Source organism: Copadichromis virginalis, linkage group LG14, assembly GCF_057382275.1.
Source record: "Copadichromis virginalis isolate Kocher_CV1m ecotype Utaka linkage group LG14, C_Virginalis_male_GT1.1, whole genome shotgun sequence".
NCBI classification, from domain to species: Eukaryota; Metazoa; Chordata; class Actinopteri; order Cichliformes; family Cichlidae; genus Copadichromis; species Copadichromis virginalis.
In genome coordinates, this window is record NC_140631.1 from 30795868 (window position 1) to 30865857 (window position 69990).

The 69990-nt window shown below is 39.7% G+C and overlaps 6 protein-coding genes and 1 long non-coding RNA gene across 10 annotated transcripts in view; 2 read left to right on the forward strand and 5 right to left on the reverse strand.

Moving 5' to 3' along the window:
- Positions 1-765: 765 nt before the first annotated feature.
- socs9 (suppressor of cytokine signaling 9) lies at positions 766-5273 on the reverse strand. The gene is made up of 2 exons (XM_085430403.1): positions 5133-5273; positions 766-3196 (listed from the first exon to the last, which is right to left on the reverse strand). The coding sequence occupies exon 2, from the start codon at positions 3046-3048 to the stop codon at positions 1417-1419; it is 1632 nt and encodes a 543-aa protein (XP_085286529.1). The 5' UTR covers positions 3049-3196; positions 5133-5273; the 3' UTR covers positions 766-1416.
- Positions 5274-5401: 128 nt separating this feature from the next.
- On the reverse strand, positions 5402-17881 carry samd4b (sterile alpha motif domain containing 4B). 3 transcript variants are annotated; one of them, XM_085430407.1, is made up of 13 exons: positions 17850-17881; positions 15880-16392; positions 15273-15743; positions 14875-15117; positions 14627-14736; positions 14219-14305; positions 13594-13867; positions 13264-13349; positions 12910-13025; positions 12473-12665; positions 11840-11966; positions 9705-9788; positions 5402-8392 (listed from the first exon to the last, which is right to left on the reverse strand). In XM_085430407.1, the coding sequence occupies exons 2-13, from the start codon at positions 16073-16075 to the stop codon at positions 8364-8366; spliced, it is 2016 nt and encodes a 671-aa protein (XP_085286533.1). In that variant the 5' UTR covers positions 16076-16392; positions 17850-17881; the 3' UTR covers positions 5402-8363. The 3 variants fall into 3 exon arrangements, with proteins under 3 accessions (XP_085286533.1, XP_085286530.1, XP_085286532.1); XM_085430404.1 differs by lacking the exon at positions 17850-17881 and adding an exon at positions 17414-17734; XM_085430406.1 differs by lacking the exon at positions 17850-17881 and adding an exon at positions 17115-17406.
- Positions 17882-22067: 4186 nt separating this feature from the next.
- gmfg (glia maturation factor, gamma) lies at positions 22068-24610 on the forward strand. Its single transcript, XM_085430410.1, has 7 exons — positions 22068-22190; positions 22604-22700; positions 22846-22895; positions 22979-23028; positions 23756-23838; positions 24017-24090; positions 24441-24610. The coding sequence occupies exons 1-7, from the start codon at positions 22188-22190 to the stop codon at positions 24510-24512; spliced, it is 429 nt and encodes a 142-aa protein (XP_085286536.1). The 5' UTR covers positions 22068-22187; the 3' UTR covers positions 24513-24610.
- Positions 24611-24897: 287 nt separating this feature from the next.
- On the reverse strand, positions 24898-30947 carry paf1 (PAF1 homolog, Paf1/RNA polymerase II complex component). Of its 2 annotated transcripts, none has more exons than XM_085430409.1 (14): positions 30719-30947; positions 29894-29923; positions 29681-29773; positions 29448-29569; positions 29289-29355; positions 29105-29206; positions 28809-28914; positions 27722-27790; positions 27475-27578; positions 27243-27359; positions 26951-27079; positions 26658-26763; positions 26076-26154; positions 24898-25603 (listed from the first exon to the last, which is right to left on the reverse strand). In XM_085430409.1, the coding sequence occupies exons 1-14, from the start codon at positions 30763-30765 to the stop codon at positions 25176-25178; spliced, it is 1599 nt and encodes a 532-aa protein (XP_085286535.1). In that variant the 5' UTR covers positions 30766-30947; the 3' UTR covers positions 24898-25175. The 2 variants fall into 2 exon arrangements, with proteins under 2 accessions (XP_085286535.1, XP_085286534.1); XM_085430408.1 differs by having other exon boundaries at positions 29894-29926.
- A 2078-nt stretch (positions 30948-33025) lies between these two features.
- LOC146694290 (uncharacterized) lies at positions 33026-36442 on the reverse strand. The gene is made up of 4 exons (XR_014923878.1): positions 36307-36442; positions 34544-34680; positions 33270-33314; positions 33026-33148 (listed from the first exon to the last, which is right to left on the reverse strand). It is a non-coding gene; the product is annotated as an uncharacterized LOC146694290 (long non-coding RNA).
- Positions 36443-37636: 1194 nt separating this feature from the next.
- Positions 37637-51655, reverse strand: taok1a (TAO kinase 1a). The gene is made up of 20 exons (XM_085430411.1): positions 51167-51655; positions 47496-47744; positions 47018-47089; positions 46812-46913; positions 46652-46697; positions 46453-46549; positions 46228-46341; positions 45680-45771; positions 45392-45485; positions 45196-45277; positions 44932-45093; positions 44614-44814; positions 44365-44493; positions 43840-44076; positions 43606-43734; positions 43272-43475; positions 42894-43133; positions 42304-42516; positions 41998-42180; positions 37637-41546 (listed from the first exon to the last, which is right to left on the reverse strand). The coding sequence occupies exons 2-20, from the start codon at positions 47625-47627 to the stop codon at positions 41010-41012; spliced, it is 3066 nt and encodes a 1021-aa protein (XP_085286537.1). The 5' UTR covers positions 47628-47744; positions 51167-51655; the 3' UTR covers positions 37637-41009.
- A 7823-nt stretch (positions 51656-59478) lies between these two features.
- The window catches only part of tsr1 (TSR1 ribosome maturation factor), an 11792-nt gene continuing 1280 nt past the window's right edge, over positions 59479-69990 (forward strand). Inside the window, exons 1-11 of the mRNA XM_085430412.1 lie at positions 59479-59647; positions 61749-61848; positions 61939-62167; positions 62556-62690; positions 62796-63247; positions 63781-63916; positions 64309-64493; positions 68001-68203; positions 68307-68466; positions 68563-68673; positions 68772-68904. Of these exons, the coding sequence (XP_085286538.1) occupies positions 59517-59647; positions 61749-61848; positions 61939-62167; positions 62556-62690; positions 62796-63247; positions 63781-63916; positions 64309-64493; positions 68001-68203; positions 68307-68466; positions 68563-68673; positions 68772-68904 (1975 nt within the window). The 5' untranslated portion in view covers positions 59479-59516. The remainder of the gene's footprint in view (positions 59648-61748; positions 61849-61938; positions 62168-62555; positions 62691-62795; positions 63248-63780; positions 63917-64308; positions 64494-68000; positions 68204-68306; positions 68467-68562; positions 68674-68771; positions 68905-69990) is intronic.

Sequence of the window (69990 nt, forward strand, 5' to 3'; positions counted from 1 at the left end):
TGTCTTGGTAACTGACTTCACGTCAGCCCAGAAAAAAGCTCAAATTCATTCCATCTCCCATCATTCTCCCTGTTAATTAAGATTCACCAGTGCTACTTCATTATGGTAATTTTGTCATTGAACTGCTGGAATGGAAGATTAGTGTGGAGACACCCTACCTCTTTCAAATACACCCAGCAGGAAGTATAGCAACAAGATCAATTTTCTCCCTTCACATCACAATTAGATGCATAGGGAAAAAATGTATAAAACAGATTCAACTTCCAGACTTATGGAAATGCACAAAAGTCAGAGTTTGGGCAAAATAAGGTACATAAACCGCAGGGCTTTATAATTACATTCTGATCACAATGCGGCTGACAGGTTCATGCGAGCCACATGTAATCCTGACTAAACTAATGAAGACTGCCAGCACTGACTGCAGCAATTTAACTGTACGGGAAACCAACAGCTTAGGATTGAAGCTGAAAGGTTTAGAATCTGAGTATAAGACTTGCACACTTAAAATAAACTTGGGGAAAAAAAAATATATATATACATATATATATATATATATATATATATATATATATATATATATATCGCACTGTGCTAAAGAAAGGTATAAAAGAAAATGGAGTGTTTTACTTCACTCCCTGGAAGAAGGACATTTTCAAATTAGTTTCACCGCGTCCAGTGTCTCCACTAGAAGCACCGGGAGTTACACCCACCAGCGAAAGCATACTTGTACATAACTGCAGCAAAGACAGGACTGATACCACAGGATGTTAGTTAGTCTTTAATTGCAGTTAAAAGTAAAAATTAAACTCAAAACTAATGTGAGCACATTATCAAATCCAGTGAGTGACAAGCCTTTGCATCTTTAATAGGACCACGTAGCATATGCACCTAACTGTCATCCCTTATGATCAGCCCTGGGCTATGTAGGCAATTATGATTAATACCACAGACGTGCTGTACTTCAGCACCTCACTTACAAGAAAGAAACCTTGTCAGTGCGTGTTTCACCTTCTCAGCACGTGACTGATGAACAACTTGATTATAATCATCTCCTTTCACTCTAGGACTCTTCCCCCCCCCCCCATCGTTAGATAATTAAGCTGATTTAGTCACACTTGAAAACACAGATGATATGTGAGGATAGCCGTGAACAACACACATCTAAATAAGTCTGTTTAATTTGAGGATAAAGAACTGAATGTGCAAGAACAGTGAGATTACATATTGCCTCATCAGTGTTGTTTAGTACAATTTGTTAAGACCTGTACAGCAGGAATATAATAAATAAGTACAGTGTGGTGTAGGTTAATACAGCCAAACGGGGTGAAGAATAAGACTCACTTCTCAGTTCAGTTTAGTGAGACTTGCATTAAAAATGTATTTGGAAGTTTCTCTAAGTCAGTGTTTTGTTGTTTTTCATTCCCACCAGGTATCCATTCGCCGTACACGTACTCTTTGTTTATAGTGGTATTCTTTCAGGTGCTTTTTTAAAGCATTTGGAATGGGAAGCATATTAATGCCATCATAGGTGGTGCAGCTGCTAATGACCGCTCGACAGATGTGCTGCAAGCTGAAGGGCTGTGTGCGGTGGATGGGGTTGGACAGGAGGGGCTCGAAGAACATGCAGGAGTTGGGATCCTTGTAGTGCTCTAGCAGTCCTGTAACTGTGGGCGCGTGGAAGACACTGGGGTCATGAACATCGAAGCTAAAGTTGTGATTCCACTGTTCAATACGTGCATGTAGTGAGCGGCCATAGCGGCGGAAGCTAACTGAAAAGAGGTAGTCTTCCTGGGCAGAGTCCCGCAGTAGAAAGGTGCCTTCAGGCTTTCCCTCCAGCAATGTCTCTGCCTCGTAGCGGTCCATGACTCCCCAGTAACATGGGAGGTTTGTGATCTGCAGCAGGTCTGGAACTAAACAGTGAATGTAATCAATCTGAGTGTGAATGCGATAGCTATCGTGAGATTTGTGATGCTCAGTCTGAGGAAGAATTTCTCCAGAGGTCATGCTGGTCGCAGTTATGTCTGGGTCAACCAAAGCGTCGGAGACAGCGTCGCAGGTGTGGACGGAGGCTGATGCAGAGGCTGCAACTTCATCCAGAGTGTCCAAACAGCTCTGTAAGAGGAGTTGGTGTTGCTGCTGTCTTTGGAGAAGAAGCTGCTGTTGCTGATGGACGGAGGTTCTGTCAGTCTCAGCTAAGTCATTCATACCATGAGCCAGCTTTGGGCCGTGCTTGTAGAGAGGGTTAATTTGGGCTGTAACCTCAAATGTGTGGATCTCTGCATTGGGAGGTGGCTCAACCCCTTGTTCAATGCTGATGCGCCTGCGCTCTCGTAATCGGTCATCCACATCCTCCACTGCAACTGCCATGGTTGAAGTTGGGGCAGTGCACACTACTGTAGAATCTAGCAGGGGAGGCTGGGTAATGGGGGCCGTGTGTTGTTTAATGAGATACCATTTCTGAGCCAGCTCTGATCCTACAGGGAAAGGGCAGTCATCCAACATCAACTCACTGAGATGGATCTTGCGCCTCGAGGAGCCACAGGCACTTGATGATGAAAGAGCCTGCGGCAATGGAGCTGGTGCCGCTGCAGTGTGTGTCTTTATTGGGAAACACTGCCCCATTGCATCTTGGATTTTTTGCCTGAGAGTGCGACTGCTGCTTGACCCTCTCCCCTCACCTTCACTAGATGTGGGTAACTCTGCAGCAGAGCCAGTCGCTCCCAGAGTTGGTCTTGCTGTTACTCGTTCCTGTCCTAGTAATGAGGCAGCTACTTCAAAGCCCTGCCATCTCCAACTATCCCTCAGAGGGGAAGGGGAAGATTGGTCTCTGGTCTCCAGTTCACTCAACAGCTCACCATACTCAAAGCCATCACTGACAGGTCGCTCAGCCGCAGCGTCGTGGGAGGAAAGGCCTTTTTTCTTCCCCTTTCCACCTTTCCTTCCACCGCCTGCATCTCGTCTCTCCTCTGACCGGCTCTGTCTCACCTTGGGACGAGCCCCCCTCTCTCGATCTTTTCCTCGGTTCCCTGACTCCTTTGGTAATGACATGACGGAATATGTGGAGACAGTTTCACCAATCCAGGAAATTTCCAAGGAACAGCTAATTACAGTTATCTTTCAGCAAATGATTTCCATCCACATCCTGACATGTCACTCTCACCATCCATGTATAGTGGCCATACAGACTTTACAATGCCTGAAAAACAAAAAAGAAAACTCTGTTCAAAGCTCAGCTTCAACCTTATGGAATATTTATAGATAACATAATGTCAAAATTCTGGTGGCGCACACTTTGTTGCCAGTTTATTTCAAATGCGCATATAAAACTGATGCAATCCAACACAATAGCACTTCTCAGAATTTCACTGTGTTGAAATCTAAGGTTTATTTTTGTTTAAATTGTTTTAGAAAGGTGTTGACCCTAGAGCCGAGACTGACATTTTCATTATTGATTAATCTACAGTTCTTTTTTTTTCCTTTTCTTTTTTTTTTTTAACTCAGACTTGAATCTTAGGTAGAGAAAAGAGGAGGAAAAAAACTATACAGGCCAAATGTTGGTTTATGGTATTGTTAGACTGCACAAGAGAGTCTTTTTAACATTAAGAAATCTTGAGTTTCTATGACATCAGATGAGTACACAGAGTTGTCCGTACTGGGAGTAGAATACATATTACAAAACTTTATTACAAAAGAATATACAAATAACACATAACAACACATGATTTAGGAACTAAAGGAGAAGTACTAACAACAAATTTTGAAGAGCTAAACTGCTTTCTAAGTTTTGTGACCTCTGATTTTTCTGTAAAAATGTTATGTCCAGAGTGAATTTTAGCATATCACAGCTTTCAGCAGAACTGATATCAGAGATCATCTAAATAGAGCCAATGAATCGGTTGGCTGATAATGGACTGTTGTCGAACAAGTGCAGTCCCTTTGCAGAACATAGTGGAGAAAGAGATGCCTGAAGGTAAACTAGAAATTATGTTGTTATGCAGTTTGTACAGCAACACAAGGCAAAATCCATTGCATTGTTTCCAATAACAGAGTTGCGGCAATTCTTAAGACTTTGAGTGGTCAACAAGGTGAAAAATATCACACAAACCTAAAGTTATTTAATTATTTATTTGTTGCTCACAGCTTCGAGCAAAATTCAAAGTGGCTCCCTTTTTTGCTAGAAATCCAAAAGGTAATAATAATATACTTCTTTTTTTTTTTTTTTTTTTTAATTACAGGGCTTGCGATATTAAGATTGTTTTGACATCTGAAGTGGTGCAGAAAAAGTTCGTTTGTTGGCCACGGTTAGCAATGCTTTCCAGGGGCTTTGTGAATGTACTTCTGTGGCTGTCCCGCTATGTACAGCATAGACAAGATAAATTAAACAAAGAATGACAGATAAATCATTTTAATAATATTAGTGATTATTTCGGATTGTAATTCATGCTTTCATTTTTACACCCATGTTTAGATTTTCTTATGTCCTGTCTTGTTAGAGGAGCTGGCTTTTAGAAACATTTAGATATTAAACTTCACATGAAGGTTGACAAATGGTAAAAACACCCACTTTTTCTTCCCTGCGTTAGGCTTCCTTTTATTTGATTAGGTGTCTTGAAAAGCACTCTGTGACACAACTTCTGAAAATGTTTTATGAACAAAGCTTTATACCATTCTTAAACAGCAATAAACTTTTTTTTTAACGTTAGTGTCTCGGCAACTTATAGAAATGTTAAAACTGTTTCAGTTTTAACAAACCGACCAGGGGCAGCAGTATTATCTGGGATCGAGCTCTGTCCTCACAAATCACACCACCCGCTATTATCGAGACACCGGGGATGATCGACTTAAAAGTAAAGATTTACGAACTTGTAACTCTACAACTGAGCCGACCTCAATCGTCGTTAAATATGTAAATTTACCAGCCAAATTAAGTACTTAATCATTTATGCAGCGTGAAATACACTAAGCAAGAACTAACAAGCTAACATTGTTAGCCGACAGCTGTTCAGTGTTGATACATGCTAAGCACAGCTAGCCATCCGCTAACTCTACTTTTCTGCGGTAGGAAGGTCTTTGCCTTGCCTACAGACATTTACATCGGGCTTATACGGCCACAACACACATGTTGAACATACCTAAGAAGTTGTAATCAAGTTCCCAGACCAAACAGACGTTGTTTCTTCTTATTTAAACTAAAGCCGTTATTAACAGCGAGATGACTAGCTCGCATTAGCTTGATGAACTGCGAGAACCGCGCAACCCGGAAGTAAAAACGTACTCTGCGGTATCAATGCGGCGACTCTTTCAACACAAGAGCATCTTAAAAGCGACTCACGAGTTTCCCGAAGCCTCATATAAAAATAAATAAATAAAAAAAAAAACAGACACAAACACAGACCACAAGTTAATTTGCAAAAGAACTGAACCTCTTTATTTGGACTGTCAATGATCCGACGGATGTTGCATTTCAGACCATTCACATATGAGTGACAGTAAAAAAGTAGAGTGTAAGCATGTGATGCAAAAAGGTTCATAAAACATTAGAAAAAGTTGGGGGAGAGTTTTAGAATTAAATATAACTGGTACAAGATAGATATATGCAGCTGGTGGGCTACATTAATTCAATAATAAAGCCATGCTGGGACATGAACATGGTCTCAGGACCACTTGGTAGACGTCTCCATGCGACACAGGCTCTGTACCTCCGTAGTGGGTGCGTGGCATGTTAAAATACACCAGCCTGAAACTAATACATGCACTTCTCAACTAATATCACGCATCTTGGAATGTAAACATGGAGTAAACATATTCCTTGGCCAGTTATTAGTGTTCAGTTTACTCATAATCACATCATGATTATGTGGCTCAGAAAAGCATTGTCACCCCCCTGCTGCATCATCTTTATAAACACACACGCACACACACTCTTGTAGAAATCTGCCGCACTGTACCTCTGTGTCTATTTGAAGTAACAAGTAGGCTGTCCAAAGCAACAGAGGCCATGAGAAGGATAATCTGAGCCATCTGCAACAACATAGTTGGTATACAGGATAGTGAAGAGTTAAAAATAAAAGAAAGAAGTCTTAAAGCCACCATTGCTAACTCACTAAAGTCCTTTGCGGGCATGAGTGTGATGCTTTTAACAAGTCAGATAATCCCAAGAGCCTGCTCTGAAGAAATCTATGACTAGAATGCTTCTCATGACCATTATTAAAACAAAAGCTGAGGATGCTGGAGCGAGAATTTCAGGCACCACATAAACAGTTTATGAGAACATGACAGCTAAACAGTTTAATCACAAGGTTTGAGAAACAATTCTTTCTCACCACCACATGACCAAAAAACAAAAAAACAAACAAAAACAAAAAAAGAGCCGTTAAGTGCCTCATATAGTTATACCTTTGAAAACAAACAAACAAACAAACAAACAAAAAACCCACTACTGCAACTCATATGGAGTCCATGGATTGGGGGGTAGAAGACTTGCTTTTGGGATCTACCCAGCCTGCTCAGGTGTGAGAAGGCTTCAGTTCTTTAATGTGTTAGATTGTGAGACAATGGATTATGCATGACATCACAGAACATGAATCTGGCATCATCCCAGAGAGATGTAAACAGTGACATTTAGGCGATATAAACATACAACATTAGTTGCAAGATTTCTGTTCTCCGGTGACACTGGGCACCATCAACCACCATGCCCTCTATCTACAACAGTGCGGTATTAGTGTGGCAAAACATGCGATTATAGAAAATAAGCATAAGTTATCAATATCAAGGGAGAGTAAAAAATACAATTGAAAAAAAGATATCTGTAAATAACCATCTTTACTAGACAGACCTCCTATTTTTGATGAAATAATAATTTGAATGGTTATCCCTGTCTTATGTTGCAACCAAAAGTGATCCAAAAGTTAAGACCATATTACACATACATGCACCTCCGGCTCTGCCACATTCACAGACAGAGGCTGTATAAGACAGTTTTTGATTCAACACTGATACCACATGATAATGTTAGGGTTCTGAGACTGAAACACATTGAGACACAAACAGAAAAAAGATGGACATCGTCAAGCACCTTGAAAAGTATGATTCATCAAATCATCACATTGGCCATTTGAGGAAGAGGGCACTGCGAGGGTGAGGCGCTGTGCTCCATAGCATTTATTATGAGATCAAGCTTCATTTTCCAAAGCCAATTATAAGGGGGCCAGAGGGTTGAGATGGGTTTCATTTAGTTTTCTCGCCTGGCATTAGACTGTAAATTGAAAACACTCTGCGCTCCTTGCTTTTATCAATTCAATATCAAATCAGCTCTCACACAGTACAAACCTCACAGCCCTTACTCACCCCTCTGGGGATTCCTCGGCACAAAATGAGATTCATCATCATTTATGTAGTAGGGCATAAAATAACAGAGACAAATTGCAGCTGGTATAAATTCTTTAAACCGCTGTTCTTTTTTAAAAAATAGTATACCATTTCACTATAAATGTCTTTCTCAAATTGACAGTCACACAACCCTTCTCTTTGGCTTGGTAGAAGTTTAGAGGAGGAGAGTCACTTCTATTTTGACTACATGTTCAGGGGAAAAACAACCAAGAGAAAGGATAAACCTGTGGTTGAATTACAAGCTGTTCTTCAAGCCTTTTGGTCATCTCTCTCCTTCCTTTGACACAAAAACATGCTCGTTAGAGACGACAAAAAGAACCAAGGAAAGCTGACCAAGTTTCAACCAACAAAAGCCCCAGCTATCACAGGTTAAAGAATGATTACGGTGGCTAGAAAGCATACTGGTGTCTGTATATCAGCACCTGACTACAAGGGGAACCTCAGTAAGTGTGTAATTGAGCCAAATACCATTTAGTGCCTAATATCAAAGTTCATTTATTAAAAGTGCCTTAACTCTGGCTGGAAATCTTCAGAATCTACACATTATATGGTGCAGAGGCTGTTGCTGTCAGTGTGTTTTGGATAGAAAGCCTTATTCCAAGGCAGAAGGAAAAGAAGAGTAACTCATAGGGCGGAACCCCTTTATGAAAGCACCAATCTACTGTTTTTCTCTCACAACGGCAAACTGAGCCTCTGCAGATCATGCCACAGTCCTGCAGGTGACACGGAGCAGTTTGCACAGTTAACCTTTTTTTTCTCTGTCCTGCAATATAATAATCATCTGTATTCCATTTTTAATAAACTTAGTTGTATATAATAACGTACAAAAATATTAGAGAACATATACACAGTTTTTTTGTCATTTTGTAGTGACTGCTTTGCCTGGGTTTCTGAAGCATACGTTTATCTTTGTGCTGGGTGATGAGGAACTGAATAGGCCTCAAATGAAGTGTATTTTTCCTTTCTTCTTTTCATATTGTTGAAGTCCGGTCTGTTCCATCTGGGGGGTAGAACAGAGACACGTTAAGGTACATTACATTTATAATCACAATGTGATAAGCATGGCATCGCTGAAGGGGCATGTCACTGTCCTGCTGCTAAACTTACTGTTAGATACATATATTAGTAACATTAAGAAAATTAAAAACACTAAATCCTATGAAATTTAAATTGGCTTCTGTCTTGCAGTATCACTGATTTAACACATACTATCCAGTATACAGACAATCTGCAGATTTCTATTAAGATTTATGCTGCTTCTGGCCCTCAGGCCCTTTATGCATCCTTGTTTTAAGATATACAAAGCCAAAACAGAACATAACTTTAGCCGCATCAGTTAAAGGAATGAAAATATAAAATTTTCCAAAAGTCATGCATCTCATAAATTATTTACAACCACAATACTGGACAATTATACAGAGCTACTGATGTTGAAACACAGGTGCAACCTCCAGAGCTTAAAAATTAAGCCAACATAGAAGTGGCAGTGCAGTTCCTCTAATTGCTACTCGAGTTTCTCTTCCAAATAGAGCACTGCACAGACCCCCCCGTGTTAAAATGTCAAACAGAATTAATAACCATAAAACAATCTGGCTTTGATCCCACTCTAAATGGGGTGAATTCTTTTGTAACTCATCCACTTGAATAACTGAGTCAGGGGTGTGGCCACTCTGACAGACAGGTGTCCTGCCACAGGCAGCTGGAGCTGATCAAGTCTGCTAGGCCTCATCCACTACTGTTCATTGTGTCTATGCTGTTGGAGCCTTTTCAGTGGATTATCTGACTAATGTTATGGCTTCTTTTATTTCAGTTTTGGTGAGTGAAATTCTAGTTTTTATTAGTCTTACTTGGCACTAATTACCTCAAATGAGATGCACCCATACAGTTTATAGATGCAACATTCTAATCAAGCCTGCTAGCATTAGCGGATAAAGTAAAATTTGACCCTGTGAAGCATGTAAGGTAGCTTGTGGCTGAAAAAACAATAGTAAAAACTTCTCTGGGTATATCCATTTTTTACACTGTCTTTTGTTTAAAGGGCTCTTTTTCTCCCATTTGACTAGTTCTTGGGTCAGCAACCTTCAATATCAAAAGATCTATTTAAGCTCTTCCTACCAAACAATAAAAGAAAAAAAGCTGCAGATTAAGAAGGATTACAGGATTACATCTTTTTTGTTTTATTTTGTTTTTTAAAGCTTGCAGGAGTGACAGTTAAGGGGATCGTGGGCTGTCCACCCCTGCTCTTCTGCTCTAACTGAAAGCTGTGTACACGTTTGCCAACCAGTGTCCCATTTAAAGTTGCTGACACTTACCCCCTAAGGCATGCTCTGTCATACTGAGGCACAGTGATTCCAGCGTAGGGTTGATCTCCAGGTCAGCACCTGGAACTTGGCATTCTGAGGAAATGAATAAAACTATTAGTCCACAGGAATGTTAGGAAATGACATACTGTCACTACACTAAATTTAGAAAACAAACAAACAAAAAAAACATTTATATATAAAATCTGCATTAACGCAGATTAATCTGCCTGACTCACATTTAGATTACATTATTGAAACACAATGTGCAAAAACACAGTGTGCAAAAGAATCATCATCACAAGGTTGCTTATGCTCAGCTCACCTTGGTGCTGTAATCTAAAATTGAAGTGAGTAACACTAATAAAGGGAGTAGTTCTGTTTTCTAAACAAACAACATAAGGCATATCTACAGATAGTGTTTAATTCGGTTGAAACGACTATGAACATTACGAAAAATGGAGGTAACTGGCACAAGAATTTGTATAAATGGTGTAAAAGTCTAAGGTTTAACATCATTTTACTGTATTTTTAAAAGTGTTTAATGAAATGTAATTTATACTTACAAACAGTTGGGGGGGGGGGTTTAACTCAAGAGTGAGATATAGGTCTGCCTTTGCAATCCTCTTTTCTTTCTTACATCAGTTAGCATTTCACTTACTTAAAAAAGCAGACTGTGACTGCAAAGCTTTAGATGTATTCTGATGTAAGTTCTGATGTAAATTTCAATCGGTTTCAAGAGAATAAAGACATGATCGATAGTACAACACTGGTCTGAGAAGCAGAAGTAAAACGGAGCTTGAAAGTTGAACTTCCACAAAGGCATTTAGGTGTTTGGCTGACAGTGATGTCTAGACAGCTTTATAAGGAATCCTCTGGGATACTCAAAGAACATATTATGCTACAATAGTTTTGTTTTGTCTCTGTACTGAGGAACAAAACTTCCAAAATAATAAAAAGGTTTATATCTGAGAGTCCTACATCATGCTGTATAATTCTGGCTGCTGTCACACACCCTTTTTACTTGCATATATGTTTTAACACCTTATTTTGCTTTGACTGGTTATAAGATAAGATAAGATAACCTTTATTAGTCCCACACGTGGGAAATTTGTTAGGGAAATTTGTTGTTGAAATTTCTATGCTAAAGCTAGAAATGAAAAATATATGTATGATGTATGGATGCAGGCATGTTGTTACACTAAATGAAGTGTAGGAAGAGCGTGCAACAAAAACAACATGCTATAAGAGGAAAGTCAGAGGCAGATCACTGTAGATGCCACTATATTGAAAATACAGATTTAAGCATTGAATCACAAACATAACAAGGTCAGCAGTTCAGGAACGCTTCTGTTCATAAGCAGTAAGCTGCCTGAAGTGCAGTAAATTAGGAAACATGGTCTGTTGTGCAGGACCAAGCTTTAGTTTGCAATTAAATATTTCCAACATTTATTCAATCGATCGTTTAAAAAATGCAACACAATCTTAAAGCAGATTCAGATTTGGACTCAGTCAATTAGAAATGCTGTATTTTTCAGGTTTTTGTTTCTTGTGTAGTGTAGACACTGAAACTATAACCATACTGAGTTCATGTCTGTGGAACTATACATTTCTGGCTTTCACACACTCCTTTATGGAAATATCCGAAGCTGACTCTGCTAAAACACGACAGATCCATTACAGGTAAATTTGCAATGCTCACGTCTGGCATCTGGCACACAAAACAAGGCAACCAAAGGTTATGTATACTATACAAGGCGACAGATTGTTTTCTGCAACATGCTGCTAAGCCGTCTTGTTAGTTTGTCCTTGGCACAGAGGGAGAGACACTCTCCATTCTGGCATCTGACCAATTCATAGCTTTTTTTTTTTTTGCTTTTTTTTTTTTTCAGAGGTTGTGTAGCTTGTTCTACTTGCAAAACTCAGACTGAGATCCAGAGCTTTCAAATATTCCAATAGCCATTTCCAGTTAGGCATTAAAAAAAAAAATACTTTCAGAACATGTAGGTAAAACTAGGTGTTATAAAGTGTAAACAGGAATCCCAAGATGTCAAGAAGGTTGTGTTTACATGTTGGCACAGAATGTGGTACATTAAACAAGCACTATGACAGTTTGTGGGTTAGTGCATATATATATATATATATACCTTGCTGCTGGAACATGAGCATGGTTTGTGGGGAAGTGTGGACAGGGAGCGAGTGGGTCCGCTGTACAGAGCTGCGACTCTGACTTGGCATGCTGTTACTGCCTCCAGGGTTGGCAAACCACAGGCTCTATATATTGGAAAACACAAGTTCTCCTTACACAAACATCACTTATCCAGGAAAACTGGCAAAGTTTCTTAAACCTTCAGCTAGGTTCTCAAATAAAAACACTCAAATTATATAAAACTATGAAACCAGTTTTACTGTCAAATCTGTACTGATTAAACCTCTTTTTGGGGGCAGTTTTTTTGCTTTCAGAACAAAGATGTATTATGACTGTTTTAACGTGCTTCATACTGACCAATACCTTCTCACAAAACTATTCAAATTTACCCTACACAGAGTTCATATTAATTGAACTTTGTTCCACTATTTTTTTCTGGGTCATTTCTACACCACTTAGCTCACCATTTGTCACCAGCGGGGTTTACAGTTTGAGAACAACTGGTTTTAAGTCATTAAATCTTTTAATATTTGATTTTTTCGTAGGCTATCTAATCTGTATAGAAGTTAAAATTAGTAATGCATGTTACAACTTGATGTCATAATATAATTATAACATTTAAAATACTGACTTGTCTACCCTGTCCTGTCAGCGCAGGACTAGTGAGAGTGTGCCGTGGAGAAGCTCCCCCAATACCAGCTGGGAGACACATGCGTCCAGCTGGAAGTCCACGAGGGGTCATCTGGAACTGCCTTTGGCCGCGACGCCCTACACCTCCACTTACAGAACCTGCTGTGGGGAGGGAGTTGGACCCATAGGTCCAGCTGGAGTAGCAAAACAAACACCAGAGAAACATGCCTTAGAAATTATAAGGATTGTTGAACTATTACAGCCATTTCTTAAGAAATGACAGCAGCAATTTCAATTAGGAAAAGAGGAAACTAAAAAGAAGGGAAAGAAAATCAAGCTAACAGATAACAGAGACGAATCCAGAATCACAATAAACTGATGTGACAGCTCTTCTGCTAAAGAGGAAGATCAAAGGTAAAAGAAGGCCAGCACTCTCACCCTTTCTGACGGTACCCAGGCATGTCCAGCATAGCTTTCCGAGGGAACAGGCGGAGCAGTTTGAGGACCTGCTGCTTCCAGGAGACCAGCCTTTTCTTGTGAGTTTCTGTGAAAGCCTGTCAAAACAAGACAGCAAAAAGGAGTGAAATAATGAACAAAGTATTAGCAGGATTTCTGGAAATGCATTTGGAATCTGTATTTATTTTTCAGTTCAAGAAAGAAACAGGCAAGCTTTTTTAAAAAGATATTTTTAAAGGCATTATATTTGTGTTTTAAGGTTGTCACAAGTTCCATTTACAACTGCATCCACACATATGAGCAAACAGAGAAAAAGCTTCATCTTCAGTTTCTTACCTCATGTATCAGACACTTCTCAATTAGCTGAAGGTAACAGCTGATATTTTCTTCATCTGGCCTTGACACCAGCAACTGGGTGCAAACTGAGGGGGGGAAAAAGCCACAGTACCCTTCAGTATGAGTGATACCTGCTGATCTCTGTTAATGGGGGTTGGTGAAAATGGATTATTCTAAGTATTTTTGTTTTATACAATATCCTGACCTGGGTATGAAATCTAAATTCATAGCTTTTATAAGAAAGTTGTAAGAGAGATTCCAATAAGGACTTGGCCACCAATCTAATTAGCAACCTTCATCTACTCCGTAAAACCTCTACTGTATTCTTACCTTTACCCATAACACGAGTGAACTGTCCAGCAATGTCACCATCTGAGATGGGTGCACCTGAGGAATCTCCATCACAGGGAGGTGGATTGTTGGATTGGAAGCCCTCTGGGGCCGGCTCTTTATCCGTTCCTGTTTTTGTAGAATCTGAAGGTGAGGTGGTGGTGTCTGAAGCAGTCTGTGCTGCAGTGGGTGGACTGTAGGCCTTAATAGGTGTGATGATGATCTGCTGCAGCTCCTGGAGGGCATTGCGTAGGTTTCCCCCTTCCAAAATATCCTGACAAGAGATGACGACATCATTGTCATATGATAGCTTAAGTTTTACGGGTGCTGTTGTGAGCGGAAAGATTGATTTCCAAGTTGGAAATCCAGATTGAGACTGTAGCCAAGCAAACGTTTGCTCCACTGAAATGTCTTACAGGAAGACACTGAATTCCTACCAGCCCTCCTCCATGTTTCTATGCCAACAAGCAGACTGGGAATTTCCCAATGGAGCTAAATCACATGACTGTCACCAAGTACATACTCAAGTGCAATTTTGATCAGTGCAATTGAAAATTCATCAAGACAAAGCACCACTGCTATTTTTTTTTTTAGCTTGAGAAAAATATTATCCGATTTGAATTACCTTTTCTAAAGACTTGAGCACACTCTGCCTCTCTCGCAGTTTTTGGATACTCAAGGCAATCTTATGTCGTGCTCCTTTAGTGACGTTCTAAAAAGGAGAAAGAGAAAATAGCAAGATGGCATAAGAAGCAGGAAAGTCATTTCTTGAGGGAACACTGGGCAATTTATACAGTTACTAAATAACAGACCTAATCACCATCTGTTTCATTAAAGCCAAGGGGCAGAGGCAAAATCGCACCATTTGTATGTGCGACTGGGTCGATATAACTGTAGGGTGCGTTGTTTAATTTCATGCCTCATTGAGAGCTGATGTATCATCAGGTTTGAGGACAATAATGTTCACAATTGATAAGGAGTGTAGAATAATCAAAGCCTGGCGCCAGCGTATGCAAAAAGGAGGCTTAAAAACCTGTGACTCCAGGTGCTGCTCTGTGAGAATCATCATCTCCTCATAGGTCATCTGGGAGAAAAGTGATGCATATTTATGAAGGCGGAGACTCTTCAACCATGCAGGAACATCTAGAACAAAAAGGGGGGGGGAAAGTTACAAAAAAAGTCACATTATATTTTGGCTTAAAATCACCCCAGCTGTTGGCTGTGCATGGCTTTTACCAGAGCTTGGAGTGCTCTTGGACTGGTTAGGTAAAGAACTCTGACCTTTCATGCCACTACCATCCTCCTGGAAGGTGTTGCGAACAGAGCCTTGTTCTTCTGTCTGCTCACTGCCTGAAGAAGCTACGCTGCTCTGGGGCGAAAGGGGTGCGTGATCTGTCGGAATAAAGTTCTGCCGGCCCACTGCGTCATCCTGGCTAACCCACTCAGACCCACAAGCCTGGGAACTGGAAGAAATAATGGACATGGACTTCTTCTGAGGGCTGGGCTGCATCTGCCCACAAAGGCCTGGAAAGGGAAACATTTCAGATATGAGCAACAACAAAAAAAAAACTGTTTGTAAAACAGTCGATATGCTTATGACTGATAACTCATGCTTTTACTAAACCACTTCTTATGTTTTCCCAAAAGATGAAAAATGAGAGTTGAATGACAAATATTACCTGTATTATTGCTGTTAATAGGTGAGGACATCCCGCCTGGGAATGACATGTGTCCGTTCTGGCCTGCTGAAGGTGTGCTGGATGAAGGAGACTTGTCGTGCCAAACAAGGCCGGGGTCCAGAGACTCTGCAGAACTGGGCCACTCATCTGAGCCTTGGCGTGGGTGGTAGGGGCTGGATGGAGCACGTGGTGTATACCCACTGGAAAGGTGCTCCTCCAGGTGGTTCAGCCACATGGCGAGAGATGTGCGGTCATCCAGTGTGGTGGCAGGGTGGATGAGGGCATAAGATAGCAGCTGCCTGCTTTCTTCCACAAACAGGCTACTCTCAATAGTGTGACTCAAAACCTTCTGCAGCAGCTTCATGTACTCACATTTGGCCTCACTATTACGTGGTTGCAGCAGAGGCAGATGGGACAACAGCAAGGAGACCACTTTCTCTTTTGGTTCCTGGTGCCATTGGCTGACAATTGCTAACGACAAATAGATTTTTACATGTGATTAACATTTTATTATTTAATATATGCTGTCTTTCATTTTAGAAAAACAATTAATATGGCTGTAATGATAAAGTAATTAATAATAAATAACACTTAAGCTCTCAGCTACCTGCATTGTTGGCCTCAGCTTCAAGGATGTGGATGTCAGTGCAGTCTGCCAGCCAGTGTTCAAGGCAGATGTGTAGAAAGCGAGCCTGGGTGCGGGATGCCCTTTTCAGGAGGGACAGCAGCGCCACTGTCTGTTCACACTCATTCCAGCCTTTGAACCAATCTGTGAGGATACCTACCTGGTCTCGGAACATCATGGCGCGTCTCCTTGGTAAGGAGAAAAAGAATGTGCCAACAGGGAGCGGGCTACAGGAAAGGCTGCTCGCTCAGACACAGATGGGTTGAGTCCAGCCCCGCACAGCGGGGTTGTATTTTCAACAGTCTTGGGATTCCCCTCAGACTGGACCGAGGGACCCTCACATGGTTCAGATGCAGGAGAAACTTCAGCGAGGGATGTGGCGTGGATTTTTCACAGGATGTCTTTAGGCTGAAAGTGAGTGTCAATTGTAGTGGCTAATCACACAAACAGGAAAATATTTTTTTTCATTCCGGCGTGTTCTGGATCATCTGCACCCTATTACAAAACAAACACAGAAAGCAAACCACATTGCATACTTAAACTAGACATTCGGTGAACTGTCACATTAATTCTAAAATCGCATACAAGGAAAAACTTCTTAAATGTAACATCACTGCAAGGGAGCAGCCAGAAGTAGCTTATGTTAAAATAAGGCAGTTGAGTAATCTATTGCCTCAACCTTGCAAACAAGGTAACAGTAATGACTCTGTTAGATCATGCCAATGGATCATCAACCTCAGGGAGAGGAAAAAATAACTGACAATGAGGGTCTAATCTTATATCATGATCATTAATCAGAGATTATGGCACAAAGTGCAAATAAAACAGACTACCGCTATATTATAGGCATTATAAAGACCTCTCCCAGGTCTATGCTTCTTAAGTCACAGCATCATTATACAGGCGAGCCATTCACAAAAGGTGTGTCAACACAGTTATCAATAAGAGACTGGGTCAGTAAAACGTAGAGCAAAAAAAGTCCGCTATTCAAAGAACATAAGTGAATAATACCTCTTTTTAACAGAAACTAATACTGCTTTCTCTTACAGAGAAAATGAATCGCAGACATGTAATCACTAACGAGCAAGGGTAACTTCGGTTACATGTCAAAACTGCTAACTCCCAGCACTGCAAACGCTATCACCTGTAACAGTATGAGCTATAATGTTGATTTTATGAACAAAGCTGGGTGCTCGGCTGAAAGCTCCGGTTCTCACCTTGCTGCGAGGGTTTCTTAGACTAAAACAGACGAATATTACACCCGGCAGCTAAGCATTAAATAGCGGTTAGCTGAGTTAGCTCGGTTGGCCTAGTCTGTGATGAGGGATCGAGATTTGTATTGTTTTTCGTTGACGCTGTTGCTGCCCCTTTTCTCCGCCTCGTACTTCAGTCTTAGCGGTAAAAACGAGAATGTTAAAACGCTATTCTGATCGGCCAGAGGTTTTAGCCAGATAGCAAGATTAAGTTACTCAAGTGACGATTTAAACTGAAGAGACTCAAAAGATTTGTTGTTTACCTTTGTCAGTTGTCACTGGTTAGCGGGCTAGGCTAGTAGTAATGCATTGCTAGCTCGACGGTAGCGTTAGCTTCTTAGCTAGCAAGTTTTGCTAAAAGATGCAGCAACGTTAGCTTAGCTGAGAAGCGTAGCTTTCGGTCCCATGCGTAGTACTCCTTAAGGAGGTTCCTGTACAGTGGTGAGCCTCTGTGGCTTTAAGCATACTATGTTAAAGAATTTATGTACAAAAATGTTAGTTACAATACAGAAATAAGGAGTGTACGCCTGGAGAAATCTACTTCGATTTTAAGTTGACGTAAGACGTGGGCACAACGTCATACGTCTACACGACGCACGCAATATTAATGTCCGCCCACAATCTTATAAATATGAAGAAGACCCTGGCTGAGGTGGATTATCTATCTGATATATCTGATAGATATATACATTTTCTTACGTTTTCTCTGCGAGGGAAATGTTGCTTATCCCATAGCGTCCTGAACAGGTCTCTAGTTGATCACAGAGACAGACAACCTCACACCACACTCGCCCACACAGCCCACTCCCCACATTTGTACCAGTTATTAAAGACAGAAGAAAAAACTTGTGTTTTTATTAATTCAACGTAGTTTTATTCTATATTTAGCTTCTGGTCGTCCAAATCCCACTTGCTGTGGCTCTATGTCCCACCAGTGGGGCCACCACCAGAGTTTAAGAACCATTAAATTAACCTAACGTGCTTGTTCGATGAGCCTTTCTAAGCTCCTGTATTGCACTTATGTGTGTGGTTGCTGAAATCAGTTTTCTCATCAACATAAATGTCAATACCAAATGATTCCCAGCAGAACACTGCATTATTAACAAAATGACCAATGGTATTCTTTCACTTGCCACTGTTTCTAATGTCGTAGCTGAGTAGTGTATGCTATTCTGTCATCTTCTCTCACTGTACTTATACAGATGAAGCCAATGTGAATTTTATTGTTATATCACCTGTATGCAAAGAGACAAAATTGTGAAGCTCAGGTTCCACAGTGTGCACATATACATAGTGCAAAAAAGACCACACATTGTGCTTCGACATAGAGAACAGTCGAAATACAAAATACAAAAATGCCAAAAAGTAGGCAATATTCTGGCAAAATTAAACTAAACTATAAATGTAATATTCAAAGATAACATATGATCATGCTTGAATTGACCCACCATCCTGAGTGTATGGACAGTACTGTGTAAGATATAAATGGCAGGTGCTATACAGTTAAAAATGTGCAATAGACAAGAAACAGCAACTTAACCTGAATATAAAATACAGTAGATATAGACTCCATTATCACATCTGTCCAGTGTCATTTCACTGATGCCTCACAACAATGTAAAACTTTCTTTCATCTCTTTATCAGAATCATTTTCCATTCTATTTTTTTATGTGCTGTCATTGAACCGTTTTTAAAGAAAGCAAACTTTCATCCTTCTGTTCTTACATATTTATAAGTTGTTTTTTTTTATTTAAAGTTTTTTCCACAAGCTTTTAGCTTTTATTTTTCCTCCTCAGTTTAACCAGTGACTATCTTTTTAGCAGTCCACAGAGAAGACTTTGAGGTCTTTAAGACATGTCAGAGTTTCACGAGGTTCGACAGATCTTTAGATGATGATCCTTTAGATCATCTTAAAAAATGTTTTCAGTTCAATTAAGCTTTATTTATATAGTACCAAATTAGAATAATATAGGCCTTAGAACACCTTATATTACAAGGTAGAAAACCCCCTTCACTATTCTGGGAAAAACGCAACAATCATACAAACCCCTATGAGCAAGCATTTTGCATGGGAGGGAAAGAAACACTCCCTTTTAACTGGTAGAAACTAACCGAATCAGGCTCAGGGAGGAACAGCTATCTGCCACAAGTGGTTGGGAGGTGAGGGGAAAGAGAAAAGAAGAAAGAGAAGAGAAAAGCAAACCAGAGCATAAGGAGATAGGACAGAACATAGACTAAGGTAGAGAGAAGACAACATTTGAATGACATGCTGCAGTAATATATAAACACGTAATGAGGGAAAAGTGGTGGGTGAAGAAGAAGTGCTCAACACACCACAGTGTATCACAGGAAGTCCTGCAGCAGTAAACGGCATGGTTCAAGTTCAATTGTACCCGCCCCAACTAATTTATGAGCTTTATCACAAAGGAAAGTTCTGAGTTTAATCTTAAAACTAGAGAGGGTGTATGTCTCCTAAATCCAAGTTGGTAGCTGATCCTGCAATAGAGGGGCTTTCTAACTAAAGGCTCTGTGCCACATTCTACTTTTAAATACCCTAGGAACCACAAGAAAGCCTACAGTCTGAAAAAGGTGAAGTGCTCTGTTATAATTGCTCTGTTAGAATATAGTTGGTATTTAGGAGAAGATGATTATGGGACATCCGGTCTTTATGTTTTTAAGACATGCCTGTAGTTTAACTAATTGGGTCTTCGGCCTACATGAATAAATATAATGACCTATCATCTTCATATTAATGAAAGTGTATGCGATCTTTTCTTTTTTGGCAATTCTTTCAGTGTGTGCGTGTATATGGTGCATATGGTATCTCTTATTTTTTTGTGTAACCCTTTGTTTCATGTACAGCATGTTTGTCAACTTTGTTGTTTTTAAATGTGCTTTATGAATAAATTTGGACTGCATTTGGAAGGAAAGGGTGTATAAAGTAAAACTAAGGGTCTTATCAAGGATTCTGCAGTTGATTGTTGCATTCTTATCTTTTAGAAAGAAGTTTGTTGGTCACCATAGACACAGTGGGCCAGAGACCTAGCTATTGCTGTGATATTGATGCTGAATATTAGAAGACGCTGCATTTTCTTCCACCTTATAGATCAGAATAAAAATTGTTATTGTTCAGTCCCCCAAACGGCATGAATAGCAATAAGAGTTCTCTTGGCTCTTTTTTTTTTTTTTTACAAATATAAAGAGATACAGGAGTTCCAGTTTATTCAGGTTTGGGTTGTTCAGTTCTCCAGTCTTTCTTCCTTGAAATAAAAAAGCACCCCCAGAATAAAACCAGTATCCTCATACTCAGACGTGAAAGAAGTCCTCCACACGTGCATCCTAATACTGCAATTTATTCTCTTTGATATAAATGAAAAGTCACTCTTCCACCTTCAGCTAGTTTAGAACATAGCAGAAAGCCTTTTCAATTGTTTTAGTAGACTTTATCACATCACCATAATCATGGCATCTCTCCATGGGCTTCCTGTATATTTTAGAATTGATTTCAAATGTTACTAACCACTGTTAAATTAATGCTGGCCCTAGTTAAATAGCGGAAACGTTGACCATATTGCTCAGTTCATACACTTACATCCTAGGATGTGACCCTTCTGCCCTTTCAAAGTAGTGACTACATCTAAAGGTGGCTTTTGCCACTTGCAGACTCTGTAGCATCTTTTTAAAAATTCACTTTTTAAAACACAAGACTAAAAGATTTTATCTACTAAATTAAACTGCATATGGTAGCTTTTACTGTCTGGGTATTGTCTATCAGTTGTCTTGCTTATTGTTAACGTTCCTTTGCTGTTACAATTTCATTGGCATTTATTATTCATTACTTCCTTTCCATTATTTTATTAATACCAATTTTGAATCATGAAGAACACAATTGGTACTTATCAGTACAGATAAAAAGGGTCACTGCACCTAATTATTTTTATTTAAAACAAAATGGTCTAGGAAACAGCAAAGTGTGTTTGGCCAGAGGTGCAACATACCTACAATTTCCACCAGTAGAGAGCAGCATGGCAATAAATTTCTTTCCTATCAGATAAGATAACCTTTATTAGTCCCACACGTGGGAAATTTGTTAGATACACAATTAATTTACACTTCTAATTTGACAATATTCCTGGGCACCGGGGTAGGTTGCTGTGTAAGTGTAATGTAATTTATTCATAAAGAAAGGAAACTGATTTCTTTCAGGCTGCAGATTCTTGAATGCACGGCAGTCGTGCAGAGTGTGAGATCTGACTTAAGCCTTTTAGTTTCAGGCGTGGTGGGAAAAGGCCCTATAAGGCAACACAGAGCATGTGTAAGTGACCAGTGCCTTACAAATTCCAATATTGACCAAAAAATCCAGTATCAACTCTAATATTACAATGTGCTGTCACTTGTGATTTATAGGTTGCCCTTCCATAATGTAACCGGAATGTAAAACAGTAAGAATTTTTTTAAAATAAATTATTCTTCCCACACTTTTGGCTGCTTAAACATAATAGCTTTCTTATTTTTTATTATTATGACTTAAATTGTATAAATAAAATACTTCAACTCCTAAACAACATTCTGTTTTGCTATTGTTTAAGGATATGAAGACGTCTTCTACATCTGCAAGTTTCACTTTGATATTCACGTTCACATTATAAAGGGAAGTGAAAGTCGCAGATACTAAGTGACAGTAAAAGACAACACAAAATGATTAACCTGATCATCTTCAGGTTTAAATGGCCTAAAATTATTCAATTTCAACTCCAGCTTCTTCTGCTACGGTAAAATGTGTGAGTTTAGTGTGTAAATGTTTTCCATAATTTATCCCCTATGCAATAAAAGACTGAGATACGTTGCTCCGCTTCACCACTGCTGTCATGTTTTCCTGCTGAAAGGAGGAAGCATGACTGAGAGGCGATCTAGCATTGTGTCTGCCCTCCCCTGCCATCTTTAACAGTTTGAAAGTAACTGTCAGTCTATCGCAAACAGTTTAAGCAAGGCGGTGTTACCCTCAGGACTTAAAAGCAGAGAAGGATCCTTTGAGAATGGTAGGTGAAACTGATGCAATTTCTTGAAAGACTTAGCTTTTCAATTGAAGTTCACTGCATTCGATGAACCGTAATACTACGTATTTGTCTGTGCGCATAAAGATATTTGTTCTACTTAACCATTGCGACCATCCCCCTTGCTCTATAAAACAGGAAACTACAATCTTGCATATTGCTGCAACACATTTCCTGCCCTCAAAATGTCAAAGAGTGTCATGGATGTTTAATATACCCATGCAAGGTGGATAGAGCCCTTTACAGATCTAGTAGATGTCCTTCACCCCGTTTTTTTGTTTCTATTTTTGGTCTGTAGACCAGCCCACTTAACTATTTATCACAGTATTATCTGGAGATATTGAGCATTTAATAGAGTGACACAATTTAACTAATGTTTTCATGGCCTGTTTTTACAGTCAAGCTCTTTAGTTGTGTGTGAAGTGGATGAAAGTCTGAAAGATAAACTGAAAAAGTTTCGATTTCGAAAAGAGACCAGCAATGCTGCCATACTAAGTAAGTAACGTTTATCCGTTCCTTACACACGTACTTCACATTTGTAAAACCATTATCAAACATTTTCATCGCATATGAATAGCTGCAGACCAACTAATATAAAATAAAATCAAAGCACAAAAGATTTCTCTTTGAAATTTCTTAGTGAAAATAGACATGGCGAAACAGCTCGTTATTCTTGAGGAGGAATATGACGTAAGTCAATTTTTTCTTTCTCTCTTTATTTACTCTGTTTGTTTTGATTTAAAAAGTCTCTCGCACTCTGTCTTGTCTTCTAGGACATCTCAATGGATGACTTAAGAAATGAACTTCCAGAGCGGCAGCCCAGATATCCTTACATCATATCATGAAAAGCAAAATTATTAATTAAAAAAAAAATTTGTCTTTTTGCAAAATCAAGTGATCTTCTGTTGGCTGCTCCCCTTCTGGGTCACCGGAGTTGATCATCTGCCTCCATCTCATTCTATCCTATTATCCTCTTCTGTCACACCAACCCTCTGCATGTCCTTTTTCACAACAGCCATGAATCTCCTCTGCGGTCCTCTTTTCCTCCTGCCTGATTGCTCCATATCCCTTCTGCACACGTCCAGTCTCAGGGTTGCCGCTATAATTTTGTCTCAACCTGAGCTGTCCCTCTGATGTCTTCATCTCTAATCCTGTCAATCAAATTAAAGAATATTAACATATTCAGCTTTGCCACCTGTCTTTTTGCCAGTGTCACGGTCTCCAAACCGTACATCATAAGAGGTCTCATTGCCATCTTGTAAACCCTTATAAATCATCCCCGATACTTTTTCGCACCCACTCTACCCTGGCTGCACTCTTCTTCACCTCTCTTGTGCACTGGATTGGATTGGCTGCCACTACTTTTCCAGCATCACCTTTACATGTCTCCTTCTTATTCACACATATGTATTCTGTCTTGCTTTTACTGACTTTCATTCCTCTTCTCTCCAATTCATACCTACACCTCTTCAGACTCCTTTCTGCTTGCTCCTGTGCAGATTCTACTGATATGGTTATATACACAGAAAAGTTCCTTGACAGAAACGTACATTCATTGTCTACAGCTACAAATATGTCCATGATGATGGCAGAGTGTCTTACCCGCTGTGTTTCATATTCTCCAGTCCTGTGGGTAAGCAGTTACAGTAATCTAGATTCTTAAAGCATTGTAGCAACAATGGCAAAGTAAACTAATCTAAAATACACTTTTAAATGTTTTTATGGTGATGAAGGTTGAATTAGAATTCTAAAGATATGTTTGGGCGAGTATTAAAATTACCCCCCAAAAAATGTCACTTTCATTTTAATAGGGTGCAAGCCAGAGCAGCAGATGATGTATGCAGGAAGCAAGAATCGACTGGTCCAAACTGCAGAGCTCACAAAGGTAATTATCACAAAATTATGAGTTTATAATATACAGTGGTATGTTGAGTAAATACACTAGTATTTAATGTAACAATGTATAATATTTCTACTTTTTATTCAGAGAAATTGAAAATCTGTAAATTTGTAGATTTTAATTGAAAGTCTCAGATTTACTTTTCTCTGAAATCTACTCAGTTGTTTTTAGTTATGTAGTTGACAGACATACTTTTATGTTTACTGCCAATTTATTTAGCAGGTTATTCATATTTTAATGTAATGTTTTCTTATAAACATGCCTTTTCTTACATGTTAATTCTCCTGTGTATGAGCTATTGCTCATTTTATAATTTCTTTGCTTTACTCTCTAAGGTGTTTGAAACAAGAAACCCCGATGACTTGACAGAAGAATGGCTGAAGAGCCACCTGTCATTTTTTCGCTGAATGTACATCTTCTGCATCTCCAAAGGTTCCTTTACGAGGCTGTCAGTTTAATGTCCATCTGGTGTGTATGGAATTGTTAATAAACATTTTAACCCAAACAGCTTTGTCAGTTCTGCATTTAAATCAGTCATTTTAGGGTTGTTGTTTTTTTTCAGATGAACAAATACAATACTATAAGATCAGCTGTACTAATTACAGCACAGGTTAAATTCATGAAAATACTCAAGAGGTTCCCAAATCAGAAAAAGACGCAGAAAAAGAACAAACTCTGGTCAGAGGTTTGTTTTACAAAATGTCGTCTACAATTTATTACCTGCTTTGAGAGCCCACATGGTTTACACTATTCCCACTCCAAAGGCATTTCAAGAGTGGAAAACTTCTTTCATTTTTTCTTTTTTTTTTTAAACATGATCCTTTAATGACCATCTGGCAAACAACATAGAGGAATGGCGTACAAATAGCAACTAGAGTTAAATCTACAAATAAAAACTGGATTAAACAGAGTTGTATCCAGGTGAAAGGTTACCAGCATTTCATAAACAATTTGTAATCAGCAAGAAATTTCAGCCCCACATCAGGCCAATATTATACTCAATGACAGTGTAAGAGCGCCAATGTTTGGAGCTCAATATATAGATAAGACAGGTCACCGGCTCACTGGTCTTATTCACTGTCGCTGGCGTCACTGGAATCTGAGCCTCTGTCACTTCCACTCCCACTCTGAGCCCGAGTCTCTGAATGGTCGCTGCTGCGGTCGCTGCCTGCAGGAGAGGCGCTGCGACTCCGGCTGCCTCTTCTGTTCCCTCCTTCATCCTCACTGTCGCTGCCCTCCTCCCCGCTGCTCCTGGCTGAATTCTTTGGCTCATTGTCGTCGCTGTCGTCATCACTGCCAAAGATCTCTTCCTCATCTCGCATTTCTCTGGTCCTCTCCTCGCCGCTCTCGCTACCACTGCCGCTTGCCTTCCGCCTCCTCTTCCCTCTGTCTTCATCCTCGTCCTCATCTTCTCCCCTTTGTTCCTGTTCTTCATCGTCTCTCTCAGATTCACTGCCAGAGTTTTCTGCCTCGCTGCCACTGCCCTTCTTCTCATCACCTGGAGAAAATAGCAGTTCGTTGATTTAGCATAGTTACTGACAATCGCTCAAACTCATTTTACATTGAGGGCACATACGGACAAATGAGACTGCACTTTAAAGACATTTCACTACGGATTTAATCCCCAAAATATTAATTAGATTTAGATAATAAAGTGCAATAAGTGCTCAGGTTTAAAAAAAAAAAGAAAAGAAAAAAAAAAAAGCACTATATAAGAATCGTTCCAGTTACCTAGATATAAGCTAAAGACGTGCAATTTCAACAGCACATGACAGTTTCCATACATCATAAATGTGTAAAATTACAGAAAATGCTCTGGTAGCTCACCGCCCAGACTGTCACGTATTTCTAAAACAAAGTTTGTTGCTTAATTCGACAAAAACAATCAAATCAAATCATCAGAGTCCTTCCCCAGACAATTCTGGGTAGAGGGTAGAAAAGTCAGTAAAAATTATATGTCAACAACTAACCAGAATCTTGAGTCTCTTTGTCCATATCTTCTTCCTCATCTTCTGGCTCATGGTTCTCCAACTGAGCTTTACGTGCCTCCTGAAAAATCACAGTGAAGGCAGTCAGTTATAAATACACAGTAACAGAGGAATGACAAAAATCAAAGTATACGGCCATTCCTAGAAAGAATTTGTAATCTAGTGTAGTCTGTCGAGTGACGTGGAAAACGCTGGAAGCAGGGGGCTAAATATATATAATAATGCAAACCATCATTGACCCCGTTAGTTTTTGGTTTTTTTGCTTAAAGCAATAAAAGACACCTCCCATACCGGCACTTCTTTTGTATAGCAACTACTTTGTTTATCAAATGTGTTGCAGCAGAACTACTTCTATTAGATCAATCATACAGTTCTAAACTTCTAAATAGTTTTCTTTGTCTTTAAAGACATTGTATCAATCCCAACCTTCTTCCAAGAAAAACAAAACAAACAAAAAAAAATTTTCAGTAACAACAACATACGTTTCTAGCTTCATCAGCAAACTATAGGATGGAAAGCTAAACTCTTGATTGAAAGCTCTGAAAAACAATGAAATGCACTCACCTGAGCTTCAAGCTCCTTCTCATTCATGTCTCTGTGCTTACACACCAGCACAGCGTTTGTTGTAGACTGTGCTCCAGCCTTGGCTCTTCTCTTGCTCAAGCGCACCCTACAGGCCAAAATAACAGTTGTAAAAGGTCTTGGCCAGCCAGTTATTTGTCATGACTGTTTGTGCATCAACATCAATACCACCAATACCAAAACTTGTGCAACAAACCAACATGTACAATGTTGAAGTAGTTAAAAATATTTTCCATCCAAGTGTCAACATATACAAATCATTTCTAAGGTGTCACCTTGTCTCCAGCTCATTGTAGTAAACACCGTCTCCATCTCTGAAGATAAAGAAGTAGTTCTCTTCATAGCCTTTGCTGGCTTTGTTCTTAACGTTCCAGTTGTATTCCCTTGCTATCTTGTAATCATAGCTGAAACATACCATACAAAATTCCATTATACTTGTGTACAGTACACTTTCACCAAACACACTCAAAAAAAATAAAATAAAGTAAAATAAATAACACCCAATTAATGTTTATTTAATGCAGTAAATTCCACAGATACATGTTTGTGATGCATTATTTTACTTACAGATCCTCAGGCATGTAATCAATCCCCTCTTCAAAGTCTCTCTTGCGCTTTCGGAGCGTTTCCTCATTGGGCAGGAAGTAGGCCACAAACTGATTTCCTTCTTCATCCATCATACCTCTATATTTCACAAACAACAAGTGACATTTAACAAAAACAAAAAAAACAAAACAACAACAAAAACAAAAATAAAAGCGGTTGAAGAGGAGAACAGAGAAAACACATCTGATCATACCTGATCATGGCCTGAGACATCATTTCCACAGCTGCTGGTCCAGACATGTCTTTAGGTGCAGGATCGGAGTCAAATATGACTTGAGCACATGGATTGATCCACATCTGGGGCAAAGAGAAAATGTATTTATTATTTTTAACTACCAGCGCAACAAAAGTGGATTCCTTTTGTTGTTGTTGCATGCATGTTTCAATCATTAAGGTTCCATGGGTTAATACAAATAAATTCAGTTAAGGACTTAGCTCACCTTAAAGTCAGGGAACACAGGTAGTACCTCCACAGGAGTAACTCTGGGTTTGCTGTAATGCTGTGTAATCTGGAGATCAAGAACAACTCCATTTTAGCTAGTTTGTAGCTTACCAACACAAACACGTATCAAAATAAAAGAAATCAGTTGACAAACAGAACTATTTATTTATTTATTTTTAAATTGCCGGAACAAGAGTCGCACATCCAATACAAGGTTTAAATTGAACTAATTTCTTTTACATATTATATCATTTTGTTGGTGTAAGGAGAGAAGGATTTGAGCTAGGGCTGCTCAATTAATCGAATTTTAATCTAAATTACGATCTGGGCTTTCAATGATCATTAAAAATGACTGAGCCGATTATTAGCACCTCCCTCGTGCTTTACTCTCGCGTTGCTCTGTGTGGCAAATCAAGCGCACCTCTCTGGGTTTCGAACACCCGTCACAACAAGAGGACCCGAGGGACGCTCGGAAAGCTCGAAAAGGTAAGCAGAAGTTATTTGGAGAGGAGAGGATAATGGCTGCTGAAGAAAGAATGCCGTTGGTTGAAAAGAGAGGTAAAACGACTTCAGTGGTGTGGAAACATTATGGGTTCGCGTAGTGTGTCAGCTTTGCTACGGTGTCGTAGCTGCACCACAGAGCAACACTACAAATTTATTCAATCATTTGAAGACCGCTCACAAAGTGACATACGATCAAACAATGAAGGAGCACAGAGAAAAACTCTCGACAACACCTGCTTCATCCTCACAGACCTGCATTCACAATACCCTGTACAACGCGACTAAATATCCCACCAGCTCCCAGAGATATAAGGAGATAACAAACGTGGTAATGTTTTTCCTCGCCAAAGACCACTGCTCAGTGATAATCAACACTTTTCAGTTATTTTTTGTATTGCAAAATTTGCACTGTTATCAGTATTTGCACACTATTTTATATTATTTTTTGACAATCTTTAAAGCCAATATTCAGTACATTGTTAAATAAATATCGTCAAATAATTGAGATCTCAATTTCAGTAAAAATAATCGTGATTATTATTTTAGCCATAATCAAGCAGCATATTAATATGCTCACTCACAGATTTCTGTGCATCCTCAAACGTCTTCTCAATCGCAGAAATCTGACTGTCTCGGTCCTTGTAGATCTCTTCTTCTGTAAACTGCTGTTTGACAGACACTCCAATCCTAAACGCAAAAACAAAAACGTCTCGATTACATGAACACCTAGAACATGCATCTGTACATGTGTGGGTCTTGTTAATGTTGGTTTATAATGGAGCACTGTAACAAAAAAAATAATTTCCCCCAGGGATCAATAAAGTATTCTGATTCTGATGTGTGAAATGTAAAGGTGGAGTTCACTGATCCAACTTACTTGACTTCCACTTTCTCATTGGAAACACCGTATCGGTTAAACTCTGTGGAAATGTATTCCGTCTTCCTCATCCATGGGACAACTTTGGCATGCTGCTGCGACCTTATAGGGAAGGGGAAAATTGCTCAAAATAAAAAAATATTGCTGAATGCATAACACAAACCAGCCTATTTAGTAGTCATACCTCTTTGAACTGGATGGAGCCTGGATGTCCTCCTCCAACAGTTTTTCATCAGCGGGATCCAACAGAACTGAAAATGTGAAAGATTAACTTAGTCTGTGCAGACATTTAAATAATTCACAATGTAAATTAAGAACAGGATCAACCTTGATGGAGACTTACTGTTGGGGTCTATGCGGTATGTGTCTGGGTTGATAAGATCAATGGTGACCCCAAGGTCTGGTTCAGTCAGGAGTTCATGCTTGTGCTGCTTCTCAAGAGAAGTGGCTTTATACTGTACAAACCTGCCAATAAAGAAAACCACAGGTTATATATGGGTGGGTGTTTAAACATGTTTACTTGATGGGAAGTGAATACTTGTATTCACTCCATTCAGTGGAGTGAAAAATGAATACCTGTGCTGATCAAATGGATAAGTGATGAATTTAGGATCAAAGGGTATGTCAGGCAAGGTGTTACAGTATTTCACTCTGCAGACAACTCCAGACCTGTCAAGAGCACCAAAGTAAAGAATACACCAATGGTAAGCCAGCAATCTTCACATACAGAAGCAGTTTCTGTACCTGACAGAAACTAAGTACATACAAATATGTTTTTAATCTACTGACCTCTCTGGGACGGTTCTGTGAGAGGATGGCCTGCTGGAAGAAAAAAAAACAAAAAACAAAACAGCCATTGGTTAGTAGTAAAGAGTGCACAATCCCTTTACTACACAATTTAATTTTATATTAAGAATCCAAATGTCTTCAACTTGGAAAACAGAGAACCTCTCCTTTTGGGCAAAAATAGGGCATTCCTTATGTTGTCTATACATACTTTTCACTGTGGTCTGAAATGTACAGCTTAAACTAATTACAAGCTAACTCTCATTTTATTTGTTTTATTGTATTTTGCAAGATTACAAACGAACGACCAAAAATTCAAAACAAATATTGGCAACGGCAACACTGGAAGGGGTATTTGTGCGTTATCATGTTTAAAAGGAACAAAAGCTACCCTACACATATGACAAACTTAAAACCACTATTTTTTAGTACTTAATAACTAATCTTTCAGGCGCCTTTTTTCCGCCACATTGTTGTTAGCATTCTTGTAGCCAACATAAAGTCAGCTTTTGATTTGCCTGAACTTTACATTAGTGCTGCTAAAAATAAAAATAATAATAATAAATTGTTGACCGGCACAAACTACTGACACTAAGCTTATGGAAATCCCTACGCTGATTTCTGTAAGCTTCTCGTAAATTAGCCGAACGTTAAGCTTGATTGTTTGTTTGCTAACACTTCCGACTAATGCTACACACATCACAAAAGCACCCTGGGACCCGCTGACCACTTGTTTCTGCATTACACTTAATTCCGTGTCGTAAACTGACACAAAACGTGCAGAAACCACTCAGGTACGCGAACTTGTAAAGGCACTGTTGAACGTACCTGTGGCCGTCTTCTCGTTGAGATTGTGTCTGAATCGTTGGAGCCATGTTTATGAAAAAACGCTTAGAATTAAAAACAAAACCGTTTGTTTGCACAAATACGTCCGAAGTCAACAAAAAACATTAACTCCTATCGAGTTCATGGCCTGAGTGCGTTTTCATCTTTTATTAGCAGGATGGGATGATGACCCGGTAGTGTATCCACATCTCCAGTTCTTAAGTGGACTTTCTTTATTGTGAGCGCCTCCTAGTGTTCTGGAATTTGAAGTACTTGAACAACCCGTTGTCCTTTTTTTTTTAAATTTTATTTCACAGGAAAAGGGGACATTGGCGATTTTTGAAACAGAGTATTTGGTATGACAACCTTTATTCTTCAACACAACCTAAACTCTGTTAGGCAAGCTTTCCTATAAGTAGTTTTCAGAAATCTGCTTCAGGTTTCTAAGGACATTCAAAGCTCTTTGAATACTGACTGGCTTTTTTTCCTGTTCTTTGTTGAAATGATCCAGCACTGCTTGAATAGCATCAAGGTGTATGCTCTGGGGAAGCCAGTCCATGACTAATATTTATTTATTTTTTAAATCTATGTATGCTTTTACTGCAATGTGTTTGGGATCATTGACATGAAAAATTAAGCCTCTGCTGGATGGTATTGCATGGTGGATCAAAATCTGATACTGTAATGATGTCAGTAAGTCACACTACTGACTTAGACTCCATGTTTTACAGCTGATGTAGACATTGACTGTTGTGCCTTTTCTGACTTCCTCCATACATACAGTGATGATTTGGATAAATTACTATAGAAGACTTGTTGCCACTGATGTTTCATCCAGTTCTCCTGGAATTTGGCATACCTCAGCCTTTTCTCCCAGTTTACCTTGCTTAATAGATTCAAACAGGTGTAACAGAGACCCCTCCTATCACACCATTTCTGATGAGGTTGAAGTGAGCATCGACGGTAGATGGATCAACTGCAGCTCCTGTATCAGGTCTTTGCTGGATTCCAACTTCTTAAGCACATGGCTTTCACACACACACACACTGCTCATCTGCTGTAGGTCTCCTACTTCTTGTCCTCACCTTGACCCAATACAAGCTTTCATTTAATAGATCTTTGGGAATCAACTTGTTGGTGCAAAAACAGAACAAAAAACCCAACACTAGTTTCTTCCAAACTTATCTTTGGCATTTTTTCCATATATTTGACTAAAGAAATACATTTTCCAATAAAATTGAAATACCCTCAAAAAAAGCTCTTCAGAAAGCTTGTAGAACTATTGTTTAAGACCAGTTTAAAAGTGACAACATTTGGCTCTCTGGGAGAAAAATTTATTGAAACGAAGAAAACCCAAATATGCTGTTTCAGGGGAAACCATTTAATCAACAGACACCTAAAGATAACACAAAAATGGCTGGCAGACAAATAATCTCACAGGCTAGCTGAGACTAATATGTTTGAAAAGTGGACTTTTCCTTTTATGTACTGGATATATCTATATATTTAAAAAAGTTGCTTTATACACTTGCTACCATTCCCCCGATACATTTCTTGATCCCCTTTTACAAATGAATACATTTCCCTTGCCATCTTCTGACCTGGTATAAGATTTATTTTATAAGAGTGGTAATACAGTTGATCAAAATCAGATAAAGGCTGAAATTTGTAATACTAGATACCTCCTTCAAGCTCAAATAATGCTTTATGTACTGTAGGTGAAACGCTTAGTGTTAAGTGTATAAAAATATTTGATCAAATTATTAATTACCTATTCTACACTCATCACATGTGTTCCATCAAATCCAACATTCAAAAGTAGCTCATTGTTAAAAGCTGTAGCATCAAACATACAAACACCTGATAATTGACTGGAACAAATAATAAAAAGAAAAAAGATAATATTTAAAAAAAAAAAAAAAAAAAAAAAAATATAATAATAATAATAATCTGGTAACAGATTTACAGTCATCAGCTTTCTGAAACCATGAATATAAGCTGTAAAAAGCAACAAATGTAGTTGCATAGAATCACATGATCAAAACACTCAACATTTAAAAAAAAAAAAAAAAAAAAAAAAAAAGCATAGTCTCTTCTGAATCAACAGTTCCTTTACATTCATTCTGTTTCACCAAAATTTGAGAGTAAAAATCATAAATGTTGCACACACCCCTCTGCATCTCAGCTTGGCCCTTCACTCATGCTGTACCTCTCTACCATCTGTTATTGAAAGTGGACTGTGCACAAGGGTGCGCCAGGCAGGACAAAAAAAAAAAAAAAAAAAAAAAAAAAAAAAAAAAAAAAGGCTCCTGCCTTTTTTTATATTCTTCAGTCACATTACTTCAACAGCTCTCCATTCAGAGTCTTTAGTGGACTTCTTGTTTTCTTTTCTTTTCTCCATCTCAGGTTTGCGTCTCTGTCTGGGCATCAGCGCTGTGGAAAGGGACAAGAGATCAGATTTGCATACAGGTATAAACAAACAGCTCATATTTTAAAAAACACCACACAAACAAACAAAAACCCACAACACACTGAATCAAGACATAATTCATACCGGCTTAACATGTAGATCATCTGTCCAGGATCATCTGCAAACATCCTGCAATGACAAGCGAATGGCTTTAAAATATTTTTCCCATCTACTAGTTCAAGGTCAAGGTCAAATTTATTTATATAGCAAATTTCAAACAGCCGATGCTGCACAAAGTGCTTAACAATATAAAAATGGTATTAAAAAGCAACAATGTAATACAATAACAATAAAAAAAAACAAAACAATAATAGGACAGTAAAAGAATTAAAACAATAGCTAAACGAATTCAAATAAGACCAAAATGCTTGGGTCATAGTGTGTTAAAAGCCAGGGCATAGAAATGTGTCTTTAGTAAAGATTTAAATTGCTCAAGTGTTTGTGCTGATCTAATATTTAAGGGGAGACTATTCCAAAGTCTGGGACCTGCCACAGAGAAGGGTCTATCACCACGGGATTTGAGGTTAGTCCGTGGGATGGACAGCATTAGTTTTGAGCTAGACCTCGTGGTTTTTCCTGGAGCATAGGCAGAGAGGAGCTCAGACAGGTAAGGAGTTCAAAACAGGGCTTGAGGGTTAAGATCAAATTACAGCCATAGTTTAAAATTGTGACATCTTTACTTTCAATCCTTGTGAGTCTACAGTCTCTCTTTTTTCCACAAACTTTGTCCAAGTTAGTTCAAAGACATTTCAGTGAGCAAAACATGAGTCATGTGAAGTCAAACTTGTTTATAATTATGGGTGACAGTACAAATCAATCTGACTTAGTAACAACACACTGACACATACTTAACTGCCCTTGAAAAACTCAAATTTGAAAGAGCATTGAATTTGCTCAGCACAACTGTGCCATCTTGCACACATCTAACTGTTCCCAGATTGGTCTGTTATTGGTGTGTTGAATCAAAACATATGCAGCAGAAGAAACTGTATTTTATTTGCATAGAAAACTGAGGAATTTCTGAACAAGTGTTTGTTCCAAAGCAATGCATTCAACGTAGTCCTGATAGGTTAGTTGCTCTTGACACGAAGCTCTCATTGTCAGAGACAACTTTTTAAATAAATTAATAGCAGAAGTTGTCTATGGATCCTAGCTAATAAGGCGACAAGAGGATGGCGCAGCCTTAAACCAATTCAATGGGAAAAGCAGTAGAATAAATCAGGTACTTAGATGAAGAATGACTACATTTAATTCGGATATTGTGAGATATGTAGATACAACTTAATCACTCAAGAAATAAAAATATTAAAAAAAAAAAAAAAAAAAAAAAAAAAAGACACCATAGAACAATCTCTTACCCATCCCCCCAGTGGTAAAATGCACGGTCTTGGAAGAACATGGACAGGAACAACCACAGGCTTATCAACTCCAGCCAGAAGATAACAAACAGGAGCCATAGCGATGTGAGCAGGATTTCACACAACATCCTGGAGCTCTGTGAGGACGACACATGCGTCATAAATAAGTGATGTCTTCAGTTTTATGAAGGTAGTGGGCACCATGTTGTTGCTAAATAACAATCAAATTATGTCTGTAGCACATACAACATGCAGTCCAAAAGTCTTGAGCCTCTCCTCAAGGTATTAGATTTTGTACTCAGGCTTTTTGGTAACTTTTTAAAGTTGTCTTGAGCAGTAGTTCCTCAGCCTTTCTGAAGGTCTTTCCGTGTTTTCGTTTGGACAGTGGCTGCTTTTTCACGAGTTTTTAAAATTCGGTCATTGTACCTGACCATTTTCATAGGAATGTTTCTCTGTTAACCACTTAAGGCTGACCAAGAAATAATTCAAGCACCCAAGTTACAGGATTAATTAGTGTTTTATCGACACACAAGTGACACCTTGGCAAAGAAGTGATTTTAAACTGTATCTTTAGGCACTTTGTTATTAGTAGCAACTAAATACACAATTTACTTCCATTTCTGTAGTTGATTCTATGGAAAATGCCAAACAATACAATTTGAAGGTCTTTCAACTTTTTCCTCTGGAAACTGGTTGCTTTTCAACCAGTTTCTGTGAATGCATTGGGGGGGGGGGGGGGGGGGGGGGACAAAACAAAAACACAGAGTCATGATTGGCCTTTCCAGAGCTTAGGCCTCAACATTACTGAAGCAGGGGCACCTCCACAATTTTTTCATAAGGGTGGCCAAATGTGGGCCACTAAAATATTTGGGGTGGCACACCAAAAACAGATAAAGTTGAGGAACATACAAAGTGAGACAATACAAATGACACACACAAAAGTAAAAAAATGTATATGCAGGAATAAAGGACAATTTATTTTTTTCAACTCATTCTAAGGAGTCTTCCTACTTCGTGCTCACCTTTATTTTATTTATTTCATTACCAGCACAGTCTTGCCAGGGGGAAGAGGGAGGCCACGGGGGTCCAGAAAATAATAATAATATTGACCTTCAGGTTCATTAATATTGTATAGCCTGTGTGTTTTGCCCTATACATTTAATTTCCGTGCATGTTTCACGTTTAATTAATTGGTTGTGGAAAAGATTTGAGTCAATGTTTGAGAGTCATTGACAACAAGAACAGAAACTCATTAACTGATGTTAAATACCTGGTGCCGCTAATCTTTCATCTTTTAGAAAAGATACGTTTAAAAAAAAATCATTAATTATGAACAATGAAATGAAAGCTAGTTTTGCCAAACTCATCGACATTGACCGCACAAAACCTGTGCAGAGTCATATTTTATTTAATGTCCACGATTATCGTTCAGCGTGACACAGACAGTGAGAGTAGCTAGCTAGCGTGGCATCTAATGTCAAGCTATAAACAGTCCCGCTAGCCATCTACCTAGACACTTTCGAGCATTGAGAGTGCATGGGTGCTTGAGCTAACCATTGGATTTGACTTTTACCTTAACGATAACGTTAGAGTAATGAGCTGTTTACGCGAGTTTCGGTGCAGAAATCGAGTTATGTTAGCTACAAGAGATGAAAAAACTAGAGCCACTGGCTTTTAGCTAACGTTTCATTTGCCGCACACACCCATACTGTTAACAAGAAAGCGGTATCTAAATAGGGGAATTCGTGTTTTAGGCCTCTTACCTTACTCAAGGAAAAGACTCCTGAGACAGCATTCCTTCTTCTCTAGGCTAAGGAAACATTTACCATAGTTTTGTTTACAATGCTCGTCACATTACGCGTCAAGCGCAGTTCCGCTTTCAGAACCAATTACAACATCGGTTCATTTAAGCCGTGGTCCGCGGACGCTGATAGGTCCTGTCAGGCCTCCAAATTAAACTACGTATCTTTCTCACAATACATATTCTATTCTGGATAATGTAATTCAATTATAAAATTATCAATACCAGTAGCTTCTATATGTAGAAACAATGTTTTGTTAATTGGGGGGGGGGGGAACGACATATTCTGCTGTACTGTAATTTTCGGTTTATATTTTTCATACATAAAACAGAATCATAAAATATTCCCGAAATTATTTTCTTCTACCAATTTAAAATGTACTTTAATTAAATTTAAAGGTTTTGCCAATTAATTTAACAATAGATTAAAAATAAAAACAAAAACAACAACTGACCAGCCACTTTATTAGTTACACCTGTTCAACTGCTCAAGGTAAATTTCTAATCAACCAATCACACAGTAACTACTCAGACGTGTTAACTTGGTCAAGCTTGCCTAAAGGTCAAACTGAGGATCAGAACAAGAAAGGAAGGTGATTTTGAACACTGTGAGGTGGCAGACAGGCTGGTCTGTTTCAGAAATTGATGGTCTCCTGCCACACAACCATGTCTAGGGTTCACAAAGAACGGTCTAGGAAAGAGTTCATATTCAGTGAGGGACAAAATTTGGTACAAACAACATGACATTGTGTATCCATCCTGCCTTGTATCATATGTTGGTGCAGGTTGTGTAATGATGTCAGAAACGTTTTCTTGTCACACTTTGGAACAATGAGTATTATTGGTGACCATGTCCATCTCTTTATAGCAAGTGAATCCATTTTCTAATAGCTTCTGCTAGCAAGATAATGTTCCATATCAAAAATCTAGATCAATGACCATGACAAAGGGATTACTGTACTCATATGACCTCCAGCCAAACACGATCAGGGCACCTTTGCAATGTGACGGAACAGGAGACTTGCAATACGGATGTGTGTAGTCGACAAATCAGAGGCAACATTGTGATGCTATCAAGACCAAAATCTCTGAGGAATGTTTCCAGCACCTTGTTGAATCTTTGGTTCAATTAAGACAGTCAATAGGGTTCCAACCTGGGTACTTTTAAACAGTTTCTGTTCATGGACTCAGCCTTATTCATTTCCACTTAATCATGCCTTTTTTTTTAAATAAATGTGTTTAATGTGATCATTGAAGCAAAATACATTAAAAAAAAATACACAACCACAAAGTAAGCCATACTAAAATTACTTTATTACAGCTGATTTCTGTTCAATATCCCTCTGCCCACACAATAGTAAATACAATACAAACAATATAGTAAATTTGATCCTATTTTTTTAAATTCTGCTCAATATTTGTACACAATTTAAATCCACTTTTTGTACTTTACCATATCTTATGTAGTATCTTCATAATCTCTCTGACATTCAATAACAAGTTCCACCATCTATACATTTTATTATAGGTTATAAGTTGTAGTGGTAATGTGGCAAACAATACTGACATCTTCAAAGAAATGCAATATCTTTTTCAGAATTTGCCTGTCACCCCATCATCTTTTCAAGCCTTTTTACTTTGGCCACTACACCAGAACCTTGTTGTTTTGTTTCATACATTACATGTGGTCAGCCCAATGATAGGTTACAACCATGGAGATGAAACAAATGCAGTGGTATCTGGGCTTGGCAACTAAGGTATGGCACAGTGTTGGACCATAAAAAGGATCGCTATTTTCTGTCGCTGATTCTCATTCAGTATCCTACATGCTTTCAGTCAGTAGGAGAAATATCTGAAAGTTAAAGTCAAACAAATAAAACAAAACAAAATCTAATCCAGGCTGGTGGAGAAGTCTTTCGACTGATAACAAAATCCAGGTTCCCTCACACAAAACTATGACACAAAAGTGAACAAAATGTGTCCGCATAAACAAAGTTGGCATCTATGTGAGGTCTGATCGACCTAACATTCAAACTCTTGGCCGTGGCCTATGAATATAGTAACAATCCAATAAAGATAAATACATTCTCATCTTCTTTACAACATGAATAACTCAAAAGAAAAAAAATGATGACTACAACCTGTTTTGTTACAGTAGCTGGAACTAATCAGTTGGCATAACAGAAAAAAAAAGTTTCGGGTTCAAACCATATGTAACTTGATACAATGCATACTTTCTAGGCAGAATATATACATAATGAAAGTTAAAATCCCACCTAGAAAGAAAAATATCCCAGCATTTTTGTGTGTCCTCAAATATGATAGGAATAGAGCAACAAACAACATTCAGAAAGAGCCAGCCAGAAAGGGCGGCTCTGAATCAGAGTGGAATGGAGACAAATGGTCGAATGTGTGCAGCGACAGAGAACTAACTCCGCAGTGGTAATACTCAGAGATGGTGACTAAACGAGTGGTATTTAAAGATGATAGTAAAGGCAATTTGTCAGTGTACACAAACCAAGCGTAACATTGAGATATGTCCACACAACTTAACACCTAAACTCTGAGCGTGAAAGGTTTACACATGTCACTGTAGTCTGTCAGTTTTTAGAAATCATTTTCTTAAAATGTGGGTTTACATTTAAAATTCCTGTAATTAAAAAAAAAAAAAAAAAACCAAAAAAAAAACCCCATACACACGCATACACACACATAAATTCCAGCTTTGTGAGGAGGAGCAGTCACTTTTGCCAACTCCAGAGAATTATCTTTAAAGTGTTTTATATTCTCAGTGTCAAAATGCCAAGTCTCACTTGAATGGAGAGGCTGTTAAAAGGTAAAATGGGAACATACTTCTCCAGCGATAGTTCATTAACTACAAACTGAAGAGAGAGAAAGAATGCAGACATGAATATAATTCAGAGGAGGAAAGGAAGTGTTTTTGCCACATGTATTTCGCACTTGGCTTGTGTTTTTTTTTTTTTTTTTTTTTAAACTGTGCACTGACTAAGTTTTACATGCTACAACGTCAAAATGCAAGCATGTGCTCAATTCAGTCACCCAAGTTTTGGGGTTCAATGACTTGGTGTAACATTATTAACTTAGCACCTTTTAAATTATTAGTGTTGCTTACTTGGGCCCAGTGTTTTCATATTTAGTTGTGCCAAGCCTGCTGTTATGGTCATGACAATTAACTCTAACTTCCTGCCTGCCATAATAAACTCTCCAGTTTACTCGCTTCAGTTCATAGAAACTCTAGCCAAAACATACGCGCACACACACACAAAAAAAAAGCACCATCCTCACATATTCTCTTCACTCTGAATTTAACATAAACACAACTGAGAGCAACAACAGCCATAGCTTCACTGACTGGCAATCTCCTTAGTTACAATTGTATTGGGTGTAGTTGTACTCTGTACTTGGGAAATTGCTCTAAAGAAAAAAAGAAAATGGATCACAGCACATCTAAGTCTGCCTCCTAAACTTAACAATATGCGTACCAATGATCACTCACCAGGTGTTTTGCGAAAAGAAGTCAACTATTAAATCTCACACACATTTAGTTGTATAAAGTGCTTTGAACAAGGCAGCAGTTTTAAAAGGCACTAATAAAAATAAACAGATGTCTATTAGGATTCTTTATGAAGGCCAATAAGTCACAATTCCTTCTGAGAACATGTACAGTGACATTCTCTGTAACGCAAGGGTTTCCCCCTCAAGTACCATGTGAAGGCATGAGAACTGGTTGCAGATATGCACCAGCAATGTTCTGTTTCTCGACATACATAGGACTTAAACTGTACTGAATATGAGAATCTGAGGAAAATGTCTGAAAACCTGCTAAAATAGGCTAAACAAAAGAAGCTAACACTGATAAGAAATGGAAGAAGGAAATTTAAACTATAAAGATCTGAGACTAATTTCAGTTATCATAGGTTAAAAAGGCACTGTAGGATAGTTGTAGCATGTGTGAAACAGTTAAGACTAGATTATTTGGCTCTGAATCTGTAATGTTTCGTTTTGGTAGAGGAAAGAAAACTAACTAAGATAAGAGGAATCGAAGTCATCATGACGACCATTACAGCAGGCTGGCATCACAAGCATCTTCACTCACTCTGCTGCGTTCGTAACCACCATCAAACAATTGCCCAGTGTATTACTGAATACGAATGGGGAGAGTGAAGAAGGGAGGTCCTGAATAAAATCAGTTCTGTGATTGTTTGATACATTTAAAAAAAAAGGACAAAATTAACACATGTCAAAGGCTTTTAACAGTGTTTCATGTGCAAAATGAGAGCAATGGCTGTGAGTAGCACAAACTTATGTTTTTTTTGTTTCTTTATTTTATTCTTTTAAATCCTCCTTAGGAGAGAACTGTAACTAAACACAAATGAAAGTAACATATTGACACTCAAACTGCTTATGCAACATAAATTTTAAGGATCTGTATGTGTGCCGATAAACTGCCGTGAGGGCGGGCTGTGCTTTTTCCAGCCCTTTTGACCTGAGCAACATTTATTTCATCACACATCCACATCTGTACATGGGAGAAATGGTAAATGGTGGGGTAGTGTCTGAGAAAGACGGAGCAATAGAGCTCTGCCTTGATGTGTTTTTAGATTCCCCGCACTTGGATTCTTGATTCCATGGCTGATGAGGGATCTATGTGTAGGAGAGGTGGGACCCGTTAGATATTTGAGAGGTCACACTGGTGCTCCTGCTCATTCCCTGCTCACTGTGCCCTCCCGAGGGTGTCCTTCCCATCCCCTGGGGGCTGTTCTGAATACCACTAGTGCGTGCGCCCAGAACTCCAGCTGATGGGTGGCCCCATGGTGTCGAATCCCCTCCTCCCTGTATGCCCTGTCCCCAGCCATGTTGCATAGATGCCCCTCCTGGACTGGAGTGATATCGATGGTAACTGCCTTGGTGACTGAACCCTGCACCTGAGCTGCTGCTGCCCCAGTGTGCACCTTGAGAGCTTCCAGATGGGTGCTGCTGCTGATGTTGACACCAACTTACTTGAGCCCCGGGAAAGTTATTGCCCATGGCCTCTGGAGAGATGTTTGATAGCACCATGTTGCTAAAGCCTAGGCGCATACTCTCAGAGTCAAAAGCCTCAACTTCTCTGGCTTGGCGTTCCAGCACGCTCTGGATTCGCGCTGAGCATTCATTCTGCAAGGACTGCATTTCTTCCTCAATCTATAGCAGAAAAGGAGGGAAAAAAATGAAATTCATATTAAACTGTTCACAATATTGTTATGGCTTACAAACATGGCAACTAAAGTAATGTTCAGGACTCTTAAAATCCCAGGACGCTCTCTACTATGCCATAGTTTCCCCCCCTTTTTTAACCTGCTTAAAGGTAAATAGTAAACATGTACACAGTGGACATTATTGCTTTCCCTTTCTCTCATTTTAATCATGTTGCAGCTCGTATGGCAGGACGAATTAACTCTTTATCATTATAACGATGAGAAGGCCACTGACCTCATGTAAATCCCATCAGCACTTCACCCACATTGCATGTAAAACAAACTGGATTAACTGAAGGTAGGAGCATTTTGCCCCTTTACATCCAAACTCTGAGACTCAATAGCTTAAGAAAATATAAATGTAAATCTTAACATGAACATAATTTATGGCGGAGAACCTTTGTTTCCAGCAGGGCCCTTCGGAGTGACACCCTCTGCTCCAGATCTTTCTTTTCACGCTCATGCTGGGCATCTGTCTGCATCTTGATCTTGCTCTGGTAGGCGTTGAGAAGCTCCAGCTCTTGCTGTAGCTGCATTCGTAGGGCTTGGTACTGAGCCTCCTGAGTCTCATCCAGACGAAGCTAAGACCAGCGAGAAGATCACATTCAGGGTCCAAGCAGTAAAACATATACTCAACTATTACTGATGTGGCCATATCCATTACAGGTAAGAGACTAACAGTCTTACAGTTTTACCAGACTCACCGCCTGAGTAGAAAGCATTTCATTGATAGAGTGGTCATACTGCTCGGCCAAAATGGCAAGTTTGCGGTGCTGCTCTTGCTTCAGCCGTTTAAGGACAGCTTTGTGCTCCGACTTTGGTGTCGTCTCCAGCAGATGGTTCCTCAGTGCTTTATACTGCCTAGTTTGGATCTTGCAAGTGTCCTGGAACTGCTTCTTGATCTGTAGCTCTTTGGACTAGATTGTAGAGAAAGGAGTAAATACTATATGCACTATACTTCCCAACTATTATCTACAGATAATAGCTAGCATGCTTAGAAGTGAGGAAGTACAACCAGAAAACAAAGCATTACATTAAAGTAATTCTGGGTTACGGTCTATTCAGTTTGTTGCTGTTTTTTTTCATTAAAACAGTAAAATATCAAGAGGTATAAAGCTGGGCACTCCTAATTCTGAGGCTGACATTTTATTCCTAAATCTGTGCATCTTTTTTTCCAGCTAGTCCTGACCCAAGCATGATGAAGTATAATTCAAATAGTGCCTAGACAAGCACTTTTACTAAAATCAGCGTCTGAATATTTAATATACACCCATGTTCAGAAACTTCTCCTGACCTTGAGACTTTTGGGTTGCTGGCGAACCTCCATAGCATGTTTGCGTCTAAGTTCTCTCTCCCTTCGCTTGTTGTACTCCTGCTGATTGGTAAGCTCCGTCTGGTGCTGTAGTCGGGTCAGCTCAGCCCTCGTCTTTTGGATGTTGTTTAGCTGGCGGAACTCCAACTCTTGCATGGACTCGTGGTGCCGGAGAAGCATAGCATGTTCCAAGTCTTTCTGGGTTTGACGCTTACTTAGCTCCTAATGATGTCCAAATGGAGATAAATAACATTTACAAGATAAGATTACTTCCAGAACAACAGACCATTTTTAGTTTGTGGATTACTTAATATTTGTAACATACTGTTCAACAGTATAGTGGTAGAGAAAGGTACAGACCTCTCGCAATAGATCCTTTTCGATTCTGTGGCGAGTAGTCAAAATCCTCCTTTTGAACCTGCGGCACTCTAGCTCCAGATACTGCCTCTGTCTGCGCTGTAAATTGGCCTCTTCTTCTGCTTGATAGTTTTGGAAGTTCTCCTTCTGTTTGGACAACCACTCCTGCTTTTCTTTCTTGGGAGTTGACTGGTTTTCATTCAATTCCTAAAGTAATAACAGACTGAAGGTCACTACCAGCACTTAATTTATACTGATTAATGTTTACTAACTGCTAGTTTAAAAAGAAAAAAGAAATCTGTATGTATTTCTGTGTCTGTAACACCAATCTGCCTGCCTCTTTAAGTTGCTCCTTGCGAAGTTTGTATTCCCGTTTCTGGTTTTCAAGAAAGCTGTTGAGCTCTTTTTTCTGTTGACTCTGGATGTGTTGCTGGAACTTCTTTTCATCATTGCTAAAGGTTTTTGCCTGATAAAGAAACAAATATAATCAGTTTTTTCTATGCACAATAACAGTGAGTGAATGATAACACTGACAACACACTTAATGAACACTTAGAAGCTGAAAGCATACATCTTTCTCCATTGACGCTTGGTGTTTCTTGATCAGTTTCTCCATCTCTTGGGCGAAGCTATTCCTCTGATTCTCCAGTTCCTTGTCCAGACGGAGTCTGTTCTCGTCCATTTCAGTCTTCAGCTTGTTTTCCAGAGCCATCAGCTGTTTTTGATGCTGTCGCCTCATGCGCTTGTAGCCTAATATCTGCTCTCTTAACTCAGAATCTTGCTCATGCTCCTTAATCTGGCGAGTGAGCTAGCAAACACAAGACAAAATACTTATCTTTAGACATGAAGTTTATAAGGCACACAAGTATTGTGAATAGATTTAATTGCAAGCTTGTTCAAAACACTTCTGATGATTACATGAAAAAATATATTGCTTGCCTTAAGGTAAACGCTTCTAATAATCACGAGGACACTGGGTGAAAATATTTTTGCCTTTTTACAATCACAGAAACACCCAGCAGGTATATGCATGGTTATCTGAGATATTAAACAGTTCGTTAGCAATGATGTACAAATGAAATGACAGCATCATTACCACTGAAGCTGTGCGTATTGTGGCAAAGTGTTCACGGTTTCTTCTTGGCCGTGGCGTGTGTGGAGGAGGGGACTGCTGCTCAGTTGGCTGGTTGTGAGTCTGTAAATCTTGGTTACACGTCTCTTCTCCCTAAAAGGTGCACAACAATACAGACATTGCAGGCTATTTAGAACCAATCTAAACAATACTCCAGTGAGAATAATACTAATAACACTTTACTCAATGAAAAGTGAAAGAAAGATGTCTTACTTGTTTGACATGTATGACAGAGCTGTTGGACATTACTGTGTGGTCCCCTTCGATGTCTGCCTCACTTTTGTCATCGCCTGCATCTGTTAAACTATTAACAGAGCTGCTCTGCGAACTGGCACTGATTGACATACTGGGGATGGATTGGTTGCTCCCTACACTGTTCACTGTACCGGTCCTACTCACACTTGGTTCTGGCTCCTAAAAGTAAAAGAAAGTAGAAAGTAACAAGATTACAACACATCTTGTGTCAGAGGACACAATACTATGAAAGGCAGAGAGGCAAGCAAGGAGGGGTTAACACAATTTCAAACAGACCTCCTCTTCATCTTGTGTTGTTGGGCCATTGTGGACTTCCTGAAACAAGATCTTCTTCATCTTGCGATACTGCAGATTGTCTAGCTCCCGTACTGCATCCTTTGTCCGGCTTATCAAGTCTATTAAAACCGATTCAGGTCGCTCACGCTGGACAAATGCATGCTGGACGAGCAACAGAAAAGCCATTTTGCGTTAAATTCATGAATTTGTCTATAAGGATTCATCACAATAACAAATCGGTCACAATCATTTTTGGTTGATTACCTTTAGAAGCTCCTCAGAGTTTGGCCTATCCTGGGGTAATTTCTGAAGGCAAGAATCTACAAAGTTTCGGAAATAATCCGTCCTACAGTTGGGAGATCATATATGAACAAAGTTTAGAATGTAGAAGAACAACATAAATAATAAATAGACATTATTCAATTTGAAAAACAAAATATGGATCCAATTCTAAACTCACCATTCACTCGACTGCAGTGTGGGGCTGTCATTCTGTGCTATATGGTATAAGGCACTCATTGCATTCATGTTAAAGAGTGGCGGCTTCCTCTCAGCTATGAACCAAGAAACAGGTTACATTAAGAAATGCATACAAGGAAAGTGAGGATGAAAGAAGAAAAAGCCACATCAGTAATTGAATGAACCTAATGGTGTGAGAAACACTGCTGCTGACTGTGAGCAGTTAACTGAAGTATAAAAGCAGATGTGTGAATTCTAACAATGCAACAGCAAAGGAGCTAGGACATACCTAATTCAATGCAGGTTATACCCATAGACCAAATATCCACCTTTCCATCATATTCACCTTCATCCATGGCTAAAATTACTTCTGGGGCCATCCTGAAAAAAAGAACAAAAAACAAAGAAGGCATCACATTCACAATGCTAACTTCATATTCCAGTGGAAGGCAGGGATGTGAAGCTGCAAATGGGCACCTGACAGCTGTCGCTACGTGACGGATCTGAATCTCAACAAGTAAAAATTGAGTTGGCCTCAACTCTGTTCAGGCAATGCACTTTATCCATGATGCTGTGAAAATGTCGCTGGCCATGATTGGTCACTGGTAACTTGGCTGCTCGCAGTGTGAAAGTAGCAATAACATTAGTCTGGCAGCATTTCTTTCCATATTTAGTGAAAAGAATGGGGATTTAGAAGGTTTTTTCACATATAGATGTTAATTATGTTTAATATGTGACAATGTTCTTGTAAACAGATTGCCCATCTGTTAAGAAGGAGACAGGGTATATACAGACATATATAGATAAATTATTATAGTAAGATGTTTTGAATTTTACCAATATGGAGTCCCAACGAAGGAGTTCGCAGGACAGGCGATGGAAGCAGAGCCAAAATCTGCTAGTTTTACCTGCCCTGGCTCTGTCAGCAAGATGTTTCCTGCCTTGATATCTCTGTCAAACACATGAGAGGAAATGGTTATAGCAAGACGTAGAAGACACAGTGCATGAGGGCTAAAGCAATCTGTGCACAGCATGCTCCTAAAAAAAACTTGAAACACTCACCGGTGAATCATAGTTTGGGAGTGAAGATAAGCCAAACCTTGAAGAGCACCATGTGTAATTGCAGCTATTTCAACTTCCTGCAGAGGTTTCTTGTGAACTGAAGAAGATGTATAATAAGTGATGTAAATCAAGAAAAAAGGTGATGGGGATAAAAATGGCAAATACAGGAATGTAATTTCTTCCAAGGTTTTCCACTCACCTTCTAACAAATCGGAAGCAGAGCCAAGGCAATACTCCATTACCAGCTGTAAGGAAATCAGAAGTGCTTTGTGTGAATTTATATTTGGCCCTTAAATAATTAATAAATATTAGTCTTACATCAAGATCATCATCATTAACACAATGTTGTAGAACCTCACCCATGCAGTGTGCTCTCGTAGGTAGCATCCTTTGTACTCTATGGTGTTTGGGTGTTGTATTCGTTGCAGGAATTTCACTTCTTTGATTATGTCTTGCCATTTCTGGGACAACAGTAAAATAACAAAAGGACTGTTACAGCAAGAACAAGTTTATTCATGAATAAACAGTTTATTAACCTAATATAGAACATTTGAGGTCATCATACCTCACTGGATTGCTTCCCACTATATGACATCTTCTTGATGGCCACCACATCATTTGTCTGCACGTCCCGTGCCTGAATAAAAAACACATTACATAAAACTGATTGTCAAGATTTTTGTGATTTAAGCTACGGCGAGATAAATAAGGCAATAAAGGTCCTACTTCCATATAGCTTAATTAACTTTGCATTATGAAACTGTAAAGATTAAATTATATCTATGTGCTTTGAATCAACATTAAAAAGCCCCATTGTGATATCATGATACCTGAGCTAATCGGTATTAAGTCACATGCACAACAGCTACAAGCAGACATGTTGGGGCAACATGGGAACAACATTATGGTAATCAGTTCTCTCTAAGCTGACTAACATAAGCAAAGTTTAGGCGTAATATCTGTATTAAAACCTTCTAAATCCATTACACGCATCTAATTGATTTGTGGGTATGTCTGTATTGCATGTGTTGTTAAATACTCACAAAATATACAGCACCAAAGCTGCCATGTCCAATTTCATGAAGATCCGTAAAGAGCTTTTCTGGGTCCTCCTTGAAGAAGAGTTCAGCAATTTCGGGGTCTTTGAGGTTCCCCGCCCGACTGTTATTGGGCATAATTAGGGGTTGGGGGCAATGCCGCTGCCGCCAGGAACTATCTGGGTCTGCGACAGCGACGTGAAAGCCCCCACTGATGACTCATCTGCAGGACAGTGGTTTCATATGTGTTCAGAACTGAAAGTACAAGAAAAAAAAACAAGAGTAAACACACTAGCAGAGATGTACACATGCATTGCTATTCTAAATTAGAAAGCTACAGCAACACTGTATGGACTGTGAAGCACAGCACACTACAAGAAAAGGAAAGCTGGATGTTATGAAGTAAGATTCACTTAAATGCTGAATTACTAATAATACTTCTTAACACTGATTATATCATATTAGAAGGCTATATAAGTGAGAAAGCTCTTAGTTGTTCGGATGAGCAACAGACATGCCTAATAATGTGGGCATGAGAAGGCTAAACAAAGCATGAACTTAACCATGATGTCAGAAATCCTGAGGTAGCAAGAGATAAGTCTCCTGTTTCCATAGTAACCACAGCAATGAAATCAGGCCAACAAAACTGGCCTCACACCTTCAGTGACTGGTGTGTACACAAAAAGATGTGAGGAGGATACAAAGACGTGCCTGAGAGCTGCCCATCTCCAGCCTGAACGTGGAAGAGAAATTGAGCACCTTCACAGTGTTAATGACTGAAGGAAAACTCAGTATTCCAGTGACGGGATGACTGGTTAAACCTGCAGGTACATGGAAAACATTCTCAAACGCAGCAAACAGCGTACATGCATCTTCCTAAAAGTGATCAAAGGGTTTGTTCAGCAAAAAAAAAAAGTTTATTCAAAGGTTATATTTATTAGTTTATTAAAAGTATTGTTTGAAACCACTTATTCAAAGTGGTGTCATACCACAGTAACGGCTTAGTTTTCCTTTGCCCTGACTTTGGAATATCCACAACAGAAACACTCATTAGAATTAAAATAAATTACTTGTTTGTGATTCACACCATGTGGGAAAATGACATCTGAAAAGCAGCGTGCCTTTTCATAAGTGGTGTCTTACTGGAAGCAGTCAAGTGTGCCGCCTTCTCGTGAATGTAAACAAATTAAACAAACAAACAAATAAATAGATCAAAATAACCAAAAAAATAATCACAGTAGCGTGTGTGGATTAACATAATATATCAAAAGCTCAATATAATTTCACTGGGGTTATGGGGGTTAACATGGTTAGCTCTTCATTGTCAGCAAAGCCAATACCAAAATTATGAAAAAAAAACCCCAACAACAGTCATTTTGTTAGTTCGTTTTTTTCAGTACATCACAATAACTGCTCCATCGTGTAGTAACACATTCACCTTATACGCAATAGATACCCGGTTTGAGACTGAGTGGAGACACTAAACTTAGTTTAAGGAGTCACAAGCTAGTATAAGCCTAGTGCCAAGCAAAGATAAATGGAGAGGTTGTGTCAGGAAGGGAATGTAGTGTAAAATCTGTGCCAAAACAAACATACCGATCCATCTGCTGTGGCGACCCTTAGGAAATAATGGAGCAGCCAAAAGTCACTGGCAGAGTATGTATTGACTCTTCTGGAAGTGATGGGGGCAAAAACGCCTACAAGTGTTCCAGTCTATCTTTACATGATGAAGGAGGAGGAGGAGGATGCCCATGAGCCCAGGAAAAACTACACATGGAAGATGGCTACGACTATAGCGGCCACTATAGCGCAGGCTCTACTCATTGATATAAAAGGCAGTATGAGTAGCGTGTGGAACTACTTTGTGTTATTATCCTGAAATACACTAACCTTTTCTTTTTGGAGACACCTGGCACTGCCATTGTGAAATCACTCATGCACCTAAATGTTTGCAGTGGCTAACTATCAATAAAATGTTAACATTTTAAATGTTTTAAACCACCATGACAGTGATTTAAAATGACTTTTGTGCGATTAAAGGTATTTTATGTCCAAGTACATCAAATTGGGTATTGAGACTCGTGCAATTCTACTGATATTGATATCAACTACTAAATTTCAGGTTATCATGATGTCTCTGCCTTTTAAAAATACAGAAATTAATAAAAGATTATTACTAAGCCCGCAACACCACGCTCAATACGTTAATTTCCATTATTACTTTGAAACAGCTTCACTAATACTAATGTAGACTGTAAAAGATCACCGAGAAAAGTTTACTGAGTCCATTCGGCTCAGATGATCAGTTGCAAACAGATGCAAGGCTGACGCTAGAGTCACAAGACTTCTTTCCCAGCCTGGGAGAAACAGCCCCCAGTTCCAAGCAGACATCTTTTGTCTCACAACAACACTGAACAACTCACTATACTACACAGTTGTAGCCACAGCTCTGAAATAAAGCCCCATTACCATGTGGGACTGTGGCTCTTTATTGCCATTGTTCTTCACTACATTGTTTCTCATGAATGAGCTTTGTTGTCATATCTCATGATAGCATTTTCAACTTGTGAACATGTGAGCACAAAAGAGAATGATGATAACTGATACTTTCATTAAACAAAAGAAGAAAACAACAAACACAAACAACAAGATCAACAACAATATAAATACCCTGGTGTTCCAACTTGCACAAATGCATGCACAAGAATGCAGCAGGACAGGACAACAGAACTGGAGGGCTGGAATTCTCAATGTATGCCCTCACTGCGCTGCATTTCTCAGCATTTCCTGTTCGTGCAGCTATAGGGAGGTAGGAATGGGCCTTGCTGAGCATTTTCACTAGTGATTATCTGTCTATCTTGGTATTGCAGCAATGGCACGCCTTCTTAAGTGCGCCGCAATTTAATAAAGTAAAACATTTTTTCTTTCCATGTCCTAGAAGTAACTTAAAAAAATACAGGTAGTTTTCATTACTTTGAAGAATCCATTAAACAAATGTAAGCGTAATGGAGGTCATTTAAGACACCTCCGTTTGGCACGCCAATCTATGGCACAACATAGCACAGGGTTTACGTCTGTTTCACCCAAAAACAAACAGAAACGGCACTGTAACATTGTAGCCAGTGTATCTTTATGCCTTCAAGTATATTAAGTTAGTTGGTAACTAGGCACCAGTTACCCAAGAGGAATGAGGGCGATAGATCTGAAAACCTTTAAAATATCCAACGTTTTCCCAAACTAAGATTGGTGAGGCAAACAGCAGCGCAGCATTACCTGCTGCGTTTTTACCTGTCTCCTCCTCCTAGAGTTTCAAAACAACCGGAATTTCACAGATTATTTGGTTGGGATTCATTAAAAGTTAACACTTTCCCACAGCGGTTTTAAGCGTCGTGTTAAAAAAAAATCACATCAAAAAGACGGAAATATAAAAAGACAGCAGCTTGGGAGTGTGATGTCATCTACACACACCAAACTTAACGTTAGCCAAGTTACGTGTCATATGGCGAAACAGCCCAAGCATAATTGGCGTCGTGTTTACGACGTGAACAGCTGAACATACACATGGATAATGTGGAATTAAGCGACCTGTAAGAACTCGCTTATCAGAAAAAGCTAAATTAGCTGGCTAACGTTTGTTATGTTTGCTAAGTTAGCTTAGCCAGTTAGCTGAAACTCACCCTCTTTTGACAGGCCAGGCTTCAGCGCTGTGGAGAATGTCGCTAATTCAAAACAGTTTGGGATTTGAAAAGTATCCCCTCAGTTTCATCGCCAGTGAGGCAACTTCGTGCGCCAAATCCTTGTGGTTCTTCACGCTGTCAGTCGATTATAACGCGCACATTTGTGAATTGTTACAGGTTAAAATCCCCACCCTTCAAGTAACTGGGGTGCCAGAGATCCCACTCCCAGACAGGTCCAAAGATGGCTGCCGAGCGATCCGCTGCCGCCTCCCTTCGTGGAAATGCGTCGGGGGAAATGTGAGGGAAGTTCAAACACCTCCAGAACCGCATTAAACAAGCCGCGATAATGTCCGCCTTATCGTTGGGGGAAAAAAACCTCGGGATTTAACCTCTCACACTGGCAGACTAACCGCAGCCGTTTAGACGTGTGTATGTGCCAGGCTGTCTGTGCTCCTCAGTGCAAACAGCAGTTCCGCCCTGCCTGTTGAATTTGCTGTAAACTCTCCCTGACCCATGTACATCCAGAGGCGGAGACACTGGAACATCATTAAAGAACACTGGACCTGCGATCACGTTCATATTTTTATCGAAGTTACTTTTAATAATTTCACTTTTGACATTTCTGGCATAAGATGTGAGTAGGGGGGGGGACTTTATAAATGTAATATGTATTTTAAATGAAAGGACTTGGTTATCGATGATGAGGAAATACAAGAACATTATAGAACTGAGACAGACTGTTAGAGAGCCCAAAGGTGGATAGTAGCTGTATTTCAGAGTAGTACTGTATATTCATGAGGCAGTAAAACATCTTTGGCTTATTACACATTTGCCTAACAAGGGAACGCTGTTTCGATTCCGTGAGGAGACACAACTCTCTTGGGAGTTGCGTCAGGAAGGGCATCCGGCGTTAAACTCCGGCAACTCAAATATGCAAAGCAGCTACCCGCTGTGGCGACCCCTTGTGAGTAAGGGAAGCATTGTATGCAGTTTACTGTATATTAAATTTATCTATTTGTTCATCCATTCAGAAGTGGAATACTTCTTTCCTAATAGGGGCACCATTGTTAACTGTCTGTAAGCAACAACTCATTGCTCCACATCACCTTTTGTTGCTTTTGTTTTGTTTTCTTAAATAATAAGAACATGAAAACTAACAGAAAAATACAATAAATGAATGGATACACAAAGCCACCCAGGGGGAATGTTAACACAGACATGTAAGATAGGTTGTAGCAGTTTATCTATCACAAACGCAAGTTAACAGAAAACAAGTGATCTCAAGGTAATTTCGGTAGATTGTACAATGCAACAGAGGGTCTGTATCTAACAGCAATCACATAATCACACTGTGGCCATGAGCAGCCACATGACTACAGTGGGGAGGAAAAACTCCCTTTTAACAGGAAGAGACATTTGGCAGAACCAAGCTCAAGGAGGAGCAGCCACATGCTACAACTGGAGTTAATGACATGCATTTGACATGTAAATGTATTGGGTGTGACAAGAAGGAAATAGAGAAGGAATGCTCATTGTATCATAGGAAATCCCCTGCAAGCCTGAGGCTATAGCACAATAGCTAAGGGACATGATCCAGCCCAGCTTTCTTAAAAAGGAAAGATTCATATGCTCATTTCTAATCCTTGCCACTCCATCCTGCTCACTCTCGTTAAAAATCTTAATATCTTCAGCTCTGCCACTTCCAGCTTGGCCTCCTGTCTTTTTGTTAGTCCCACTCTCTCCAGACCATACATCATAGCAGATCTCAATACCATCTTGTAAACTTTCCCTCTTTTGCTGCCATCCTTCTGTCACAAATCACCCCTGACACTGCCTGCACTCACTTTTTCACCACTCTTTGTGGACCATCTGTTGCTTTTGGTGGTTGATCCCAGATAATTAAATTTATCCACCTTCATAACATCTATTTCTTGCACTTTCACTGTTACACCCGTCTCCCCCTCATTCCTCATTCCACATGTACTCTGTCTTGCTTCTACTTTTCACTCCACTTCTCTTCAGAGTAGAGCTGGGCGATATGAGATTTTTTCATATCACGATATGTTTTTTTCATTTCAGGCGATAACGATATCTATCACGATATAAGCCAAATAACTATATTTGTAAGATTTAAATGTGCCGTTGCTCACAAGTAAAATGTGAAATAATCAGCAGCTTGTTTTTATTTAAATATTTATTTCCCATAATAAGTTCAACAGGGTAGATGTACTTAAGGAACATGAGACTTTTTCAGATAAATAAAGGCAAATATTGCAAACTACACAAAAGGCAGCCGCTAAAGCGTTTAAGTTTCAAAATAGAACAAACGAAACAGACTAAATTGTCAATTCCACTTAGAAACAAAATATTAATTCTAAAAATAAATCTTAGTTTGTTTTACAGAAGAACAGACAAAATTGACTAACTTTTGTCAATATCAAATAAACTGAGAACTAAAAGGAAATTTTCAATCTCTCCTTGTTGTATAGCTTAGCTTTTCAAACAGTTTTAACAGTTACTTTAGTCTGACAAAAGCCGAATGACGCATTAGCGCTTCCAGTCAGAGACTGAGGCTACGTCCACACGTACACGGGTATTTTTGAAAACGGAGATTTTCCGTTTTCGTTTTAAAAAATAATCCCGTCCACACATAAAGGCAGAAATGAAGGAAAACGCTGCTATGAACACGCCAAAGCAGCAGGTGGCGCTAGATTCCTAACCGTGCAGAAATGTTGGCCAATCAGAAGTCTAGAAGCCTCGGTGGGAAAAAGTAAACCAAGCTGCGGCATAGAAGCAGAACCGAGTCGTATGTGTGGAGGGACAGTAACTGTGTGTATATGTAAGCATTTAAACACTGCAGAGAGTACAATTAACAGTAACAGTATTGTAGAAATTCATTTCACCGAAACAATAACGTGGCGCACAGTGTGACGCATGTATGGAACGCCAGGACTGCCATAATGAATTAATTAAATACACCATTAAATAATTAATTAAATGTGGCAATAATTAATTAAAATTGGAATTAATTAATTAAATAAATAGTTATGATATATGTAATTAATTAATTATTGACACATTTAATTAATTATTTATGTATTTCACGTTTTAATTAATTATTGACACATTTAATTAATTAATTATTGACATATTTAATTAATTATTTATGTATTTCACATTTTAATTAATTATTGACACATTTAATTAATTATTGACACATTTAATTAATTATTTAATGATATATTTATTTATTTCATTTTGGCAGTCCTGACGCCTGGCTCTCATCATGAAATAATTTTATCTGTCAGCCTCACCCATCAAACTCAGGGGGCGGGGTTAACGCTGATCGAGTCAAAACCATTGCTTTGGCCTGGTGGCCATTGTTTCTAGCACACAACAACCGGCATGTGGAAGCTAACAGAACTGAGCTTTGAAAAACCCTGTTTGTGTGTTACCAAATACCGTTTTAATATTTTTTTAGCCGAGAATGTAGTGGTTTAATCTTCATGTGTCTGGTCGGTTTGTCAAGATACAGCCTCTTTGCAAAAGTGTTTCGATGATTTCGGAGATGTCGTCCCAGTCTCACGGCAAAGCGTGGGATAGACCCGCTCGCCTCGCAAGCAATCCCACCGACAAAGCGCAGGCCCCGGTACACAGCTGTAGTAACCCCCGCTGACTTTTTTTACTGAGGTTATATTTATCGGTGTTTTATTTCCTGATGTTCTTATGTGTCCTACGTGTTTCAGTCGCCAATTCTGAATTATAACTAACATTAAAAACATGTTTAAGGAGGAGAGAGAGCAAATAAATCTGTTTAACATCTGATCTTTGGGTTTTTGTTCAGTAATCAGCGTGACCTGTGTATAAACGCATAAAAGAGATAACGTTGGTGTTTCCGTCATGTAGTAACTGCCGGCTTTAACTGTACAAAGGTTGTTCGACACTATGAAACACATACAGACTTCATGATGTTCGGCTAATATTTTTATTGTGAATATTAATCATGCTGACCTCGCTCTGTACACCACGCAGCGAGGTCAGCATATCCACGATATCCTCAGCTCCATGAGTTAACACAAAGTTTCCCAGCTGACTATCTAACTGCCAACTATTCCAGAGACGTGAAAATATACAGCATAAAGAAAAGTGTAAGAGACTCAGCAGCAGATTAGAATAACAGTTTGTGGCGTGAATAAGACACGGCGGGACCACGGAGCAACGTTCAGAGTCATCTTTATTTACATCTCACCACACCACAACACCCCCAAACCCCTCAGTCCCCGTGTTTTTAACTAGGCGGGCGTGATTAAGGATGCCGTGCAGGTGCGTCCGCCCTCCCTGCACGGCACCGCAGACCACGCCCCACCACATACCCCCATCGCCCGATTGAGGCCGGGGAGCCATCCGGCCGAACCTACTCCCCCACCGCCAGTGGGAGAGGGAATCAGCCCGGACAGCTGGCACCCCCAGGCCCCGGCCAAGCGACGGGGAGGTGCGAGTTCAGGCGGCCGCCCGCGAATCCAGCGGCGCAGGCAAAGCTGGTTCGGAAGTCGGACACGTGACAGGTGCACCCGGCGCGGCCGGCACAAGCGTGAGCCCCAGCTCACAGGTGGCTGGGCAGAGGTGTGGCGTGTACAGGCCTCTGGTGGTGGTGAGGCCGTTCTGGCGAGCACGGCGATCTCAAGCGTGGCGCCCGCCTCGCTCGCCAGTTCCACTCGAGCAAGCTCCCCTGGCACTGGGACCTCCAGCTCCTTGCGCGGCCCCTCCGTCACCGCTGTTGCTCCCTGCTGGAGCAGCCCATAGCGCGACTCCTCCGTCACTACTGCTCCCTCCGCCGCCACTCCCGGCTCGAGCAGCCCCTCGTGCAGCTCCTCTTTCTCCAACCGGCGCAGACCCTCGCGCACCTCGTCTGCCGCCTCCGGTTGGAGCGGCTCATCCACCACTCCCGGCAGGAGCAGCCCTTCACCTGGCTGTTCCCCCTCCTCCGGCAGGCGCAGATCCCCGCGCGCCTCGTCTGCCACCTCCGGCTGCTGAGGTGCCTCACGCGGCTCCTCCACCGCTTCACTGTCCTCGGGACACACCTGTGGGGGTGGCGCCCAGGCCCAGAGCAGCGCCGCCAGCTCCCCAATCCTTTCCAGGTGCCGCTCGGACTGGTCCTGCAGCTCTTCCTGCTGGCGACGCACCTCCGCCGCCTGCTCCCGCTGGGCGGCCGCCATTTCGGCCACCCTCTGGGCCAGCTCCTCCATTCCCTGGCTCCGATATGGACCCGCCGTGCTGCCTCCTGGGTTTCGGCACCAATGTGGCGTGAATAAGACACGGCGGGACCACGGAGCAACGTTCAGAGTCATCTTTATTTACATCTCACCACACCACAACACCCCCAAACCCCTCAGTCCCCGTGTTTTTAACTAGGCGGGCGTGATTAAGGATGCCGTGCAGGTGCGTCCGCCCTCCCTGCACGGCACCGCAGACCACGCCCCACCACACAGTTATACATTTAATAAATCACCAAATGAATCCAAGAAACGAGCAAACCTGTTCCAACAATTTGAATTTGTATTCCCTCAGCTGCAGACTCGCTGCTGTTTAAATGTTTGAAAAGGAAGATTAGATATAAACAAACGTCAAACATAGACTCAGTCTGCCTTCACATTTGATATGAGGCCAGCACGTATAGTGGCCTCAGCAGGCTATTACTGAAATACACGTGCTATATCATAAACTATGATATAAACAGGGAGGTCCTATTAACATGTTTAGTTTTAAAGGACACCTTCCTGCCTTTAGTCTCATTCATGAGCAGTATTCGTTTTCTTCTAACATCCAGAAGTCTGCACGATGTGTTTCATAGTTTGTAACAAGCCTTTGACAGGTAAACATAACATGACCGAAAAAGCAAAAAAAAAAAAAAAAAAAAAAAAAAAGAGAGAGAGAGAGAGAGAGAGTGTTGACATTAAGAAGAGAAAATTCTCTCAATTATGGAGACAGGCAAATGGTTCATTTATGTTTGATGTGTGTTTATTCCTCCCTAAATATCGTCGGTGAAGTTTGCCATGCACGTCAGATTTTCCTGCGCATTTTTATACCTCTGCCAACAGAGAGAGAAAAAAAATCACATTCTAACAGACAGCTGGTGCTTAGAATACAGTTGAATAACTATTAAAAAACAGATGATATTTAGATGATAGTTCAGTCTAACACATGTGCCAGTGGTTCATTAAACGTCTGTGAAACTATGCAGTTATGAAACGTAACTTTAACCTCAGCCAAACCGATTTGCTCAGTTGTAAATAAAACAGCGAAGTAAACGTGACCCGACAGACAGAACCTGAGTGAATGAAGTCCAGCGTTTAACCACTGAGAGCTAAAACTCAGCTGAGGTTTGAAAGCTGTGTGCCGGTGATTGGACATCAGCCGCTGATAAAGCTGTTCGCCTATAAAGTGCTCTGTACGGAAACAAGCTCCAGCAGCTCTGCGCTCGGGGAAAATACTATATTTACTTATCTTGTGCAGTTAAACTGTGACTATCACCAGGTAACTAGGCGTGTTTCTTGAATTAGCAGCAGGTGTTAAACAGCTGACAGATGAGGAGGAGGATGCATGCAGGTAAACTGAGGGTCTGCTGAGCTGATCGCTGGTTTCGTGAGAAAAATGTCAGCTCGTTCTTTATGTTACAGAAGCACAGAGACACAAGACCAGGCGGAAAGAGACGATCGTTCGGTGAAAATGAGAATCTGCGAATGCAACATGTAAACAAACCGGTTAATGTACCCCCTCGGTGCGCTCTGCATGCTAACTGTTAGCAGAGCTAGTGAAATCTCTGAAAACATCTGAGCACTTTTGCAAACATGTTCTATGTTGACAACCTGACCAGACATACCGACATTCGCGGCTAAAACACTGTTAAAAGTGTAGCTGGTGACAGAAAAACGGCCTGTGATTTGATCTGCATTCTGGGATAACTGGCTGCCCCAAGTCTACACAAGCAATCGATTATCTAGGATCGACCTGTTTTGACTTACTTTGCACGGCAACCAATCAAATGTTAGAGAAGCTGCATGGGCAGCGTTAACCCCGCCCCCTGAGTTTGATGGGTGAGGCTGACAGATAAAATTATTTCATGACGAGAGCCAGGCGTCAGGACTGCCAAAATGAAATAAATAAATATATCATTAAATAATTAATTAAATGTGTCAATAATTAATTAAATGTGTCAATAATTAATTAAAATGTGAAATACATAAATAATTAATTAAATGTGTCAATAATTAATTAAAATGTGAAATACATAAATAATTAATTAAATGTGTCAATAATTAATTAATTAAATGTGTCAATAATTAATTAAAATGTGAAATACATAAATAATTAATTAAATGTGTCAATAATTAATTAATTACATGTGTCATAACTATTTATTTAATTAATTAATTCCAATTTTAATTAATTATTGACACATTTAATTAATTATTTAATGGTGTATTTAATTAATTCATTATGGCAGTCCTGGCATTCCATACGCATGCACCAGTTTATTGTATTTCCAGACTTGCTTTCGGCACAATTTACAGTGCACGCTACTCTGTTTTTTGTCAGACTTGAAATAGCCGAAATACCTTCACACTACGGAACTTCTATGGCTCTTCCGTTCGACAATCTCTCCGGCATTGGAACCATCATCTGTTATCTCTTCGGTCATGCTCGGTTGATTTTTCTAGTCGGCACACTCATTTCCTCCATTACCCGCCGGCTGCTTCCCAAACAAACACACGTGCGGCTTGGTACTTGTGCTGTACATAACGCGACATGACGCTGCGGCTGTGATTGGTTCGGCTCTGCGCTACGATACTTGATTTGGATTGGCTGACCTTTTTTTTTTTTTTTTTTTTTTTTTTCATATTAAGAGGACAAGAGCGGCGAGGTCTATCGCGATAGCTTGATTTCTCTATCGAGTAAAAGTTATATCGCGATACATATCGTTATCGTTCTATCGCCCAGCTCTACTTCAGAGCATACCTCCACCTCTTAGGCTTTCTTTCTCTTCCTCACTACTCTCACAAGAGATCACAACATCATCTGTAAACACTGCAGTCCACAGAAACTCCTGCCTGACCTCATATATCAACCTGTCCATCACCACTGCACACAAGAAGGTGCTCAGAGCCTCTGTGCCTCCACCAAGGCACAGAGCAGCTCCTTTTGACCTCATTTACACCTCTTCATCAAGACTATCAAAGCAAGTTCAAATAATGCTTATCCAAGCTTTTATTTTGAAGAAAAGCTTTCCGGAAGACACGTCCCTATCGTGACGTTGCTGCAAGTGCGGAAGTAAATTAGCTGACATACCCACATGGTGGAAATGGCTGCTGATGGGGAAAAACAACAGGGCCACAGACCCGGCATATACAAACAAAAAAATAAAGGACACAAACATGGCAAGCACCGGACGAAAGGAGAAATTGAAAGGGAAAACAAAGGCAAGTCGCGTCCAGCTGCACAGCGTTAAACCTGGGGCTTACATGTGTGTTGTTAGCATGTAGCGGTTGCTTCTGCAAGTACACGTGTTGGGCTTTAAGTGCTCAATCCTTTCAGTACAGTATCTTATATCGTAGCACTTTTCTTTTAAAGGTATTTAGTGAAAGTCTGTATTCGCTTGCGAGCCTCGTTTGGTGTTTAACTGGAGATTGCCAATGAGCTTCAGCTATTTAAACGTGGTCTGGGGGTCTTCCAGATATCCAGTTACTGGAAAATCAGAGGACTTAACACTCTGTATTACACCGAGAAAGTTTATCATTAAAAACATTTTTGTTCTATTTAAATTCAAGCTCACATTCCGACTTGTACACGTTTTACACCTGATTTGAATGATCGTCAGATAGTAACACTACATGTCAAGCAGTACAGCAATGATAGTTTATGCTATAATTTAATGTTAATTTCATTTCATTCAGCGTAAAGCAGTACACAAACACATTTGGACACCTTGTAGCTTAAACAAATATATTCAGGCAAAAGTCTTATATCTGTAAACAAACCTAAATTTTGTGGATTAGTGAATTTGTCGGCATTTTACATTTATTGGAATGTCTGAGATACAAAGTAACGTGGACACTTTAATAAAAAATTATTTGAGCACACGTGATTAACATACAGCCAGATGACGCAATCGTGCCCTAAAGAGTACACACAATAACCCCCACTGCTCAATAAAAGCCAGGAATGTTGATTTAAATGACTGAAGTGTCTGCACTGCAGTTAAACTGGATTCCAACAGAGGGCGCTCCACTAATGTGTGAGAATAAATGTATTATGTATTATGGCTGATGGATAATCATCCAGCCGGCTTGTGCTGTTATTCAACATCATATATGCTGTCAGACCTTAGCAGTGATGTGTCATTCATCAATATATCAGGTATAAATAAACCCCAGTCTCAAACTGGAAAAATATATTCACATATAAGGCAGTGTGGTAGTTAAAAACAACAAAGGAATGTTCGTCTCATTGTTGTTCATTGATGCTTGTATGTATTGCAGTGGTATCAAAGTTGGTTAGTAAAAATAGTTTAACATAAACAGAACAACATAATGAAAAATTATTTCAGTTAATTGATATTTATGATTATTATGAGTATGGATTTGTTCATAATTTGTCTTCAATATGAAATTCATTATTATTCATTCACTGATGCACATGTGTACTAATACTAAATGGTAAATGTCAGTCATTGTACAGTCTGTATTGTAATATGTTTTATCAGTTACATCTGCAGTAATGCATAATTGACAGTAGGCAATTGGCTTTAAAAGCTAAACAAGAATTTAAGTGGACTGTTTAATGTAAGTAATCTTTTTATTGGATTATCAGAGTATAGCACTACAGTCTTGTCTGCAGACTTTAGCCAGCGGGGACAACAGCAATTTTCTGGGGGCTCCTGGTGAAACCAGCATATCAGTTTCAACTACAAGTGGGATACAAATGAAAACCAGAAAACTCTTGGAACAAAAATGACTGTTTCTTGTCTATAGAGTCTGCTTTATCTCTTGTTATATAAGGTTTGACACATAGCTGTAAAAAAATAAAATATTCTAACAAAGTATAGTGCCATTTCTACTGAATTCATTGACTATGAAACAAATCAGTACTGTGCATATAAAATTTAGTCCAGTTGTCTAATGTGTGGTCTTTTGCTTACTTTATTTATATCAGCATGACCCTCTGGGGGCGGGGAAGCTTTGTCTGCTGCAACAGCTGCGCTGTTGTGTTGACTTGAACTTCATTCTGCAGGTGTTTTTGATTGGTTGTCTTGCCAGCATATGTTTTAAAGCAGCAAAGATATTGTAAAAATCAAACGGCCGATGTTCACACACTGTTTTTGTATTTGCCGAGATTTACTGACATCTTAGACTTCAGCTGCTTTAACATTGTGCAGCAGAGTGGAGCATGATCCATATGTGTGTGTTAGAATAGAAGTTCTTTCTAAGCAGCAAGGTTGTGGGTTGTAGTAAGGCCTATATTAAAAGAATACTATACACATTGTATAAATTAATAAATAACTTGTGTTGCAATGTCTCACAGGCAGAGTGTCGGTGACAGTCCTTACCAAAAAACAGAGGAAGGAGCAAAAGAAGATGGACAGAAGGCACAAAGCCAACCAGCTGCGCAAGAATAAGAAAGACATGGTAATTTAAAATATCACATGATGGATCGCTGTTCTTAAATTCTTAATGTAACGAATCTGGAGTTGCTTGAGTTTCTTTCTCTCTTCCCAGGTCCTGACAGAAAAGCGACGTCTTGGCAGCAGGGATGGTCCTCCTCATTTGGTTGTTGTGGTGTCCCTACATGCTCAAGCCGATGCTGGAGCCATCACTAAGCTGCTTCGTGGAGAAGGCGCTGGGGGCATTGTACATCACGACCGGTGCATCAGTGGTGTCAGTGACAGTTTTGGGCTGATTCTGCCTCGTTTTAAACAGAGGTTCACCTTTCTAAGTCAGAGTACAGGTAAGCATTAGAAAAGAGATTTCCTTTGGGGAAAAAAAAGTGAGCCAGAAGCACAAGTAGTGTTGCTTCTGTGATATCTATTGATGTAATTTTAGTTTATCAAATGTAAAAGACATTACAATTTGAGAATTTTGTTCATAGAATAAGTAAACATCCCTGGTAATGCTGACACACTTGTGACATACTGTAGAATACCATAGAAGAATAAGAAGTTAAGTCAGATATGTTACTGTACTTTAGATACGATTTTTTTTTATCTATTTATATTTTGTGTTGTAAAATTGATGTTGTGTTCAGTAAATGACATTCTAAAACAAATATTTTAAAAATGTACTCTGTTTTTTGTGTGTGTGTGTGTCTTTAACACTTCTGTAATCTCTTTTTATAGCTGACATGCACTCCCTACTGGATGTGACAAAGATTGCAGATAGCCTTGTATTTGTGTTGGATTCTACTGAAGGCTGGGACACCTATGGAGACTATTGTCTCTCTTGCGTCTTTGCTCAGGGTCTCCCCAGCTATGGTAATTATAAATCTTTCTTTCTTTTTTCTTTTTTAATTTAATTGACTTCGTTTCTGATGTGCCTCTACTAAGCCCTTGTCTCTCTCCCATATTCAACCTACATAGCACTGGTGTGTCAGGGTGTGTCTGAGCTCCCTGTGAAGAAGAGGGTTGAGTCCAGAAGAGCTTTGTCAAAGATCACAGAGGCCCGTTTTCCTGATGCTCGTCTCTTCCCGCTGGACTCCGAGCAAGATGCCACACTACTTCTCAGACACCTGGGGACTCAGAGACAGAGAAAGTTGGGTTTCCGCTCCAAACGGTCACATCTCATTGCTCAACATGTCACTTTTACACCCAACAACCCTGTTGATAGTACAAGTGGAGCCACTGGCCTGGGCACACTCTGTGTGTCCGGGTATGTCCGTGGCCGCCCTCTGCGGGTTGACAGACTGGTACACATCAGTGGTCATGGTGATTTTCAGCTCAGCCAGATTGATGCCCCAGTAGACCCTCTTCCTCTGAACTTAACAGTGTCCAGACCACTGAAGCCGAGCAAAGGAGGAGATGTTGACATGCAGGTAGTTGTTGCTGCTTTTTTTTAATACTTTAACTTTGCAAATGTACATGCAGACCTGATAGCGTACACTTTATTAAACAATAAATTATATAAATGACTTCATTTATTGCTCTACTGCATCACCAAAATTAAAATTTTTGGGGGAGTTTTACCTAGCTTTGGACTTTTTTGATAAGTTGTATTATGGATATTTGTTTCTCACTTGTGGACTCAGGCATGCATTTTCCACACTATACAAAGCATAGCTCCAAACTTGAAGCATGGAAACCTGTTTAAGTTAGGTAATCCATTACAACTGTCAGCATCTGTTTTTATCAATGTAATATTACTGTTGCATAACAATTGGAATGTACCCCTGCTAAAACTCTGTGCATTTTCCCCACGCTGTTTTTAACCATTAAAACTAATTCAAAGTGAATATAATGAATGGTGGTCAGTTGGTTTAAATGCGAAGTGAAACTTTAACACCTTTAACTGTTTTGGAGTGTTAGTTGATATGGGTCACATTTACCTGCTCATTTGCATTTCCCACAGGAAAATGAGGCCCCTGTGAGGGTGCTCATGAAAGCGGACCCATCCAACAGGGAGAGTCTGCAGGCAGAGGCTGAGGTGGATCCCATGGACGGAGAGCAGACATGGCCAACAGAATCAGAACTGCTGGAAGCTGAAGGTGAAGAAACAGAATTTATAGATAATGCTCTCAGAAAATGATGATGACTAAGATACAAAATGACAGATCTTGTGTTAGAACAGTCACACTTGATTTGAAGTTACAACTATATCACTTTATACTTTCAAGTAGTGGGAAACTGTCTGACTGATGTAAATATATGTAACTTAATTGACAGTTTTAATAGACACAACAAACCAGTTAAACAAAGACTTTGCTATAATGTTATTGATGTACAGTAAAAATTTGGATGGTTACACATAGCTGAAGCAATTCAGTCATTTCTAGTAAATAGAAATGAGTAATGTGCTTTTCTTGATGCAAGAGTATACAGTTTATCGTGCCAGGAAAACACAGGATTCAAAGTTGTTTTTTGATGTTTCTCTCTTTAGAAGCCAGGAAGAAAAAACGTGTAATGAAGGTCCCTAAAGGAACATCAGACTATCAGGCCACGTGGATTGTTGATGAAGGTGAGGAGGAGAATGGCGACATGGATGAAGAAAGTAGTGACAACGATGATGATGATGACATGATGGATGAAGCCATGGATAAAGAGGATGGGGAGATTGACTCTCAGGTACACATTTAAAGTAATTTTGACATAAGTCTTTAATGACACAGTGAAGCAGAAGATAAATAAAATGCAAATATCAGTTTAAATTTTCCTTTTTTAAAACTTTTCACAAAAAAGACGGGTATAAAGTTTATAATGATATGACAGCCTAGCCTTGTAAAATGCGATACACTGAAAAGTGGGCATTAATTGAAATGGACATAAATAGTATATATATTTTTTTTAAATAAAGCTCAGGTCAGGATATAATCTAAGCAGAGATGCTCAGACATCTCTTTGTTTAGCCAGCTCGTCTGTCTAGCTAGGTCTTGAGGTCTACTGGTTTGTTAACGAGGCGTTCCCAAGCCAGCCAAGATGTCTGTCCAGCTTGTCCTCAGTCTACCTTGGTCTCTTCCTGGGTTGGACATTCAACTCACCTAGGAAGCATGCAGGAGATATCCTAGGCTCATGCCCTCACCATGTCAGCTAGCTCTTTTCAATGGAGGGGAGAAGCAGCACGACTGTGAGTGACTCTGCTTTTCACCCTACCTTTAAGGCTGAGACCCCCTTTGGAGGAAACTAATTTCCCGTGCCTGTATCCCTGTTCTTACTGTTTCAGTAACTACAGCTTTGCCTTCCTGCTTAGCTCTCTTCGTAACAGCAGTCTGTTTCAGTGCAGATACTGCACTAATCCTCTTTCAACCTCTTGCTCAATTCTTCCCTGACTTGTGAGCAAGATTTAAAGATACTTGCTCTCAATGGGGCAGGTTCCTAACTTGGGGTGGACACGCCATGATTGAAGAAGTGCTCTGTTTCAAGCCATGAGGCCTGAGTAGGCTCAGACTAAAAAAAAAACAACACACGAGTCTGTCTACCTGTGGGCGCACCACCAAAAATTAAAGCTGGATAATTTACCACTGTGGTAAGAATAATAAAGCGTGCTTACATGCTAAAATTGAATAATTCAGAGAAGCCCTTAGTCCGTAGTATCATATTTAATAAAACGTTTAACAGCATTTTACTGCAAAACAAGGTACAGTAAGTTACCAATTACTTAGATAACAACGCTTTCCATGGAAAATACCAGAGACTCACTACAGGATTCAGATGACTTGATTACGACAGGTTTTTCATTCTAGTATGGATGATGTAGAGGGTTTGTGTGTCAGTGATTGTACAAATGTTGTTATATTTGGAATTTTTCTTTCATTTCTCATTTAGTAGTTTGACCAGAAGTTCAGCCAGAACATACCTTTTATGGTTATTTTGTTGCGCGGGGTCGTGTTGTCATAGCAACAGTGTACCGGTAGCTAAGGTCAGGCGGTGCAGTCCTGTGGAGGATGATGAGGATGGTAATTTGTGAAGAAGCAATAAAGTGTTGGCGGTTCCGGGGCTGAAGCGGTGCATACGTGACCCACAGGCAGTGCACCTCACTGCTGAGAGGCACTGTTTATTTTCTCAGTGTCTGACTCTGGCGTGTAGTGCCAGGCTGCTCACCACAACAATAGTGTTTGGAGCAGGAATCCCAAGAGAAGCCTCCTGTCTTCCTGTCTTGTGAACAGAACTTCCTGTCTGGACGAAGGGAGGGGTTGGCCATTTATTTATTTCCCACTCCGCTTGAAAAGAAGTCAGGGAAACTTTCCTTATGCAACAGGTTCATTACGATCTGTGATTGTTATTAGCATGCATTTGATGTCAAGGTTAGCGCACAGGCATACGTATCTAGACGAAGGTAACAATAGTGGAAAGGGTACTTCAAATGATAATGATTATTATTACTATTGCAGCAAGGATGTTGGAACGGTTGTGTATCAGCCGCATGCTGAGAGCTTTCCGCTCTTGCGTCTGGCTTCTCCTGTAATTTGCCAGCCAAGGGAGCACAGCAAAGCATGTCTTCTTTGATGATTCATTTCCTTATCCAAATATGTTGCCCTTGGATGCTCAATTTCTAGATATTGTTTTAAGAGTGGATGTCTTGCACTGGAGAGTGTCTTTACGTAACACACTGAATTCAAATGTATGCAAAGCAGGGATTCCCATAGTTTGAATTCGGGCAATTGCTTATCCCATTCACACATACAAGGCCCCTCAGTGCTGTTTGTTTATTGTGGCGGAGTTGTTGGTTATGTTACATAAATATTTTCTATAATTAGGATCGTTTTGATGTCATTTGTTTTCCTGCCATTTGTGTCTGGTTATTGTTAATACTGGCAGCAACTAACAAAGTAAGTGTTTGGTAACAGTAGGACAACAATATTGTACATTACATTACAGCAAGAGAACATTATCCAGGAGTAAGGCTGGGCGATTTTGTTTTTTGGCTATATCATGATATATGATATATACCACGATATGTTTAACTAGCCTCCAAAAACAAATGTTATATTCAACCATATATATCATTCATACAGTCACTGTCTGTGGTCAACACAGACCTTTTTTTTTGTCGTATGGGATCACTTTGGCAAACGAAGACGCCAGTGTCATCTGCATCATGGCTGGTTTATTTAGAGTTTTCTGTGGTGTGTGGGGAGATGTTGACATGCGGACTTTAAAACATTCTTCATTTTGCAATGGATGATTTCTCAGGTGGTGGAATAAATTTGTGGTGCTGCGACCTTTTGTGGCAATGGTTTTATGCCATGTTTTGCAAATTATGGCATTTTGTTTGACATGCTCCTTTTGAAAACCAAACCACTGCCAGTAAATGTTTCTCTTTGGAACTAGCTTGTCCGACTCGTCTTCAGTTACAGTCTCATTCATTTCCTCGTCTGAAACTCCGGCTGTCACCATATTTTTTTCTTATAAGGTAGAATATAAACACGCATGCTCAGCGCAGTGTGCCGTGCAGAAAACCTTCTGCTTTGGAGGGAGGATTAGTCATGCAGTCGCTCCAAAAAAACCTCTGAAAAGCTTAATATTGCCAGGGCAGTTCATACTCAATGGTTCCGATAGACCCATTTTAACCATCGTACGTGGAAAAACTTTTGATACATGAAGTATATTCAATATATCGCCCATGCCTACCCAGGACACTTGTTTAACTCAGTATATTAGGATTAGAAGCTCAGGGTTTTAAAAAGAGGGAGCCAGACTCACAGCTGGTAAAAGGTTATTTAAACATGTTTTCAGTGGTCTTGTAATTTGAAAATATAGTTTGTTTGTTATCTGAGTTATATCTACTATATAATGCTGAAATTTGGCCTTGGCACAGAAAATTCCATATAAAATTTTGTTTGGGTGGCAAAAATGTCAGAGACAGATGTCTTAAAGTCAAGGCCAACCAAACTAAAACTACTGTGAGGCTAGCCGTATTCCCCTTGTGGCCCATGACCTTCCTTCCTTCCTTGAATTAACCAATAGTGTTATCTCTGTCACTGCATTTGCTGTTAGTAAATGCCAAAGCATCAAAGCTTCTTCACTGATCACTAAAAATGAGTACAATGATTGTTGTGTTTATGGTCAGAGAGCAGCTTGCATTCTTTGTTCAAACCTCTTGTACTAAATTTGTCCTGTGTCCTCTCTGCCCAGGACCCAGGTTCATGCTGTGATTCAGAAGAGGAGGAGGAGGAAGAGGTGTGCTCCACAGAGCGAGCGGGTGCAGATCAGCGCTATGATGAACATATGGATGAAGCTGCCGAAGAAGAAGGCCTAAAACGCTACCGTGACGCTCGAGCCAATGAAATGTTCCCCGATGAGGTGGACACGCCCCTCGACACTCCAGCTAGAATCAGGTCAGTAGCGTTTCTTTTATGCTTTTTGTTTCTTTTACATTTCCTTTTGGGATGGAATATTTATTGTTTCCTGTTTGTTTGGGTTGCCGTCCTGTTCTCGCAGGTTCCAGCGTTACAGGGGGTTAAAAAGTTTCCGCTCGTCACCTTGGGACCCCATGGAAAACTTGCCCCTCGACTATTCGCGTATATTCCAGTTCCAGAGCTTTGAACGCACTCGCCGCCGCATATTGGCTGAGGCTGCAGCTGAGGAGGATGGAGCCATGGTAAAGTAGACAACAGTAGTTGTCTTCAGCTGTAAATGCTCTCATGTTTAACCATGATTTTTGGCTTCACTCACTCTGCTGTCCTCCACGTTTCAGGATGGCTGGTATGTGACCCTGCACATCATTGATGTGCCTTTTTCTGTGATGGAGAGTGTCCAGTCAGGCAAACCTCTGGTTCTCGTGTCTCTCTTGCCCCATGAACAGAAGGTATTCACATCTGAAAATGTTTCCTTTTCGTAAGAAAAGCTGCACCAGCTACACAGAATAATTTTTGCTGACCTCATGTTTTTTTCTTCTGTGCATAGATGTCAGTCATGCATGTTTTGGTGCAGAGACACCCCAGTAACACAGAACCGATCAAATCTAAAGAGGAGCTTGTGTTCCATTGTGGATTTCGGAGATTCCGAGCCTCTCCCATCTTCTCTCAACACACATCAGGTAGAAAACCTGCTGAATTCATCCAGTACATTCATCAGAACAAATGGCAGTAGTGATCCTACATAAACAAACTTAAATCAAACGCATTGCCAGAGATGTATCAATTCAGGGCTAAGGGCTTGTAACGTCCAACTTCCTGCATTCTTGACTGACCGGTAACTAACTGATCAGTCTAACTAACATATCATTTATTGTTTGGCTATAGCTATCAAGAAGAGATAAAGCTTGCCAAACTAAGTCACAAACCGCCATAATGTTTGTAACAACAAACCAAATCAAACAGTTAAATCGCGAGAGTTTAGAGCTAGCCGCAAGCTAGCAGCCTCGGTATGAGCAAAAGATCCAACCAGTTATGACGAAAATTATGGAGATGAGAGAAAAGGATATCCTGTTATCTGATGAGTTTATAAACACTTGAAAATTATACAAGAACCTGACATTTGCTTTGTTATATAAATATGTTGTACCTGCTTCTGTTTGCCAAGGTAAAATATGTCAGATAAAGGTGGATGTACAGCAGGTCGTTTTGCCTCTTTGCAAAAGCAGAGCACTTTATTTTCACTTGTTTCACTGAGAGAAGTTCCTGTAACTTACTGCAGTTGAGGGCAAAAATCGGTTAAAAAATACAACAACAAAAAAAATCAGATATCATAACCAGCCAACATGCAGACTAAATGCAGTGTTTTAACATCTGGTTCATATTACAAGTAAATCTTGTAATATTGAAACACACCTGGTGCTAATCTAGTATCTATTATTCCACGAATTTAGTTATGATGGGTCACCTGGAACTCGGTGGGTTCATTGTACCACTTGATTTTTTTTAATTTTTTATGATGTTGAGACGGTGTCCTTAAACAGAACCACCTCTATGCATTTGCATTACGGGAGTGCTATTACTGTAATATTTGTTGTTATAATGCTATGCTGTGTTCTTTTGAAAAAAAATGTATAAAAAGGTATCATCCAGTAAAAAACATAAACGTAACCTTTTTATTATTAAAATAACCTTTTCATTATTATTATTATTATTATTATTGACATTTTAATTAAGATGTGTCGATCTTAAGCTGAAAAAGTCAGAAA

What these genes read in the sequence shown, in the direction of transcription:
- socs9 (XM_085430403.1), bottom strand. Translation starts at nt 3,048, where the DNA reads ATGTCATTACCAAAGGAGTCAGGGAACCGAGGAAAAGATCGAGAGAGG.
- samd4b (XM_085430407.1), bottom strand. Translation starts at nt 16,075, where the DNA reads ATGATGTTCCGAGACCAGGTAGGTATCCTCACAGATTGGTTCAAAGGC. An exon ending in AGCAGCACCTGGAGTCACAG is followed by an intron (nt 14,306 to 14,626) that starts GTTTTTAAGCCT and finishes TCTCCTTTTTAG; the next exon opens with AACGTCACTAAAGGAGCACG. An exon ending in CCTGGGTACCGTCAGAAAGG is followed by an intron (nt 12,666 to 12,909) that starts GTGAGAGTGCTG and finishes TTGCTACTCCAG; the next exon opens with CTGGACCTATGGGTCCAACT.
- paf1 (XM_085430408.1), bottom strand. Translation starts at nt 30,765, where the DNA reads ATGGCTCCAACGATTCAGACACAATCTCAACGAGAAGACGGCCACAG. An exon ending in TTGAGGATGCACAGAAATCT is followed by an intron (nt 27,791 to 28,808) that starts GTGAGTGAGCAT and finishes CTTGATCTCCAG; the next exon opens with ATTACACAGCATTACAGCAA. An exon ending in ATGTCTCAGGCCATGATCAG is followed by an intron (nt 27,360 to 27,474) that starts GTATGATCAGAT and finishes TGTGAAATATAG; the next exon opens with AGGTATGATGGATGAAGAAG.
- gmfg (XM_085430410.1), top strand. An exon ending in CATATTCTCCAGTCCTGTGG is followed by an intron (nt 23,839 to 24,016) that starts GTAAGCAGTTAC and finishes TCATTTTAATAG; the next exon opens with GGTGCAAGCCAGAGCAGCAG. An exon ending in AAACTGCAGAGCTCACAAAG is followed by an intron (nt 24,091 to 24,440) that starts GTAATTATCACA and finishes TTACTCTCTAAG; the next exon opens with GTGTTTGAAACAAGAAACCC.
- taok1a (XM_085430411.1), bottom strand. Translation starts at nt 47,627, where the DNA reads ATGCCCAATAACAGTCGGGCGGGGAACCTCAAAGACCCCGAAATTGCT. An exon ending in CAACACAAGATGAAGAGGAG is followed by an intron (nt 44,815 to 44,931) that starts GTCTGTTTGAAA and finishes TTTTACTTTTAG; the next exon opens with GAGCCAGAACCAAGTGTGAG. An exon ending in CTGTCATACATGTCAAACAA is followed by an intron (nt 44,494 to 44,613) that starts GTAAGACATCTT and finishes TGCACCTTTTAG; the next exon opens with GGAGAAGAGACGTGTAACCA.